The sequence below is a fragment of the Oncorhynchus clarkii genome, chromosome 20 (genome assembly GCF_045791955.1).
Source record: "Oncorhynchus clarkii lewisi isolate Uvic-CL-2024 chromosome 20, UVic_Ocla_1.0, whole genome shotgun sequence".
Taxonomy (NCBI): domain Eukaryota; kingdom Metazoa; phylum Chordata; class Actinopteri; order Salmoniformes; family Salmonidae; genus Oncorhynchus; species Oncorhynchus clarkii.
In genome coordinates, this window is record NC_092166.1 from 65917835 (window position 1) to 65989923 (window position 72089).

The following is a 72089-nucleotide window of genomic DNA, read 5'->3' on the forward strand; positions in this document are numbered from 1 at the left end:
TGATGTGCAGGGGCACGAAGTAATTGAGGTAGATATGTATATATAGGTAGGGTTAAAGTGACTAGGCAACAGGATAGATAATAAACAGTAGCAGCAGTACGTGATGAGTCAAAAGAGTTTGTGCAAAGAGGGTCAATGGAGATAGTTCGGGTAGCTATTTGGTTAACTATTTAGTAGCATTATTGCTTAGCGGTAGAAGCTGTTCAGGATCCTGTTAGATCCAGACTTGGTGCATCAATACCGCTTGCTGTGCGGTAGCAGAGAGAACAGTCTGTGACTTGGGTGGCAGGAGTCTCTATAGGCGGTCTCATCGTTGTTGGTGACCAGGCCTACTACCATCCTGTCGTCAACAAACTTAATGATGGTGTTGGAGTCGTGCACGGCCACGCAGTCATGGGTAAACAGAGAATACAATAGGGGACTAAGAATGCACCCCTGAGGGACCCCCGTGTTGAGGATGTGTTGTTGCTTACTGGAAGTCCAGGATCCAGTTGCAGAGGGAGGTGTTCAGTTCCAGGGTCCTGAGCTTAGTGATGAGCATGGAGGGCATTATGGCGTTGAACGCTGAGCTGTAGTCAATGGCCCACTTTCTCATATAGGTGTTCCTCTTGTCCAGGTGGAAGGGCAGTGTGGAGTGCAATAGAGATTGTGTAATATGTGGATCTGTTGGGGTGGTATGCAAATTGGAGTGGGGCCAGGGTGTCTGGGATGATGGTGTTGAAGTGAGCCATGACCAGCCTTTCATAGCATTTAATGGCTACAGATGTGAGTGCTACGGGGCGAAAGTCAATTAGACAGGTTCCCTTCACGGTCTTGGACACAGGCACTATGGTGGTCTGCTTGAAACATGTAGGCATTACAGACTGGGTCAGGGAGAGGTTGAAAATGTCAGTGAAGACAGCTGGTCAGCGCATGCTCAGAGTACGCATCCTGGTAATCCGTCTGTCCCCACGGCCTTGTGAATATTAACCTGTTTAAAGGTTTTACTCACATCGGCTACGGAGAGCGTGATCACACAGTTGTCTGGAACAGCTGGTTCTCTCATGCATGGTTTAGAGTTGCTTGCCTCAAAGCAAGCATAGAAGGTATTTAGCTTGTTTGATAGGCTGTCACTGGGCAGCTCGCAGCTGGTTTTCCCTTTGTAATCTGTGATAGTTTGCAAGCCCTGCCACATCTGACGAGTGCCAGAACCGGCATAGTAGGATCTGAACTTAGTCCTGTATTGCCGTTTTTCCTGTTTTCTCCTGTTTGATGTCTCGTCGGAGGTCGTAGCGGGATTTCTTATAAGCGTCCAGATTAGTGTCCCGCTCCTTGGAAGCGGCAGCTCTAGCCTTTAGCTCAGTGTGGATGTTGCCTGTAATCCATGGCTTTTGGTTGGGATATGTATTTACGGTCACTGTGGGGATGATGTTGTCAATGCACTATATTAATGAAGGTGGTGACTGATGTGGTAAACTCCTCAATGTTATTGGATGAGTCCCGGAACATATTCCAGTCTGTGCTAGCGAAGCACTCCTGTAGCTTAGCATCCGCTTCATCGGACCATTTCCGTATTGAGCGCATCACTGGTACTTCCTGTTTGAATTTTTTTGCTTGTAAGCAGGATTGAGGAGGATAGAGCTTTGGTCAGATTTGCCAAAGGGAGGGCGAGGGAGAGCCTTGTATGCGTTTCTGTGTGGAGTAAAGGTGATCTAGGTGTGTGTGTTTGTTTCCCGGGCAAAAGGGGACGGAGGAGGTACAGGTCATATATAAATGCACCCACATGTTGCAGGGGGATACACATTTCTCTCCCCTATGGGGTTTTTCCTTGTGGGTGGGTGATTGGGGGGTTGAATATCAGAGGCATGCATGTACGCATGACTCCATACTCCAACACAGAGGGATCCGACAAAGAGTCTGTGAAAGAGAAAGAGAGAGACGGACGTAGAGATAGAGACAGAGAGAGAGAGAGAGAGAGAGACAGGGAGACAAGAGTCCCTGGCAGAGGCAGCATTCAGGAAAGTAAATAAAAGTCCCCATTATGTGGGCCTACAATAGCTAGCTGCTCCCTTGTTTCTCTTCTATTCAAAAAGAGGGGCAGAACATGTAATCACAAAGGGAACCCGTGTCTTTTCTTCTTAAACCACAGCGGTACTGCTCTCCTCTTCTCCCCCTCTCGCTCCCTTTCTCCTCTTTCTCATTTCTCTCTCTGATCTAAAATAACCCTTTAAGTTGATGTTTTTCAAATATGTAGGAAGCAGATCAATCAGGTCCACCGCCAGTGAATTAAACAGCCAAATTTTGATGAGAGAAGAAGAAAGGAAGGAGACTAGAACTAAGTATGGGAGAAGAGGGGAGGGGGTGATGTGCGTGGGTCATCTGGACTGTAAAGTGTTTAGTGTGGTCAGGGTTGTAGGCGACAAATATTTATGGAGTGCGGAGTACACAGACAAAACACAAATAGGATCTGGGCAGGAACCAGGAACACACATTCAGTGTTAAGTGTACACATCACAAGTTATGATTCAGGCCTTAATGATTTAGACCCCATTGCACAATTTCTAATACATTACACATTCCCTTATAATGAAGATCCACAGTCTCCATCATGATCTGTTTACATTGCTGTACATAATGTTCCTTGCTGCTTCACATTTTTGTCATGAAGTAGGACAAGCAGCCATGTTATGAGGTCAGGGTTCGCCTGGGATAATGAATGGCTGCGTCTGTGTTCTATTTACTGGTATTAAAGAGATATTTCCTGTTTATGAGAACCTTAATGTTTTTTTTCTTCCCAGAAGCAACTGCTTCTCAGCCACCAGCTGCTGTGGGGCCATCCACATGCATTGTTGAGTGACAGAGGAAAGGGGGAAGAGGAAGGAGAGAGTGAGAGAAGGAGAGTTTGGAGAATGAGAGAGCAAGGAGGAAGACATATAGAGGAGAGAGAGAGAGAAAGAAAGAAAGTATGAGGGGTTGCGGGATGATGCAGAATAGTGAGAGAGGAGGGAAAAAAAGGAGAGAAAGGAGGATAGGTGTGCGAGTTAAACTAACTAATGGATCCAGTTAATCTACCGGTAACTCATAGTTGATGAATATGGTCTATACAGTCAATGGGCTTAACTGGAAACCAGCGGAGGTGAGGGTTCAACAACAGGACCAAGATGGCATCGACTTCTCTTAGCTCAGTAAGAGTTGAGATCCACTTCAACCCAGTAAAGGCAGTAAAGTCTAATCACAGAGTGTTGGTAGACCCAGTTATGAAAGGGAGAAATGGAAGGATGGAGTGAAGGATGGAAGAAGGGATGAAGGGAGGGAGTAGGGGTGGTGTCAATTAAGGAGAAATATGGCAGGGTTCATTTCCGCCAATCACTGAGTGACTTCAGTTTTACCCCGGCCAGTCAGTGTGAAAGTGAAAAGCCTGTATAAATGATCATCCCTAGATCCCTGATTTTCTACATTTCGAACTCCACCAAAGAGACTTATATCTCCATTTAAATGTGAAAGAATTTCCTCCCTACACTGAACTACACTCATCACCACACACACACACACTGACACACACGGGCTGTAGATCATAGGTGTGGGCAGGAGTGTCAGCACTCAAACACACACTGTACCTTATAGCCTGGTTTAATAGAGGAGACCCAGCATGAATCCACACAGACGCTCTGTTCCATTCACTCACACAGGTAACAGTCTCCACCATTCACACTGCATGCTGTCCCCGGAGGGTAATATACCTTCTGTGCGTGTGTGTATGTGTGTATATACATCGTTCTGTGTGTGTGACTGTGTGTATGTATCTGTACGTGTGTGCATCCCTATATGTGTGTCCCCATAAGTGTGTATCTGTGTGTGTCTGTGTATCTGTGTGTGCGTGTGTGTGTGTTTGAGCTGATGTAGACAGTGTAGAGGGGCCATCAGTGCAGCGTTTCCACCTCTCCTCTTTATGAGTCTGGCCTTTTAAAAACACAGTGGATTTATGGTCAGTTTAGGCGGTATTTCATAGAAAGAGGGTGTGTGTGTGTGTGTGTGTGTCCAGGCCTAAAATAGGTGACGGTTAGAAAGACGCACCATTCGTATACGAGAAGAGTGTTAAAGGGAGGATTGAGCTGTCCTCCTTACCAAAAATGTTACACTGACACTTTTACTGTCCCAAGCTCCCGCTCCACACACTGGAAATAGATGTTATTTAGACAGGACCATAACGGAACTTCATTAAGACATTATAAGAGTGTCTGTATATATTTGACATAATAACTGCATCATAATGCATTAAACCTGCCAACATTAAGAAAAGGATTAAGGGTTCCACGGTAACGGAATTATGCTTTCAGACAGTTTTTTCCCCACTTTAAAATGCATGCCAAACAAAAACCATTGACTTCAAAGTTTAACAAACCATATAACTCTATGCACAAGGACTATTTTTAACAATTTCAATTGAAAAATTACAAAAACTAATTTAGTGGAAGAACTGTGCAATGCTAAACATTTTTTTACAGTAAAATTATCTTATTCTACTGTACTGTACACTACCTTTCTTTACTGTACTGTACTGCTGTATTGGACTGTACTTTACTGTGCTCTACTCACTGTACTGGTACTGTATTGTACTCTACTGTGCTCTACTCACTGTACTGGTACTGTATTGTACTCTACTGTGCTCTACTCACTGTACTGGTACTGTATTGTACTCTACTGTGCTCTACTCACTGTACTGGTACTGTATTGTACTTTACTGTGCTCTACTCACTGTACTGGTACTGTATTGTACTCTACTGTGCTCTACTCACTGTACTGGTACTGTATTGCACTTTACTGTGCTCTACTCACTGTACTGGTACTGTATTGTACTTTACTGTGCTCTACTCAATGTACTGGTACTGTATTGTACTTTACTGTGCTCTACTCACTGTACTGGTACTGTATTGTACTTTACTGTGCTCTACTCACTGTACTGGTACTGTATTGTACTCTACTGTGCTCTACTCACTGTATTGTACTCTACTGTGCTCTACTCACTGTACTGGTACTGTATTGTACTCTACTGTGCTCGACTCACTGTATTGTACTCTACTGTGCTCTACTCACTGTACTGGTACTGTATTGTACTCTACTGTGCTCTACTCACTGTACTGGTACTGTATTTTACTTTACTGTGCTCTACTCACTGTATTGTACTCTACTGTGCTCTACTCACTGTACTGGTACTGTATTGTACTCTACTGTGCTCTACTCACTGTATTGTACTCTACTGTGCTCTACTCACTGTACTGGTACTGTACTGTACTTTACTGTGCTCTACTCACTGTACTGGTACTGTATTGTACTCTACTGTGCTTTACTCACTGTACTATCCAAACTTATGAAACATACATCTATGACTGATTTGATTTGACCAAATCTAAACCTATCAAATTAAATGAAAGTCTGTGGGCGTTAACATCAAGGCCAGGGTGGACTGACCGAATGTCAACTACTTTCCAATGTCCATGGTCGTCCGCTGTCGATAGGTGCTCAGTTGGTTCTGGTTACAGTACATGGGAAAAGAGGGAGCCCATCGGTAGGTGTCAGTAAGAGCTGGGAGAGGTTACATTAACTGGAGAGTGAGAGGCAGAGAGGGAGAGAGAGTAGGAGGGGTTGTCCAGACTCACACTCTTGGTTTGACCACCAGAAAACAGAAAGACAAAGAAAACAGTTATGAGCTGAACATAACAGTATGTCAGTAGAAGGGAGGACAATGGCAGGTGGCCAAACTGTGATTTGTGAATATTATGGTTTCCCATTGTAGCCAATTAAGTTGCAGTAACTCCATTATTGATTTTGGGGTAATTCTGTTAATTTGGTAACGGAGTTACGCTTCTGAATAAGTTAACAATTCTTAACCAAAATAAATATTAAAAAATAATCACTATAACTAATTGGTATGTCTACCATTACTTGTTACTTCTGTGAACTTTCATTACCCTCCCTCCTCTTGAGGGAGAAAAATGAGAAAATATCTTCAAGATATGTGGGGTTTGGTAATGGAATTACAAGGCAATATTTCTTAAACTTACAGAAGGTAAAACATTTCTCCAAAACTAAATATAAGTGTTGATATTACACTGAACAAAAATATAAAAGTAACATGTAAAGTGTTGGTCCCACGTTTCATTTAGCTGAAATAAAAGTTTCCAGAAATTTTATTTCTCTCAAATCTTGTGCACAAATGTGTAACATCTCTGTTAGTGAGGATTTCTCCTTTACCAAGATAATCCATCCACCTGGCAGGTGGGGCATATCAAGAAGCTGATTCAACAGCATGATCATTACACAGGTGCACCTTGTGCTGGGGACAATAAAAGGCCACACTAAAATGTGCAGTTTTGTCACACAACAATGCCACAGATGTCTCAAGTTTTAAGGTAGCGTGCAATTGGCATGCTGACTGCAGGAACGTCCACCAGAGCTGTTGCCAGATAATTTAATGTTCATAATGCCGGGCCTCATGTTGCAAGGATCTGTACACTTTTCCTGGATGCTGAAAATGTCCCAGTTCTTCCATGGCCTGCATACTCACCAGACATGTCACCAATTGAGAATGTTTGCGATGCTCTGGATCGACGTGTATGACAGTGTGTTCCAGTTTCTGCCAATATCCAGCAACTTCGCACAGCCATTGAAGAGGAGTGGGACAACATTCCACAGGCCACAATCAACAGCCTGGTCAACTCTACGTGAAGGAGATATGTCGCGCTGCATGAAGCAAATGGTGGTCACACCAGACACTGACTGGTTTTCATATCCACACCCATACCTTTTTTTAAAGGTATCTGATCTGTGAACAACAGATGCATATCTGTATTCCCAGTCGTGTGAAATCTATAGATTAGGGCCTAAGGAATTAATTTCTATTGACTAATTTCCTTATATGAACTGTGGCTCTGTAAAATCTTTGAAATTGATGCATGTCACGTTTATATATTTGTTCAGTATAGTTGGCAGGGGTCTTCACGTCAACATTATTGTATTTTGATGTATTTCTGATAACTTTTAAGACTTTTTCTGCTATATGTTTTCCATGCCAACATCTGTTTATCCAAAAATCAAAGCACTTACAGTACTACCTAATTATTAAGCTGAAAAATGGTTGAAAATGTATTCTATGCCTTAATTGAAAAAAAAGATGGACTCTTATTTGACACCCAATTTGATATGCTCCTATAATCTTCACATGTTGGTGCTCATGGGTCCTTTTAGATGGAAATGCCCATAACTTGCTTTCTCATGACACAAATACCTAGAACATAACCCTGCATTTTTCAAAGACAGAATCAACTAAAATGAACTGAAGTTGCATTTTAAAGCTTCATTCCGATTCTACATGGCCTCCCCATTTAACAACAACAACACCAGACCTAACCATCCAGCCCAGAAGACATCTTTTGTCCATTCCTTCATTCTATCTGTAGTCTAGTAGCCTATTAGCAGAGTGGTCATTAGAGCCTCTAGCCCCCAGTGTATTACTGATGGTCAAATGACAGGGGGTTAATAGAATGTTGAGGGGCCAGAGGCACAAAGGTAGGCAATGTTCAGTTGGATAGGCAGGGCCATGCAGTCTCTCTCTCTGTATAGGAGGCTGGTTGAAAACCCCATTCATGGCCAGGGCTAATGCTGCGTTGTAATTAACTGTGATTACTGGAGCAGAGGGCTCTCTCTCCCTCTCCCTCGCTCCCTCCCTCCCTCCCTCCACTGGTTTCCTGGGCAGACCTAGGACCTCAAGCCCCCGGTGCTCATGGGAAATCGTGTGCATGCCTGGCCCCAGAAAGGCCTCCATTCAGCGGTCCGCATGCTTGACCTCTCAGGGGTCAGCACTCTGCTTTGTGTCCCGCGACCCCACCGCGACCTGGGGTCACCTACAGAGGTCAGTAGGTCAAATCCAGATGCCTGTGTCTAATTTCACCCCGACTGGATTATCCTCCCAAATCTGCCCTGAAATGTGTCCCCAGAAAAATGCCCCTAACTACAACTGCTGGCCATGTACCTGGTCCTGCCCCCGCCAGTCTTAGCAAGGCAACTGCCTTCCATACCTTCATGTACCCATCTCCTGCCGGCCTCATTGCACGCAAGCACACACACACACACACTCCCTCAAACCCCAGCCGTATCCCAACCGAGGCCTTGGGCCTACCTTGAGGGATTAGGTGTGGACAGCCAGGACCCTCCAGCCAATCAACCAGTCTGTCACATTGATTTTGAGGGGTCACTGGAGCACAATGGCCAGGCTTTTCGTGTCTTAACCTCCCCATACCTCCGTGACGCACACACACTTGCGCATGCACCCACACACACACTCTTTCCCCTTCCCTCTCCCACCACCGAAAGCTCCATCGGATCCCTGCCTGTCAAATCCCCCTTCCCCAGAGCCCTTACTGGGGTAAAGTGCTCGGATCATCCCCCTCCTCTGGTCCCACACCTGCCTGGTCAGATGACACAATAACCACTAGGGCTCAGGGAAGTTACCCTAACCACAGATCTAGCCTATAGGATCGTCTTCCTTTCCCCCAGTCATAACTGTAACATTTGGAAGAAATACACAAAACTGAAGCAAAGAATCTGAAGCAAAGAACATCTATTCTTCTTTAAAGTTTTATGTCATACTACACCTATTGGTGTATTGCCGCCTCCTACTGTATGGGTTCTTCTTCTTTGATATTACTGTGGTCTGCAAACAAATGCTATAGGTGCATGCCTCCACCTACTGTTTTGGCTGTATATCAGCAAAAAATAATTAACATAAAAGTAAACTAAACTAAACTCAATGTAGTCCTTTATTCAGATCCAACTGCTGCCAACGCCCATCTCTACAGGCTCTCAACTGCCAACGCCCATCCCTACAGGCTCTCAACTACCAACGCCCCTCCCTACAGGCTCTCAACTGCCAACGCCCATCCCTACAGGCTCTCAACTGCCAACGCCCATCCCTACAGGCTCTCAACTGCCAACACCCATCCCTACAGGCTCTCAACTGCCAACACCCATCCCTACAGGCTCTCAACTGCCAACGCCCCTCCCTACAGGCTCTCAACTGCCAACACCCATCCCTACAGGCTCTCAACTGCCAACACCCATCCCTACAGGCTCTCAACTGCCAACGCCCATCCCTACAGGCTCTCAACTGCCAACGCCCCTCCCTACAGGTTCTCAACTGCCAACGCCCCTCCCTACAGGCTCTCAACTGCCAACGCCCCTCCCTACAGGCTCTCAACTGCCTACGCCCCTCCCTACAGGCTCTCAACTGCCAACGCCCATCCCTACAGGCTCTCAACTGCCAACACCCATCCCTACAGGCTCTCAACTGCCAACGCCCATCCCTACAGGCTCTCAACTGCCAACACCCATCCCTACAGGCTCTCAACTGCCAACGCCCATCCCTACAGGCTCTCAACTGCCAACACCCACCCCTACAGGCTCTCAACTGCCAACACCCATCCCTACAGGCTCTCAACTGCCAACACCCATCCCTACAGGCTCTCAACTGCCAACACCCATCCCTACAGGCTCTCAACTGCCAACACCCATCCCTACAGGCTCTGTTGCCTGAGAAGGAAGAGCATCTTCAAATCAAATCCCTTTGTCACATGCGCCGAATACAACACCTTACAGTGAAATGCTTGCTTACCCTTAGCCCTTAACCAACAATGCAGTTTTAAAAAATTGACTTGGCGCTAGATCTTTGGACAGTAATCTTTGCAATGTTTTGGCAGTGAAGTCCTGGAAATCCAAAAACCTCTCAGCCGCAGATACTATTAAGGCCAGTTTGTTGGACTTTTTGTTTGTGTGTGCATTACAATTAATCACATGCATAATAAACACCATAAAATAAGATTGTCTATTCTCTGCCTGAAGGTTTTCATATGGTCGCGGCTGCGCAAACACAGTTCATTTGTTGGCTCTAGGGACGCTACTTTTCCGAAATGCTGTAACACGCCTGGCCGCTAGAGAACGCCCAAGCGCATCATGAACAGTCTTGTCACGATTCAACGACAAAAGAGATAGGAATCCCAACTGCAATGAATAAGACAGTGTAACACCCAGCCAGCAGACTATAGTCATGCTGCGTCACGCAATCCCTTCTCGAAAATCAGGAGTCGAGAAACTTCACTATTTTCCACGAAAGTACGTAATGTCACGATTCCAAAGCTATACGATATTACAGGGAATAGGTCTTACATCTCGGAAAAGATTTGTAATGTTGTACTCCTTGTTCCCGAATTTCATGCTAATGTTGGGTTTCTAAGCAAGCGCCAAATTGACTCCCATTGCCTCCTTGAAGGAGACCTCGCCTGGTCCCAAAATAGCCCAGAATGCATCGTGCGACGTATGGACAATTTACACATTGGGCGTTAATACGATTTCAAAGAACTTTCCCATGCCCTCAAAAGTATCTCTGGGTATAATATGAGCCAGATGCATTGGTAATAAACTGCACAGCTCTAACAAAGAACAAATCAGAGAAAATAGGCATCGTTGTGAGTGCGGGACTCCGCGATTGTACAGCAGAGGCATTACAAGGAATCCTGTCGATGAATGTTCCTTCCACACAGGCACCTGGAGTGGGGTGGGGATTTATTTTGTTTGTATTGTATATGACGTTGGTATTTTCCCGCAATGGATATTTATTATTTATCGTTCAGAATCCATACAGTAGGTGGCGACAATACACCAATAGGTGTAGTCTGTCATAAAACCTTAAAGACGAAGAAGAGTAAAGAGCCAGATTCATACTTCCTGTGTACACGTTCAGGAAATAGTGATTTCCGTAGCTTTTGTAGTTGTTTATCTCAAATATGAAAATAAAACTTTATAGCGTTATGTGACGGATATAAATTGATAACGGTCTATTTTAACCAAGTGGACGAGTCACCGATGATAACATAAGCTTCAACATCAAGGGAATCGAAAACGGTTAAGGTTAGGTGTGTGTTGAACAAAGTTTTTGCAACAACAAAAGCTCGATTTCCTTTCAGCTGTCAATTTTTCATTTTGAACGTACATGCACGATGCAGATAAATGTATTTTATTTCGTGAAATGAAATATAACTACATGTATTTTAGCTGAATGATCTAGTTTGCCTGTTCGGTATGTTTTGGTTTCTCTAGCTATCCTACTAGCGCCACGTCACATAGCTCTTGAAAAGGATACGCTTTGGAAAAAGTAAAACAGAATCGGAAGGATTCAACTACTGTCATCATTGTTACTTGGACCAAATAACGGCCGCCACTTTACCGTGGTCATTTCTCTACGTAATATTGAAAGTTTTTTGTGTGGTGAAGAAAACCTAAACATTCAAAATGACGGCGGCGGCTTCAAACTGGGGTTTGATCATGAACGTGGTCAACAGCATCGTTGGAGTGAGCGTTCTGACCATGCCGTTCTGTTTCAAACAGGTACGGCTTCCGCTATCTTACACCGGTCACACGATTATTCCATTGCAGAGGTAGTTTATCTTATCGTGTGTAGCGACTTTGAACTCACAATAAGCTACTAGTGTGACGGCAGGTAATGAGTGAACATTTGTTCCGTGTTTACCTTTCCACGCGCCTTAACAGTTGCATTATACAGGCTGTGCCTCATGCTTTATGCTGATCTTGACATCTTTGTACCGAATTGCAGTTTTAGGCCCCCATCATGCCCCTGTTAAACTGAAATGTGTATGACAGAGTTGCCATATTTGCAGTTTTGACATAACCCTCTCTGTCTCTGCTTCTCTCGCTCTAGTGTGGGATAGTGCTGGGGACTTTGTTGCTGTTCTTCTGTTCGTGGATGACCCACCAGTCGTGTATGTTTCTGGTCCACACGGCTAACAGCACCAAACGCAGGACCTATGCTGGCCTAGCTTTCCATGCCTACGGCAAACCAGGCAAAACACTGGTGGAGACCAGGTAGGTGTCCTCGCCTTTGAGAGCCAATACTGTTTTGATGTATGTCTTGTGTCTTTAGAGCCTTGATCAAATGCTAATATCTGAATTTCTCTCCCTCTTCCTCCCACTTTATCTTGGTCTCTCCCACTCTTCCTCTACAGTATGATAGGTCTGATGTTGGGGACCTGTATTGCCTTCTATGTCGTCATCGCTGACCTGGGCTCTAATTTCTTCGCCCAGTTGTTGGGCCTACCGGTAGGAGTCAAGAGTTTTGAATTACAGAAGCAATCAGAGAATACAATAGGGCCGCATGATTTGGACAAAATACCCAAGTGCACATGTTTTGGGCCAGATATTGGTGTTATGAATTGATATTTTTAAAAGCTTGGTAATTCCATCAGCCATGGTTAATACAAGTGTCTGGGTAAAGGACATCACTTCTAAAATGAGATCATATGAATTAATACATACCGTGCTACCTGAATAAAAAACTAATTAAACAAATATTTTACAATATTGTTATACATATGATAGCAGATAGGATTATTGCACCTACATATTAACCAATGGAATATAAAGCTTATGATTGTGTAATTATGTATAAGTAGGCCCAATCATTGTTATAATTTAAATGAAGTCAAATTGCTTTAAAAACATCTAACATTTTAATTGGTGTACACTTACTTTGAGTATGATTTAGGCAGATTAAGATAAGCAGAGTAAGGTGTTTACGTGTCTAATGCCATACTCGGCCTAGTGCCATAATCAGTTTAATATAGAATTACTAGTGTGCATGTAAACGTAAGTGTAGACATGAGTCATGTCGTTGGCTATATGATAGATGGGTGACAGCCTCTGTGATTTCTGTGTGTCTGCGGGTTGTGTTTTCGTAGGGTGTTACACTTGAAAACACATTAGCAATCAATGCCTGCTTAATGTACAGTGCATTCGGAAAGTATTCAGATCCCTTGACTTTTTCCACATTTTGTTACATTAGTCTTACTCTAAAATTGATTCAATATTGTTTTCCTCATCAATCTATGCACAATACCCCATAATGACAAAGTGAAAACAGGTTTTTAGACATTATTGCTTATATATATATATATTTAAAAAATAAAGCTTATTTACATAACTATTCAGACCCTTTCCTATGAGACTCAAAATTGAGATCAGGTGCATCCTTTTTCCATTGATCAACCTTGAGATGTTTCTACAACATGATTGGAGTAAATTCTGTTTATTGGATATGATTTGGAAAGGCACACACCTGTCTATATAGTTGACAGTGCACGTCAGCGCATAAACCAAGCCATGAGGTCGAAGGAATTGTCTGTAGAGCTCTGAGACACTGTTGTGTCGAGGCACAGATCTGGGGAAGTGTACATTTCTTCAGCATTGAAGGTCCCCAAGAACACAGTGGCCTCCAACATTCTTAAATGGAAGAACTTTGTAACCACCAAGACTCTTCCTAGAACTGGTCGCCCGGCATAACTGAGCAACCGGGGTAGAAGGGCCTTGGTCAGGGAGGTGACCAAGAACCCGATGGTCTCTGATAGAGCTCCAGAGTTCCTCTGTGGAGATGGGTGAACCTTCCAGAAGGACAACCATCTCTGCAGCACTCCACCAATCAGGCCTTTATGGTAGAGTGGCCAGACAGTAGCCACTCCTCAGTAAAAGGCACATGACAGCCCACTTGGAGTTTGCCAAAAGGCACCTAAAGGACTCTCAGAACATGAGAAACAAGATTCTCTGGTCTGATGAAACCTAGATCGAACTCTTTGCCCTGAATGCTAAGCATCATGTCTGGAGGAAACCTGTCTCCATCCCTACAGTGAAGCATGGTGGTGGCAGCATCATGCTGTCAATGTTTTTCAGCGGCAGGGACTGGAAGACTAGTCAGGATCAAGAGAAAGATGAACGGAGTAAAGTACGGAGAGATCCTTGATGAAAACCTGCTCCAGAGCACTCAGGACCTCAGACTGGGGTGAAGGTTCACCTTCCAACAGGACAACGACCCTAAGCACACAGCCAAGCCAACGCAGGAGTGGCCTTTCGGACAAGTATCTGAATGTCCTTGAGTGGCCCAGCCAGAACCCGGACTTGAACCCGATTGAACATCTCTGGAAAGACATGAAAATAGCTGTGTAGCAACACTCCCCATCCAACCTGTCAGCTTGAGAGGATCTGCAGAGAAGAATGGGAGAAACTTCTTAAATACAGTTGTGCCAAGCCTGTAGCGTCATACCCAAGAAGACTGGAGGCTGTAATCGCTGCCAAAGATGCTTCAACAAAGTACTGCGTAAAGGGTCTGAATACTTGTGTAAATATTATATTTCAATTTTGTATTTTTTTTAATACGTTTGGTAACATTTCTAAAAACCTGTTTTTGCTTGGTCGATATGGGGTATTGTGTGTAGATTGATGAGGGGGGGGGGGGGGGAACAATTTGATCCATTTTAGAATAAGGCTGTAATGTAACAAAATGTGGAAAAAGTCAAGGGGTCTGAATACTTTCAGAATGCACTGTAGGTGGCTGGCTATGGCTCAATCTTCATAAAATAGGGGATGGTTCTTCTTCAAATGATTGAATAAATGTGTTGTGTTGCCTCTTGTCTCCACAACTCAAAAGGTACTTTTTGCACCACACTTGGTTTCCTTGTACTGTTGCTGATTTGTTGAAACCGATTGTTTGCGTGGTATGATTGGTTAGAGATTGTGTCCTTTCTCGCCCTCCGCAGGTGTCATTTGGTTTCCGTGTGCTGCTGCTGATCACGGTGTCTCTGTTCATCGTGCTGCCTCTCAGTCTGCAGAGGAACCTGATGTCATCCATCCAGTCCTTCTCTGCCATGGCCCTCATGTTTTACACGTTCTTCATGTTCACGGTGAGACCAAAACCACACGGGTAGGGGAAGGGGTACAGGGCTGCCTGCAGCAGGTGTAAGAGGGCCATACTCAGATGGGTAAAATGTTAAGAGTTTTGCTAATATACATTTTACTCGATAGGTTTTTACAAAGAATTATGGCTCTTCTACAGTGCCTTGCGAAAGTATTCGGCCCCCTTGAACTTTGCGACCTTTTGCCACATTTCAGGCTTCAAACATAAAGATATAAAACTGTAATTTTTGTGAAGAATCAACAACAAGTGGGACACAATCATGAAGTGGAACGACATTTATTGGATATTTCAAACTTTTTTAACAAATCAAAAACTGAAAAATTGGGCGTGCAAAATTATTCAGCCCCCTTAAGTTAATACTTTGTAGCGCCACCTTTTGCTGCGATTACAGCTGTAAGTCGCTTGGGGTATGTCTCTATCAGTTTTGCACATCGAGAGACTGACATTTTTTCCCATTCCTCCTTGCAAAACAGCTCGAGCTCAGTGAGGTTGGATGGAGAGCATTTGTGAACAGCAGTTTTCAGTTCTTTCCACAGATTCTCGATTGGATTCAGGTCTGGACTTTGACTTGGCCATTCTAACACCTGGATATGTTTATTTTTGAACCATTCCATTGTAGATTTTGCTTTATGTTTTGGATCATTGTCTTGTTGGAAGACAAATCTCCGTCCCAGTCTCAGGTCTTTTGCAGACTCCATCAGGTTTTCTTCCAGAATGGTCCTGTATTTGGCTCCATCCATCTTCCCATCAATTTTAACCATCTTCCCTGTCCCTGCTGAAGAAAAGCAGGCCCAAACCATGATGCTGCCACCACCATGTTTGACAGTGGGGATGGTGTATTCAGGGTGATAAGCTGTGTTGCTTTTACGCCAAACATAACATTTAGCATTGTTGCCAAAAAGTTCAATTTTGGTTTCATTTGACCAGAGCACCTTCTTCCACATGTTTGGTGTGTCTCCCAGGTGGCTTGTGGCAAACTTTAAACAACACTTTTTATGGATATCTTTAAGAAATGGCTTTCTTCTTGCCACTCTTCCATAAAGGCCAGATTTGTGCAATATAGGACTGATTGTTGTCCTATGGACAGAGTCTCCCACCTCAGCTGTAGATCTCTGCAGTTCATCCAGAGTGATCATGGGCCTCTTGGCTGCATCTCTGATCAGTCTTCTCCTTGTATGAGCTGAAAGTTTAGAGGTACGGCCAGGTCTTGGTAGATTTGCAGTGGTCTGATACTCCTTCCATTTCAATATTATCGCTTGCACAGTGCTCCTTGGGATGTTTAAAGCTTGGGAAATCTTTTTGTATCCAAATCCGGCTTTAAACTTCTTCACAACAGTATCTCGGACCTGCCTGGTGTGTTCCTTGTTCTTCATGATGCTCTCTGCGCTTTTAACGGACCTCTGAGACTATCACAGTGCAGGTGCATTTATACGGTGACTTGATTACACACAGGTGGATTGTATTTATCATCATTAGTCATTTAGGTCAACATTGGATCATTCAGAGATCCTCACTGAACTTCTGGAGAGAGTTTGCTGCACTGAAAGTAAAGGGGCTGAATAATTTTGCACGCCCAATTTTTCAGTTTTTGATTTGTTAAAAAAGTTTGAAATATCCAATAAATGTCGTTCCACTTCATGATTGTTTCCCACTTGTTGTTGATTCTTCACAAAAAAATACATTTTTATATCTTTATGTTTGAAGCCTGAAATGTGGCAAAAGGTCGCAAAGTTCAAGGGGGCCGAATACTTTTGCAAGGCACTGTATCATGATGATATGTGTTTCTAATTCCTGTTTCACACTGATAGAATAATGACTGTTGACACTGTGACTCCCTTGCCTTTTCTTTGACCCTTTTGCGAAAATGTATTGATGTTGATGTTATTGTCGATGGCTCTGTGAATTTCTGTAGTATTTGCACTGCTTACACAGTTAGCCTTTTAGTACTGCTACTGTAGTATAGTGTAGCCTCTTTGTGCTATCCTGTGCTCTGCCCCAACCTCCTGTATTAAAACCATGACATCTCTACTGAACACCACTGTGAGTTGGAGTACTGTTGTGTCTGGGATTAGAACCAGTCCTGGCCCTGACCTCCACCCACCTTGGTCCAGACCACTAACCCTCTAACTGATGTATCTCCCTTCCTCTCCTACTTCTTTCTCTATCACTGCCGTTCCTGACCCCCCCCCTTCCTTTCTGACATCTCCTTTACGATTCTCTCTACCTTCCTCTCCCTTGTGACTGTTTCTCTCCTCTCCTGTGTTGCTGCTGACTGCTGTCTGGCTGGCTGCTGTAGATAGTCATGTCTTCTCTGCGTTACGGCCTGATCTCAGGCTCCTGGTTCGAGCGTGTACACCTGTGGCGGGTCAGGGGCGTCATACAGTGCCTGCCCATTATCGCCACCACCTTCTGCTGTCACCCGTAAGTAACCATGGAAACAATCCTTGAACTCCGACATGGGGGAAGGTATCAACTCCGACGCTAAGGGGACAAAATTCAATCCCCAACCCACCTACCACCTCCTAAAAGTAATAGCATCCTCCCTCTCAATCTCCAATCCAATCCTCGCATTTCCATTTCCTCTCCCCTCTTCAAATTCATTTTTGTTTGTCTTTAGGTTGTTTGTGTGTCTATGGTTTGGAGGCAAGGGGGTGCACAATTATTGATTGCTCAACCCCTGTCCCCCCAAACTGCCATCCTCTGATGTGGAGGATGCTCATGGAGCTCTCTTTCTCTGGTCCTCTGGAGCTGGATATGGGAATCAACTACACAGTAAATGCCGTACCGATCAAAACATCTGCCCCTCAGAAATATTTATTTTCTTGATCAGTCTTTAAATTCTGCATTTTAGTTGGTTGGGCTGCACGAAATGAGTAAAAATCAAATTGCTATTTTTGTACCAAATATTGCTATTTTACTTGCGATTATTGATCAAAACACTTGGTTAAACTGTTGGAATCATAGAAATTGAATTATGATTTTAATTTTATGGTTGGAATACAGTGGGCACTTGAAATACAGTTCTGTTTCGCATGACAACAAAGGGAGGAGATGGTTGTGACAGAGCAGGAACCAAAGTGTTGGTCAGTCTTTCCCATGGGAACCTAATTAGATTTAAATGGATAGGTACATTCATACAAAGATTTTAGAATATTCTTCACCTTTTCCTCTCTGATTAAGAACAAGCTGTCTCTCATTAAGAACAAGTAGCAATAGGAGCTAACAGGAAACCTTTAGTCATATTTGCAGTTTCCTAAGGCCAACTAAGAGCAAGTTACACTAACAAATAGTATAATATAGAAAATATGTGGATTTATATTAAGAAGTAAGGTGGAAAGTTGTGTTCTTGTTTGGGAAAAATCTGTTGACTGCATGCTGTTTGGTCGATGCATGCAGAGTGAATCTCGAGCTCGAAAAACTGCCTGGCTGAGTGACGGGGCGGAGAGAACTCTGTCAACTTAAGCAATAAATCCAAAGTAAAAATACGGGCCTTACAGATGGCTGTTTCAAAATAACGCAGCCTCTTGTCATATGGATATTGCGCATCTCAATATCACAATTTAGATTACCATTCGATTAAATGTGCAGCCCTACAAATTGGACATTGGGCATGTGTAAATGTCTAACAGGTTCGAGAGGATGATTTCTGATTTCGTCACAGCCTTATTTGGGCAGGAGGAGACTTTTTTTTATCAACATGGCATATTCTGTCTGGTTTTTTAAATGTTGTGTTCAAATTCAGTTTCTCCGGTTCCTCCCTTCATTCTTTCACTCATGATCAGACAGGCCTTCAGAATGGGCTTTTCTCCTCCTCTTCAATCCTCCTGTTCTTCTTTTGGTTCAAGCCATAACTCCCCCCTGCTCTCCCCCCTCCCTCCCTCAGATGGTGCTGTCCTCATTCAAACACGGGCTACTCAGTGGCTTTTGGCTGGGGCGGGTCAGTTTGGTGCGCTGGGACGGTGTCTTTCGCTGCCTCCCTATCTGTGGCATGGCCTTCGCCTGTCAGTCGTAAGTACCTCCCAGTCCCTTCCCGCCCCTCCTGCGCAGTCCCTGAAAGGGTGATAGGATATGGGTTGTGTTCATTAGGCACAAAAAGAAGTCCGAGACACTTTATAAAATAAAAAACATAATAATAATGGAGGGGTACATACCTAAACTTGTCCAATAAGTTTCCTGTTTCATGTCTATTGAACATGACCAGGATGTAGAGTCTAGAGACAGAAATATAATGGGTAGAATGGACATGATAGTCATGTGGTCTTTCTTTCATGCTGCTCCTAATATGTTGTAAATGTGCTGTTGTTGCATGTAGAACACTGATAAATGTACTGAATGGAGCATGACTACCTGCATTCATAAAGACAACACAAAGGCTATAGGGTTAGTCTGCAAGGTGACGGAGACAGAGTTAGGGGTGGGGGAGTTTGCTGTTTCACTTTCACGGCTTCACACTTAACCAATCGGCTACTTCATTCCCTGTTCTATTGCCAGGTACTTCTACTTCTAGACGCAGTCGCCTGCTGTAGTTGTATCTGTCCAACAAAAGTGCATCATGTTGTTTCGGTGTGGGTTTTATAATGGGTTGCCAGGAACTGCATTCTCTCCCTTGGAAAATATGTTATTTATCACAACAGCACTGCTTGCATACCGGCTGTTAAAGCCTGGAGACAAGGTGTTGATTGGAGATCTTGAGGAGTAAAGAGTAGGATCTACAATGTAACTAGCGAGAGATGAACTAAGAGAGCATTTTCTTCCTCTCTGTCCTGGAAAGCCAGGACAGAGAAGAGCTACTCAACTGTAGGGGTGGGAGGGCTAAGAGACCAGAGGTGGCAAAACAGAGTATTCGGGTTGGGGTGTAGGGTTTGAGCCTAGCCTGAAGGTAGCTGCTCCATAGGTAGTGGATGCGAGCTTTGACTGGAAGCCAGTGGAGTATGCAGAGGAGTGGGTTGACATGGGACAACTTCAGAAGGTTGAACACCAAGTGGGCTGCAGTGGTCTGGATAAGTTGCAGGGGTTTGATGGCACATCGGATAACCCAGCCAACAGCGTGTTACAGTAGTCCAGACAGGACAAGTGCCTGGATAAGGACCTGCGCCACTTCCTGTGTGAGGTAGGTTTGTACTCTACAGATGTTGTAGAGCATGAACCTGCAGGAGTGAGTCACTGCTTTGATGTTTGCAGAGAATGACATGCTGTGCAGGGTCATGCCAAGGTTCTTTGCACTCTGGGAAGGGGACACGTGGAGTTGTCAACCGTGATGGAGAGGTCTTTGAACGAGCAGGCCTTCCCTGCGAGGAAGAGCAGCTCCTTCTTTTTAAGCTTGAGGTGGTGGGCCAACATCCCAGCTGAGATACCTGCGTTTCGCTACCTTGGTGTCAGTAGGGGGGGAAGTTGAAAAGTAGTTGAGTGTCATCCACATACAAATGATAGGAGGGACCATGTGAGGATATGACAGAGCCGAGTGACTTGGTATATTGAGAGAAGAGACGGCCTAGAACCGAGCCCTGTGAGAGAACGAGGTGCAGACAAAGATCCTCTTCACCTGATAGGAGTGGCGTGTCCGGTAGGATGCAATCCAAGAGTGCAGAACCTGAGACACCCAGTCCTGACAGTGTCGAAGGGCAGCAGGTAGATCTAGGAGGATGAGAACAGGGAGAGAGTCAGCTTTGGCAGTGCGGAGAGTCTCTGTGACACAGGAGAGCAGTCTCAGTTGAATGACCCGTCTTGAAGGGTTAGGGTCAAGAAGATCGTTCTGAGAGAGCTGGTGAGAGTGTTTGTCAGAGACGGCACGCTCAAGTGTTTTGGAATGAAAAGAAACAAGGGATACCGGTAGGTCGCTTTTGACGGCAGAGGGGTTGAGGGTTGGTTTCTTAAGGAGGGGAACGAACATTTTGAAGTCAGAGGGGACAAGCCAAATAAAATGTTATTTGTCACATGTTTTGTATAACAACAGGTGTAGACTAACAGTTAAATCCTTACAGGCCCTTCCCAACAATGCAGAGATAAAGAAAATTGAGACATAATAGAAAAGCAATAATAAATAACGATAACTTGGCATTATACTAGGACTGACCCCAATTATTCGACTAGTCGATTGTTTGGTCGATAGGCTGTTGGTAGACCCAAGATATTCTTTAGTCGAGCAGAGGCAAATATATACCCTACCGTTCAAAAGTTTGGGGTCACATAGAAATGTCATTGTTTTTGAAAGAAAAGCACATTTTTGTCCATTTAAAATAACATCAAATTGATCAGAAATACAGTGTAGACATTAATGTTGTAAATGACTATTGTAGTTGGAAACGGCAGATAATATATATTTTTAATGTAATATCTACATAGGCGTACAGAGGCCCATTATCAGCAACCATCACTCCTGTGTTCCAATGGCACGTTGTTAGCTAATCCAAGATTAGAATTTTAAAAGGCTAATTGATCATTAGAAAACCCTTTTGCAATTATGTTAGCACAGCTGAAAACTGTTGTGCTGATTAAAGAAGCAATAAAGCTGGCCTTAGACTAGTTGAGTATCTTTAGCATCAGCATTTGTGGGTTCGATTACAGGCTCAAAATGGCTAGAAACAAAGACCTATCTTCTGAAACTCGTCAGTCTATTCTTGTTCTGAGAAATGAATGCTATTCCATCTTGAAATTGCCAAGAAACTGAAGATCTCGTATAATGCTGTGTACTACTCCCTTCACAGAACAGCGCATACTGGCTCTAACCAGAATAGAAAATTGAGTGGGAGGCCCCAGTGCACAACTGAGCAAGAGGACAAGTACATTAGTGTCTAGTTTGAGAAACAGACGCCTCACAAGTTATCAACTGGCAGCTTCATTAAATAGTACCCACAAAACACCAGTCTCAACGTGAACAGTGAAGAGGCGACTCTGGGATGCCTCCTCCTAGGCAGAGTTGCAAAGAAGAAGCCAAATCTGACTGGCCAATAAAATATTAAGATGGGCAAAAGAACACACACTGGACAGAGGAACTCTGCCTAGAAGGCCAGCATTCCGGAGTTGCCTCATCACTGTTGATGCGCACCTGATTACACATAGAATAAGGCCTATAGGCTACCTGGCCTGCTCGCAAATGTAGGCATATAAAATGGGCCCATTTTGGGATGTGGTAGTATTTCTGATTGGCTTAATGCACCACAACTAATCAGCTGTGGAGCTTCTCAAAATAATGTTTTCTTCACCTCAAACAGCAAGTAAACAAAGTTTTTACACTCTGAGGGCCCAGAATTGTATACAATGGGCCAGACCCAAGTTAATAGTTGATCCAATGTTTCAAGGTTATTGCAGACAGGCCATGTGTAGCCATTGCGATTTATCGGATATTAATTTTTATCAGGATATTTTCTACCTGCAGGCTGCAATGTTTTTATTTGTTGGCTTTATAGGCTATTTTTACATAGTTTATCCTTTTCATTTAGATTTGGATAGAATTTTGGTTAACCACATGACAAAGATTTTAAGATATGAATACGTTATTATAAACGAAAGGAAACTGTCCTACGAAAATGTTCTATGAAAACCATAACTGGCACATAGATCGGTAGAAATGGTAAGATAAATTGGCATTACACATGAGAAAGGTTGCCGACTCCTTGTTTAGCCTGTTACCGACAACTTCAGGAGAGTAACGGCAGAATCGGCGAAAGCCAGTAGGAGCGGGAAGAGGATGGTCGGGACAGGTTCAGTTTTTTATTTTCTTCTTGTTATCTTGATCTCGGGCTCCCTCTTGAGTCATTTGTGTCTTATTTCATCAAACAGTGAGCTTAAAGCATCAGGCATGCTCAATGCATATATAGTTGACCATTTGCAATGCCAAGCATCGGCTGGAGTGGTGTAAAGCTATTGGACTGTGGAGCAGTGGAAATGCGTTCTCTGGAGTGATGAATCACGCTTCACCATCTGGCAAGTCCGATGGACGAATCTGGGTTTGGCGGATGCCAGGAGAACGTTTGGTGGAGGAGAATTAATGTTCTGGGGCTGTTTTTCATTCTAGACGACTCAGTTTTAGCAACAGCTTGGTGAAAGCCCTTTCCTGTTTCAGCATGACAATGGCCCTGTGCACAAAGCAAGAGCCATACAGAAATGCTTTGTCAAGATCGGTGTAGAAAAACTTGACTGGCCTGCACAGATCTCTGACCTCAACCCCATCAAACACCTTTGGGATGATTTGGAATACCGACTGCGAGCCAGGCCTAATTGCCCAACATCAGTGCCTCACCGCACTAATGCTTGTGTGGCTGAGCGGAAGCAAGTCCCTGCAGCAATGTTCCAACATCTAGTGAAAAGCCTTCCCAGAAGAGTTTAGGTTGTTATAGCAGCAAAAGGGAGACCAAGTCATATTAATGCTCATGATTCTGGAATGAGATGTTTGATGAGCAGGTGTCTACATACTTTTGGTCATGCAGTGTACATGGGGTACAAGTACCAAGTCCATGTGCAGGGGTACGAGGTAATTGAGGTAGATATGTACATATAACCTATGAATAAAGTGACTATGCAACGTGATGGGTATTAAACAGTAGCAGCAGTGTATGTGATGAGTCCCAAAAAAAATACTTGCAAAAAGGGTCAATTCAGATCGTTTGGGTAGCTCTTTGGTTAACTATTTAACTAACAGTATACCAGTTTTATTTCTTGAGCGTAGATGCTGTTCAGGATCCTATGGGTTCCAGACTCCGCTTGCCATGCGGTAGCAGAGAGAAGAGCCTAATGACAATATTTTTGGGCCTTCCTCTGACGCCACCTGGTATAGAGGTTCTTGATGGCAGGGAGCTCGGCCCCAGTGATGTACTGGGCCGTACGCACTACCCTCTTTAGCGCCTTGCGGCCCGATGCCAAGCAGTTGCCATAGCATGTGTTGATGCAGCCAGTTAAGATGCTCTCAATGGTGCAGCTGTAGAACTTTTTGAGGATCTGACAGCCCATGCCAAACCTTTTCAGCCTCTTGAGAGGAAAGAGGCATTGTCATTCCCTCTTCACGTCTTTGTTTTGGTGTGTGTTTGGACCATGATAGATCCTTAGAAAGTGGATACTGAGGAACTTGAAGCTCTCGACCCACTCCACTACAGCCCCATCAATGTGCTCGGCCCGCCAGTGGTCAGGGATGGGGGAAGTGAGGAATGGGATGAGGTCTCCGGAGATGGTCTAGAGAAGGGAGGGGGAATGGGGTCAAGCAGGCAAGTTGTCGGGAGGCCGGACCTCACCAGTTGCAGGATTAGAGGGGAGAAAGAGGTCAAGGTGTAGGGTAGTTTTGTGTGAGTGGGATCAGTGGAATCAATAGGCTGAGTGAATGAGGAGCGTATGTCGTCAACCTTCTTTTCAAAGTGGTTGGCAAAGTCGTCCACAGAGGGGGATGGGTGGAGGATTAAGGAGGGAGGAGAAGGTGTAAGAGTTTCCTCGGTGTAGAGGTGGAAGCTTGAAATTTAGAGTGATAGAAAGTGGCTTTAGCAGTGGATACAGAGGTAGAGAAGATAGACAGGAGGGAGTGAAAGGATGATAGGGTCTCCAATAGTTTAGCTTCCTCCATGCCCGCAATCCTGTTCTGTAAGCTCGCAATGAGTCACTCAGCCACGGGGCAGGAGAGAAGGGCCGAGCCGGCTGGGAGGAAAGGGGATTGTGCGAGTCATAGGATGGAGAGTAGAGTTGAAGAGGCAGAATCAGGAGGCAGGAGGGAGGATTTAGCAGAAGGGGGAGATGATAGGATTGAAGAGGAGAGAGAGGGAGAAGATGGCAACGGCACACAACCATCTGGGTAGGGGCTGAGTGGGTAGGGTTGGAGGAAATGGAGACCGAAAAGGAAACATATTAGTGATCAGAGACCTGGAGGGTGGTTGCAGTGAGATTAGTAGGTAAAAAGCCTCTAGTAAAGATGTCAAGCATATTTCCTGCCTTATGAGTGGGACGGGACTGGGGAAGAGAGGTCAAAAGAGGCAAGGAGGGGAAAGAAAGAGGTGGAAAGAAATTCATTTAAGGCAGACGTTGGGAGGTTGAAGACACCCAGTATGAAGAGCTGTGAGCCATGTTCAGGAAATTAGCTTATCAAGGTGTCAAGTTCATTGAGGAACTCTAAAGGCACCTGGTGGACCATAGATGACAACAATGTTAAGCTTGAGTGGACAAGTGACAGTAACAGTATGGAATTCAACAGCATAACCCACCCACCCACCCATTCCTCCCTCCCTCCCTCCCTCCCTCCATCTTCACCTCCATCTGCATGTTCTGTCACTGCCTCCTCTCTTCTGTCATTGCCATGGTGCCTGGGATGAAAGGGGAAGGGTTTTGGGTGGGTGGGTGGGTGGGGGGTTAGGGGTGTGTTTGGGGTTGGACTGGGTTGTGTGTTCGGATTTTGGGGTGTCTTAAGGGAGTTTTATGTGAGTTTTTTGGAGGTGATTGGGTAAGGTTTATTGGGTGAGGTTTTTTTGGGGGGCGGGGGGGAAGAGGCTGACTGGTGCTGAGACTGGAATAAGAATAATTATCCCACAGAGGTAACAATACTCTCGCACGGGCCTGTCCTAGTGTGTGTGTGTGTGTCACACTCTAGCGGTGATGAATGTTATTTGGCAGGGCCCTCTGTTGGCCAGTGGTCAGACAGCGAGCGGAGCGCTGCTCGACTCCATGCTGCTTCAGCCAAACCGCTAATCAGACCAATGGACGGCTGCCATCTAATGTATTCACACACTGATTAAACAGCTTTCAACACATACGCTTTTTATGACCTTTTATTAAAGCTGTTTACGTTCATTTATAACATGACTTAATATCACCATTAACCAGGCCAAGACTATCTGTATCTGTGATACTGCTGTGGAGTCAAACAAACTAGATAAGCAATATAAAGACCATGTCTGTCCCTCTACCCACACATGCTGGAGTGTTAGTTTCAGTTTGACGTCAAGAAGTATTTCAAATAAATAGCTATAGTACGCTGTTTTACAGACTGTATAAACCGAATAAGAAAACATACATTGGACTATTTTACAGATGGTTGTAAACTATAAATAGAATTAAAAAACATTGGAATGAGGTATATTGAGAGAATGTACAGTACTCTACAGGTTTGAGGTCTCGTTCCAGTAAGCTGTTTTATTTGAGCTCAGCTATAAGTTGGAATAGTTCCTGAGTTTAAACAGGCGTCAAGGAAAAGCACCGTGGGACAGTGCTGTACACCCATAAAAACCAGAAAGAGGGAGAGAATGAAAGGGAGAGAATGCGGTAGAGAGACATGGTAACTGTATGCTCTCTCTTTCTCTCTTTTTCCCACACACACACACACACACACACACACACACACACACACACACACACACACAAAAGTGAGTGCAAAAAAGACGGCCAAGAAAGGTTATAATGCTCTAACCCTCGTCGAACACTAGCTGTTATATAGAAGGCCTGTACATTCCCCTGTTAATGTGCTGCTGGCCTGTTCTTTTACAGCGCTGCTTGATGACAGACAGCCCGTTCTGTCGCTTCTTTGTTTCTCAGAGATAATAACCAGCACTTTACTGCACCCCTCCCTGACTGACAGACAGCCTCACCCACTCTCATTCTCTCACACACACACACACACTAGTGCATGGCATCGCACGAACACGCACATGCACACACGGTGTCGCACACACACTGTGCGGAAACCACAACTGCCTTTTTGCTGTTTTTCTCTCCCTGTGTGTTAATCTAATATGATACCAATGCTGATCCTCGCTGTTCAATCTCACCATCTATAATGAGTAGAGATCTAAACCGTCAGATAAACCTTTTTACCCTCTCATGACCAATTTGCCTCGACCAATATCGTATTCTTTGATTCAAATATACAAATTTGATTATGATTTGATTATGATCTTTAAAAACCCCAAAACATTGAATTATCCCCAGTTGATGTTGACAGCTGTTGTGTCTTTAGAGAGAGGAGACCAGACTACAAAGTTTGTACTAAAACTTTAGCTTTTTCTAGTAGAGCACAAAGTTTGCCCTGAAATTTGACCTGTCTAGTCCTGTCTGATGTGGCAGCTGTAGTTTGTGTGCTGGTTGTTTGTTTACAGGCAGGTGTTGCCTACCTACGACAGTCTGGACGAGCCCTCCATCAAACGCATGAGCACCATCTTCACCACCTCCCTCAACGTCGTCACCACCTTCTACATCACGGTGAGTGGTGCACGCTGATGTCACTTCCCGTCTCGATGTCTTCACCGCATAGTACATTGTTCTATAATGCATGATGGTTTAGGTGTGTATGTGTGTGTGCGTGGCTTTTGAATTTATCACTGTGATTTTCCCCTCTTCCCTCCTTTCTTCCTCTATTCCTCCTCTCCTCCTCTCTCTAGGTGGGCTTCTTTGGTTACGTCAGTTTCACAGACGACATAGCCGGTAACGTTCTGATGAACTTCCCTTCTAACCTGGTGACAGAGATGATCCGGGTGGGCTTCATGATGTCAGTGGCTGTGGGCTTCCCCATGATGATACTGCCCTGTAGACAGGCCATCAACACCATGCTGTTCGAACAACAGGTGAATCTATACACAAATGAAGGTTAACACACACAGTAAACAGTGATAAGAAATGATCATTCCCTAACCAGAAGAGCTTTACTGTAGAATACTGTTAGAATTAGTATTTTTGTCCCCCAGCAGAAGGACGGGACGTTTGCTGCAGGGGGGTACATGCCTCCACTTCGTTTTAAGATGATCACCCTTGCCATCGTCTTCGGAACCATGCTGGGAGGCATCCTCATCCCCAATGGTGTGTGTTTGTATGTGCGTGTGGTGCAGGCGGGCATTCACGTGTGTGTGTGTGTGTGTGTGTGTGTGTTCACGTGTGTGTGTGTGTGTTCACGTGTGTGTGTGTGTTCACGTGTGTGTGTGTGTGTTCGTGTGTGTGTGTGTGTGTGTGTGTTCACGTGTGTGTGTGTGTGCGCGACTGTTTACGTGTTCTTATGTTTGTATGTCCGCAGGCCTTTATGATGCATGTGTTGTTTTATGTGTGTGTTGTAACTCAAGCTTTTTACGACGTGTGTGAATATGAGTTTATGACTCAGTGACTGTCACACTCTTAACACACTCCTTAAATCACACCTCTACTTTTATCTCCTCTGGACGAACAGACAGGAAGATAGCGCTATTATTCTCCCTTCCTCACACACAGCCACACACACACACACACCCTCTGGCTCATAGACCCCCACAGCGCACATTTGTTCTTTAGTGGTCTCCGTTAGTTGTCTGTGTGCTGTAATAATGATCTAGATGTGAAGGTTGGGGTGAGTTTGAATGTTTTATTCATCTTGTTTGGTAAGGCTATTTGTTAGGGCTGTGTTTGGGTAGGGACACACACACACACACACACACTGCTGTGTTTGGCTGGGGTGTGTGTATCTAATCAGGCTAATAGAGAGGAAGGGGGAGGAGGGACTCCAGGGGGAACAGACACTAAATCTGAGGGACACAATATAGCCTGGGTTCCCAGGATGAGAGATGGGGCCTGGGCCCAGCGCCCAGACAGACCTGCCCAGGGGAGGGAGGGGTTGGGTCGGGAAGAGGATGGCACTGGTACTGGCTTGAAACACAGGTTCTGTAAGTGAAGCTTGTACTAGATTAGATCAGGGGGGTGTATGTTTGTGCTTCATTTGGGACAGGGCCATGGGCAAGATGGGTTAAAAGATGGTGTGGAGATACTGACTTCTGATTGAACAGGAAGGCTAAGCCCTGTCCCTGTACTGTACGTATGGTGTGGAGGTGCAGGAAGAGGTGGAGAGAAAGATGGGCGCGGATGAGGAGGATGAGGACTGTTAGCCTGGCTGACGCACAGACCCACGTGGTACACTGTCAGCTAGAGTATGTCGCTTTAGCCAACCAAGGGATTGTGTGTGTGTGTAACTAAATGTTTCTCTATGATCTTATGTCTGTAGTGGAGACCATCCTGGGACTGACTGGAGCCACCATGGGCTCCCTCATCTGCTTCATCTGCCCCGCACTCATCTACAGAAAGATACAGAAGAATGGACTCACTGCACAGGTACCACCGACACACACACACACACACTATCCCTACTAACCCCATCACTGACCAACATCCCTCTCTCGCTCTCTCTCTCTGGTGGTCTTCTGTAGCTCAGTTGATAGACCATGGCGCTTGCAACAACAGGATAGTGTGTTTGATTCCTGGGACCACCCATATGTAAAATGTATACACACTTTTGGATAAGCGTCTGCTAAATGGTATATTTTATTATTATATAATCTTTCTCTCTCTCCCTCTATAGCTGGTGTTATGGGTGGGGTTAGGCATCCTGCTGGTCAGCACCCTTACCACGTTGTCAATCTCAGCCAGTGACTCCACCCCCAAGCAGGCCCCTCCTCCCCCTGCATCGGTCAAGAGTGCCATCTTTGGGGTCCTTCCTGATGTTCCTGATATACGGAACGGTACAGCCCATATATTACTATTATAGCCACAGGCCATGTTCCATCGCCGAGTGAACTTTCCATTCTATTCTGTTCTTTGTTATTCTCTTCTAAATCAGTTCCAAATCTGCAATGTTCAAAACTCCAAAGTTCACATTTTGATGTCATTGTTGGAGAGAGAGGTGCAGAAAAGTGAGAGTATAGAGAACCAGAGCCAAAAGGTGAAAGCAATCTTAAAACAAAGAAATATGGAACCGCAGATAAATGGGGGAATATATTGTGTTTTTGACTGACAGACAGCTAGACAGACTGACAGACGGGGGTAGAGGATAACCACTTGATAATATCGAAGAGAAGCAGCGTTTGACATTGATGGAGCCAGAATGATGCCCTTCAAACTCCAGTGGTTTCTCATCTTCCCCTTATCCCCCCACTCTCTCCCCCTTTCCTTCTCACCTACTCCCTCTCCTCTTCCCCCTTTCCTGGAACAGTGGTATCAGATGGAGGTGGCATGGAGGGAGGGGTTGAGAGGTACAGACAGAGGAAATGAGGGGAGAGATGAGTGAGACAGGAGGGCTGGGGTTAGGGGCTTGAGGGGTTTTGGTAGGAGGAGAAGAGGGGGATCGTAAAAATTAGAAAGAGCTCCACACATATAGGAGCGAGGACAGTTCACACAGCCTCATCCTCTGCCTTCCGTTTTCCTCTTTCTATCACTCTTTATCTCGCTCTCTCCCTCCCTCTGACTGATAGTCGCCCACTTCCTTCCACACCTGTTTCCTGTTTATTGCAGATTAGTGAGGCCAGTAGAACAGAAGCATGGGTCTCTCTCTCTGTACCCTCTCGTAATTTTCTCTCCATTCTCTCCTGATTTTCTCTTAGACTGTACTGTAGCGGGTATGTCAGCATTAGTGTTGCATCTCTTTATAGTTTAGATCTCTGCTGCCATCTAGTGGATCTCACACTCACACATATTGGTATATACAGTGCGTTAAGGAAAGTATTCAGACCCCTTGACTTTTTCCACACTTTGGTACGTTACAGCATTATTCTAAAATGGATTAAATAAAAATTTTCATCAATCTACACACAATACCCCATATTTACTAAGCGAAAACAGGTTTTTAGACATTTTTGCAAATTGATTAAAAAAAATGATACCTTATTTACATACAGTACCAGTCAAGTTTGGACACACCTACTCATTGAAGGTTTAAAAAAAAAAAAAAAAAAAAACTATTTTCTACATTGTAGAATAATAGTGAAGACATCAAAACTATAACATAACACATATGTAGTAACCAAAAAAGTGTTAAACAAATCCAAATATATTTTATATTCTTCAAAGTAGCCACCCGTTGCCTTGATGACAGCTTTGCACACTCTTGGCATTCGCTCAACCAGCTTCATGAGAAATGCTTTTCCAACAGTCTTGAAGGAGTACCCACACAATTTCAATTGATTGGTCATGATTTGGAAAGTCCCACAGTTGACAGTGCATGTCAGAGCAAAAACCAAGCCATGAGGTTGAAGGAATTGTCCGTAGAGCTCCGTGACAGGATTGTGTCGAGGCACAGATCTGGGGAAGGGTACCAAAAAACATCTGTAGCATTGAAGGTCCCCAAGAACACATTGTCTTCCATCATTCTTAAATGGAGGAAGTTTGGAACCACCAAGACTCTTCCTAGAGCTGGCCACCCGACAATACTGAGCAATTGGGCGAGAAGGGCCTTGGTCAGGGAGGTGACCAAGAATCCGATGGTCATTCTGACAGGGCTCCAGAGTTCCTCTGTGGAGATGGTATTCCTTCTGGAAGGTTTTTCTATCTCTGCAGCACTCCACTAATCAGACCTTTATGGTAGAGTGGCCAGACGGTAGCCACTCCTCAGTAAAAGGTACATGACAGCCCACCAAAAAGCACCTAAAGGACTCTTAGACCATGAGAAACAAGATTCTCTGTTCAGATGAAACCAAGATTGAACTCTTTGGCCTGAATGCCAAGTGTCACATCTGGAGGAAACCTGGCACCATCCCTACGGTGAAGCATGGTTGTGGCAGCATCATGCTGTGGGGATGTTTTTCAACAGCAGGGTTAGGAGACTAGTAAGGGAAAGTTGAACGGAGCACAGTACAGAGAGATCCTTGATGAAAACCTGCTCCAGAGTGCTCAGGGACCTCAGAATGGGGTGAATGTTCACCTTCCAACAGGACAACGACCCTCCGCACACAGCCAAAACAATGCAGGCGTGGCTTCGGGACAAGTCTCTGAATGTCCTTGAGTGGCCCAGCCAGAGCCCGAACTTGAACCCGATCTAACATCTCTGGAGAGACCTGGAAATAGCTGTGCATCGACTTTCCCCATCCAACCTGACAGAGCTAGAGAGGTTCTGACATATTCAATCAAGCCTTATCCCAGTCTGCTGTTCCCAAGAAAGCGATGGTAACTGAGCACTCACTTCTGTCATCATGAAGTGCTTTGAAAGACTAGTCAAGGACCATATCACCTCCACCCTAGACCCACTCCAATTTGCTTACCGCCCCAATAGGTCCACAGACGACGCAACCACACTGCACAAACCCATCTGGACAAGAGGAATAACTATGTGAGAATGCTGTTCATCGACTACAGCTCAGCATTTAACACCTAGTACCCTCCAAACTCGTCATCAAGCTCGAGACCCTGGGTCTTGACCCCGCCCTGTACAACTGGGTACTGGACGGGCCGCCCCTAAGTGGTGAGGGTAGGTAACAACATCTCCCCCCCGCTGATCCTCAACACTGGGGCCCCACAAGGGTGCGTTCTGAGCCCTCTCCTGTACTCCCTGTTCACACACGACTGCGTGGCCATGCACGCCTCCAACTCAATCATCAAGTTTGCAGACGACACTACAGTGGTAGGCTTGATTACCAACAACAACGAGACGGCCTACAGGGAGGAGGGGAGGGCCCTCGGAGTGTGGTGTCAGGAAAATAACCTCACACTCAACGTCAACAAAACAAAGGAGATGATCGTGGACTTCAGGAAACAGCAGAGGGAGCACCCCCCTATCCACATCGACGGGACAGTAGTGGAGAGGATAGAACGTTTTAACTGCCTGTTCACCCCGCTATCATCCAGAAGGGGAGGTCAGTACAGGTGCATCAAAGCAGGGACCGAGAGACTGCTAAAACAGCTTCTATCTCAAGGCCATCAGACTGTTAAACAGCCACCACTAACATTGAGTGGCTGCTGCCATACATGTAAAAAATGTATCACTAGCCACTTTAAACAATGCCACTTAATATAATGTTTACATACCCTACATTACTCATATCATATGTATATACTGAACTCAATACCACCTACTGCATCTTGCCATCTTTATGTAATACATGTATCACTAGCCACTTTAAACTATGCCACTTAATATAATGTTTACATACCCTACATTACTCATCTCATATGTATATACTGTACTCAATACCATCTACTGCATCTTGCCTATGCCGTTCTGTACCATCACTCATTCATATATCTTTATGTACATATTTTTCATCCCTTTACACTTGTGTATAAGGTAGCTGTGGTGAAATTGTTAGATTACTCGTTGGTTATTACTGCATTGTCGGAACTAGAAGCACAAGCATTTCGCTACACTCGCATTAACATCTGCTAACCATGTGTATGTGACAAATACAATTTGATTTGATCTGCAGAGAAGAATGGGAGAAACTCCCCAAATACAGGTGTCCCAAACTTGTAGCATCATACCCAAGAAGACTTGAGGCTGTAGTTGCTGCCAAAGGTGTTTTTGCTTTGTCTTTTATGGGATATTGTGTGTAGATTGAGGGGAAAAAACGATTTTATCCATTTTAGAATAAAATTTATAAAATAACGTAACAATAACGTAACAAAATGTGGAAAAAGTCAAGGGGTCTGAATACTTTCCGAATGCACTGCATTCTCTCTCTCTCTTGTCTCGCTCTCATTTCTCTCCCTCCCTCTCCCTCCCAGCAGTAGAAAAGCCAGTGGCAGTGAAACAGCCTGAGGTGAAGCCTGAGTTGGCGGAGAGGCCTAATGCCCCAGCTGCAGTAGAGCCAGACCGTCCAGTGGAGAGACAGCAGGAACAGGCTGAGGCCCCCCAGATCAAAGGACCTGAACAAGCAGTAGCAGACATGAAAAAGAAGGAGGAGGTACAGCTGGACCGCCCCGACGCAGGTATGGAACTAGGGGGAACCTTTCAGAACTAGGGAGAGAGTTTCAGAACCTAGGAGAACCTGTTAGAACCAAGCAAAATCCACTAGACTGCAACATACAAGAAAACCCATAATCTATAAGTGCTAGGTTTAAAAGAGTCAGGAATACTATTTACAGCAACACATGAAAACCCATGTGTTATACCTGTGTGTGTGTCCCTCCTCCCTCCCTTCAGGTGTGGCGGTACCTGATGGGGAGGCCCATCGGCACGAGCCGCCCATCCCTCACGATGAGGTCCAGATAGAGAAGAGGAAGAACGACGCCGAGCTGGAGGAGGAGAAGAACCAACCTGCAGCTGGAGGAGAAGAGGGGCAGTCTGAGGGAGGAGAGAAGAAGGAAATGGTGGTGAAAAAGGAGGAATTGGAAGAGGCCGAGGCTCAGTTCAATGAGGTGCTGGAGAAGCCTGACCCGGGGGTGGGGAAGAAACAAGAAGTCCTGCCCCTAAAGGAAGTGGAGAAACTTGGCCCAGTGAAAGAGGTGCTTGCTGTGAAGGATATGGTGGCTGAGCAGGCGCTGGTTGAGGATTTGGCCAAAGCCCCAGATGCTGCTGGGAAACGTGCGTATGACTGTTCTTTATCCAGAACATTCAATCAACTCAGATGCTCAGGGATTTGATTGGCAGTAGATGTTTGACGTCACCCGACCTTTGACACTGTGGTTTAGGTGAGCCGGCGGCCCCAGTTCCTGTGGCAGTGGTTCCTGGGGCAGCGGAGGTGGCTGCTGCTCCAGAAGCAAAGGAAGAGAGGGAGGGAGGAGCAGAGGACAAAATGGATGGTAAGTGGAAGAGTAAGAAGGAGTAAAGAATTGAAGTACAGACCAAGGACCAGGGTTAGCAGCTCATAGACTGGCAGAATGGATGGATTTTTTTATAAATTCTTGTTATAGTGGATATACAGTGAAGTCGGAAGTTTACATACACCTTAACCAAATACATTTAAACTCAGTTTTTCACAATTCCTGACATTTAATCCTAAAAATGCCCTGTTTTTAGGTTAGTTAGAATCACCACTTTGTTTTAAGAATGTGAAATAATAGTAGAGAGAGTGATTTATTTCAGCTTTTATTGCTTTCATCATATTTCCAGTGGGTCAGAGGTTTACATACACTCAATTAGTATTTGGTAGCATTGCCTTTAAATTGTTTAACTTGGGACAAACATTTCGGGTAACCTTCCACAAGCCTCCCACAATAGGTTGGGTGAATTTTGGCCCATTCCTCCTGACAGAGCTGGTGTAACTGAGTCAGGTTTGTAGGCCTCCTTGCTCACACAGGCTTTTTCAGTTCTGCCCACAAATTTTCTATGGGATTGAGGTCAGGGCTTTCTGATGGCTCCTTCAATACCTTGACTTTGTTGTCCTTAAGCCATTTTGCCACAACATTGGAGTATGCTTGGGGTCATTGTCCATTTGGAAGACCCATTTGCGACCAAGCTTTAACTTCCTGACTGATGTCTTCATATGTTGCTTCAATATATCCACATAATTTTCCTTGCTCATGATGCCATCTATTTTGTGAAGTGCACAAGTCCCTCCTGCAGCAAAGCACCCCCACAACATGATGCTGCCACGGTTGGGATGGTGTTCTTTGGCTTGCAAGCCTCCCCCTTTTTCCTCCAAACATAACAATGGTCATTATGGCCAAACAGTTCTATTTTTGTTTCATCAGACCAGAGGACATTTCTCCAAAAAGTACAATCTTTGTCCCCATGTGCAGTTTCAAACCGTAGTCTGGATTTTTTTATGCCGATTTTGGAGCAGTGGCTTCTTCCTTGCTGAGCGGCCTTTCAGGTTATGTCGATATAGATCTAATTTTACTGTGGATATAGATACTTTTGTACCTGTTTCCTCCAGCATCTTCACAAGGTCCTTCGCTGTTGTTCTGGGATTGATTTGCACTTTTCGCACCAAAGTATGTTCATCAGAACGCGTCTCCTTCCTGAGCGGTATGATGGCTGCGTGGTCCCATGGTGTTTATACTTGCGTACTATTGTTTGTACAGATGAACGTGGCACCTTCAGGCGTTTGGAAATCACTCCCAAGGATGAACCAGACTTGTGGAGGTCTACCATTTTTTTTCTTAGGTCTTGGCTGATTTCTTTTGATTTTCTCATGATGTCAAGCAAGAGGCCCTGAGTTTGAAGGTAGGCCTTGAAATACATCCACAGGTACACCTCCAATTGACTCAAATTATGTCAATTAGCCTATCAGAAGCTTCTAAAGCCATTACATTTTCTGGAATTTTCCAAGCTGTTTGAAGGCACAGTCAACTTAGTGTATGTAATCTTCTGACCCACTGGAATAGTGATACAGTGAAATAATCTGTTGTAAAAAAATTACTCCTGTCATGCACAAAGTAGATGTCTTAACCGACTTGCCAAAACTATAGTTTGTTAACAAGAAGTTTGTGGAGTGGTTGAAAAACGAGTTGTAATGACTCCAACCTAAGTGTATGTAAACCTCCCACTTCAGTTGTCCCATTCCATGCTATGTCTGTATTCTTTCTCTCTCTGACTTGTACCGCCTCTTTGTCTGACTGCTTCTCTCTCTATCTCTCTTCTCGCTTTCCATCTCAAGTGTGTCTTTGGCAGCAAGCTTTTGCCTGGTTGTTTTTGAAGTGGGATTCTCTCGTTACTTTCTCGCTCTTTGGCTTGATTCACTCAGGACACTCCGCAGCACATTTTTGGTTTCTCTCTGCTGACTCACTCTTTCTTTTCTCTCTTTCTCGCTCCTTTTCTTTTCCTCTGCTGGGCTCCTGTCACAGTGATAAAAAAGATGGTTGCAGGTATGAACTCCTCTCTCTCCTACTGTATTCACATCTAGTCATTCAATCAACTAATGAAGTCTGAGATGAGAGCGTAGTACCCAGTTTAGTAATATTTTCTAGTTCTGCCCCCCCCAACCCACATGGCCATAATCCCCAAGTCCTAACCCACCTCACGCCCTCTCACACAGTATCCCCCCACCTTGCCTAAACTGCTCACATCTTGTTTGTAGCAACCATATCCTACATTAGTTTGACTGAGTTATCCCTCCTCCAGCCCCCCACCCATAAACACATCCCTATGCTGTTTGTTTGGATAAATCGAATGCTCCTTCTCCCTCCGATGTAGATACCAATACTGCTCAATATACAGTGCATTCGGAAAGTATTCAGACCCCTTGACTTTTTGCACATTTTTTGTTACAGCCTTCTAAAATGTATTCAATTGTTTATTTTTCTTCATTTATCTACACACAGTACCCCATAATAAGAAAGCAAAAACAATAATAAATAATTGTTAAAAAACTGATCACATTTACATAAGTATTCAGACCCTTTACTCTGTACTTTGTTGACGTACCTTTGGCAGCGATTACAGTCTTGAGTCTTGTTGGGTATGACGCTACAAGCTTGGCATACCTGTATTTGGGGAGTTTCTCCCATTCTTCTCTGCAGATCCTCTCAAGCTCTGTCAGGTTGGATGGGGAGCGTTGCTGCACATCTATTTCTATCTATTTCCTGGGCTCAGAGACTTGTCCCGAAGCCACTCCTGCGTTGTCTTTGCTGTACTTTGCTAATTTCATCTTTCCCTCGATCCTGACTAGTCTCCCAGTCCCTGCTGTTGAAAAACATCCCCACAGCATGATGCTGCCACCACCACCATGCTTCACCGTAGGGATGGTGCCAGGTTTCCTCCAGACGTGACGCTTTGCATTCATGCCAAAGAATTCAATCTGGGTTTCATCAGACCAGAGAATCTTGTTTCTCATGGTCTGAGTCTTTAACTTCAAGTGGACTGTCATGTGCCTTTTACTGAGTGGCTTCCGTCTGGCCACTCTACCATAAAGGTCTGATTGGTGGAGTGCTGCAGAGATGGTTGTCCTTCTGGAAGGTTCTCCCATCTCCACAGAGGAACTCTAGAGCTCTGTCAGAGTGACCATCGGGTTCTTGGTCACCTCCCTGACCACGGCCCCCCGATTGCTCAGTTTGGCTGGGCGGCCAGCTCTAGGAAGAATTTTGGTGCTTCCAAATTTCCTCCATTTTTAAGAATGATGGAGGCCACTGTGTTCTTGGGGACCTTCAATGCTGCAGACATTATTTTTGTCGCTCTACGGACAATTCCTTCAACATAATGGCTTGGTTTTTGCTCTGACATGCACTGTCAACTGGGACTTTCCAAATCATGTCCAATTAATTGAATTTATCACAGGTTGACTCCAATCAAATTGTAGAAACATCTCAAGGATGATCAATGGAAACCGGATGCATCTGAGCTCAATTTCGAGTCTCATAGCAAAGTGTCTGAATAGTTTATTTTTAATACATTTGAAAAAAATGTTTATTAAAGATATTCACTTTGTCATTATGGGGTATTGTATGGAGATTGATTTAAACATACAGTCAATAATACAGTAGAAACAAGTCTATATACGATGTGAGCAAATGAGGTGAGTTAAGGGAGGTAAAGGCAAAAAAAAAGGCCATGGTGGCAAAGTAAATACAATATAGCAAGTAAAACACTGGAATGGTAGATTTGCAGTGGAAGAATGTGCAAAGTAGAAATAAAAATAATGGGGTGCAAAGGAGCAAAATAAATGAATAAATAAAATAAATACAGTAGGGAAAGAGGTAGTTGTCTGGGCTAAATTATACTGTAGATGGGCTATGTACAAGTGCAGTAATCTGCACGGACAGCTGGTGCTTAAAGCTAGTGAGGGAGATAAGTGTTTCCAGTTTCAGAGATGTTTGTAGTTCGTTCCAGTCATTGGCAGCAGAGAACTGGAAGGAGATGCGGTCAAAGAAAGAATTGGTTTTGGGGGTGACCAGAGAGATATACCTGCTGGAGCGCGTGCTACAGGTGGGTGACGCTATGGTGACCAGCGAGCTGAGATAAGGGGGGACTTTACTTAGCAGGGTCTTGTAGATGACATGGAGCCTGTGGGTTTGGCGACGAGTATGAAGCGAGGGCCAGCCAACGAGAGCGTACAGGTCGCAATGGTGGGTAGTATATGGGGCTTTGGTGACAAAACGGATGGCACTGTGATAGACTGCATCCAATTAGTTGAGTAGGGTATTGGAAGCTATTTTGTAAATGACATTGCCGAAGTCGAGGATTGGTAGGATGGTCAGTTTTACAAGGGTATGTTTGGCAGCATGAGTGAATGATGCTTTGTTGCGAAATAGGAAGCCAATTCTAGATTTAACTTTGGATTGGAGATGTTTGATGTGGGTCTGGAAGGAGAGTTTACAGTCTAACCAGACACCTAGGTATTTGTAGTTGTCCATGTATTCTAAGTCAGAGCCGTCCAGAGTAGTGATGATGGACAGGCGGGCAGGTGCAGGCAGTGATTGGTTGAAGAGCATGCATTTAGTTTTACTTGTATTTAAGAGCAATTGGAGGCCACGGACGGAGAGTTGTATGGCATTGAAGCTTGCCTGGAGGGTTGTTAACAGTGTCCAAAGAAGGGCCAGAAGTATACAGAATGGTGTCGTCTGCGTAGAGGTGGATCAGAGACTCACCAGCAGCAAGAGCGACATCATTGATGTATACAGAGAAGATAGTCGGTCCAAGAATTGAACCCTGTGGCACCCCCATAGAGACTGCCAGAGGCCCGGACAACAGGCCCTCCAATTTGACACACTGAACTCTATCTGAGAAGTAGTTGGTGAACCAGGCGAGGCAATCATTTGAGAAACCAAGGCTGTCGAGTCTGCCGATGAGGATGATTGATGATTTAATACATTTTATAATAAGGCTGTAACATCACAAAATATGGAAAAATGGAAGTTGTCTGAATACTTTCTGAATGCACTGTATGATTTATGAACTTGTAATTGACTCCCCCTGTGTGTGTTTTGGTATGTTCTAACCCTGTCTCCCCCCATGTAGAGGGTCAGTTGGACCATGCCGTTCTGCTGCAGGTTATAAAGGAGCAGCAGGAGCAGCAGAAGAGACTGTTGGACCAGCAGGAGAAACTACTGGCTGTCATACAGGAACAACACCAGGAGATGCACCCCAAAAAGACAGGTGTGTACACACACACACACACACTCCGTGTGTGCACTCTCGTACATGCTCTAAGTTTATATTCTGATGCATGTCTAAGTGCTGAGTATGAGTAATTGAAATGTTAGGTCAGTTAAAGGGAAAGTAAATAATGATCTTTGTATCTTGTGTTACATTAGATGGAGCTCCAGAGGCTGATGCAGAGAAGGGAGTACAGGAGGAGGGGGGAGCATCCAAGCTCAAAGACCCAGATCAAGATGGCCCTGCCCTGGCCTCAGATGCCAAGGATCCCAAAGGAGCAGAAGCTCTACAGGCCGGAGGGGCCGAGCCTCACGTCCAGCCCCAGAATGAGGTCCTCCCTGTGGAGAAGAGTGCAGAAGAGCAGGTCGTCAAAGTGGTTCTCCCCGTGATCCCCAAGGAAGTAGTCCAGGAAGTCCCTAAACAGACGATTGTGGCAGGGGCAGCGTTGGAGGCCCCTAAGGAGAGGGAGCTGGGAGCTAGAGGGGTACCGCTGGGTCAGAAGGTGGCAGAGGGGGTGAAGGTAGAACCAGACCAGCCCAAACACAGAAAGGAGCAACCACCACCTGCTAAAGCTGAGGACGGGCCAGGGAAAGGATCGGTAGAGGCAGTAGACAAGGACAAGGAGAGGATGGAGAAAGAGACACTGGAAGAGGAGAGGATCAATAGAGAGGTACAGGCGAGAGTGGAGAAGGAACGGTTAGAGAGGGAGAGGAGAGGGAAACTGGTGAGAGAGCAGGAGATGGAAAAAGACCAAGTAAAGAAGGAGAGAGCGGAGAAAGAGAGGCTGGGAAAGGAGCGAGCAGAGAGGGAGAAGGTGGATAAGGAGAAAGCAGAGCAAGAGAGGATCCAGTGGGAGAAGGAAAAGACTGAGAGAGAGGTGATGGAGAGAGCGAAGAGGGGAGGAAGAGGGGAGGAACAGGCTCTGGCTGTAGCTGGGCCAGGACCTGTCGAACCAGGAGAACTAGAGGCTGTGAAGAAGAGTGGACGGGACCTGAAGGAGAGGGCAGCCGTCCAGTCAGACTCCAGGGACTTTGTGGAAGCCCAGCCCCAGGTGATCCACGAGAAGGAGAAGGCCAGGGACCAAGGAGACATGGACCTGAGGAGGAGAAGGAGAGCCCTGGGGGTAGGAGGTGCTGGATGGGCAGGGGAGTCCAGGGAGGGTGAGCTGGAGCCCTTCTTGGACATGGGGGGGTCAGATCTCCATGCAGCCTTGGGGGGAGCACTGGTACACACACGCCAGATTAAACAGACCTCTGAGCTTGAGAGAGACGAGTAACAGGGACTGGGTAACGGCATACACGCACATGAATACGGTATAACATACACTCATGGACCATTGGGTTGGACTGTGCGAATCCCTATATTTAAACAAACACACTCACATAGTGGGTCAGACTGTGCACACACACACTGGGTCAGACTGCGCTAACCTTGTACACATGTTCATACTAATCACAACGCATACACACACTCTTTCTCTCCCCCACACAGTCATGTACTGTGGATCACACTCTATTGCCTTACCACCTGCCTTCACAATACCTGACATGTACAGGAGGAGTGTTAGTGGGTGAGATGCATTGATGTGATAGGGAACATTCTGGCTGCGTTTACACAGGCAACCCAATTCTGATCTTTTTCACAATTATTGGCAAAAGATCTGATCTGAATTGGGCAGCGTCTTCGTGTGACCTTAGTCTGTGGGCATCTATTACCAAATACTAGTGCTTTCTTTAGTGCTCCTGCCATGATTCCAGAAGATACAGGATAATAGTGATGATAAAGATATTGTAGCAATGATCACATATTATTCTATAATAATATGCTGTATAATGCTGCCATAGATCTAGTCTTTATTAAAAAATATATTTGTATGTAAATGTTAACTTATTTTTAGTTTTCTCTGGGGTGAGATTTGGACTAGAATGTATGTTAAGCGATGCAATACCACATACAGTTTCCTTTTTTCCTGTGTTTTGAGAGAGCAATGTACCATCTATCCAATGACTTGTATTTTAGTCATTTAAAATCCCTTGATACTTTAAGTGATTTGGAGTTTTCATTTTGGCTCTGGAAAGATTACGTGCTGGTGTTTTTGTTACTGTAGGGGTTTTGTTAAGCCCAATGTATGTTGGTTATCGTGTGCTGTAAATAGCGTCTATATGTTCTCTGAACTGTCGCTAAATGTCCTCGTGCTGGTTTTTACATATTTTTGGAAAGCGTTCAAAGAACATTTAAATAGGGATCAATTGGTTAGCTTCAGTGCTTCTTCCAGATAATTTGACTCTTGATTTTGAAAACAGAATCATATTTTTGATGAATAAAAATAAGAATGTAGTGCTGTAGAAATGCGTATCCTTGTCACACACATACGGTACAATTCCAATATGATTTTATTTTTCGTGTGAGTTCTGAATCCATTGATTCTACATTCCATGTTCTCGTGCCTTACATGTGCTACAGCAGTGTTTCTTCTGTGACTGTAAAGGAATATGGTCATTTTGTTTTGTCGTATCCTGTGTGTGAGGGCTCCACTGCTTTGTGCCTTTATCCTTTATCCTATCCTTTATCCTAGGGGTGAAATGAACGGGTCGAAGTGAATATCTTTATGCCTGTATTGAGATGTAAATGCATCATTTCCAGAACAGAAGTGCAATTAGTCGTCATCTCTATTCTTGTAGCATTTGAAACAGTGGCTTGGACTTCTTCAATGGTGCCCAGTGCTGTGGCTACCATAAGGAACAGTGAATGAAATGGACTTCATAGAGGGAGGACATCAACAGTGTCTTCATGACTTCTTTAATTCTGGGTCGACTCATATTTCTGAAAATGTCACAATATGAAATGTTGGTTGTCAATGTGTGTTGTGTACATTAACCAAAGAGAACCCCATACACCAATTTGCATATTTCTACATGACAAATACACAGTCCTGCAAGTCTTCGGTGGTGGGTTACATGTTATTACATAGTCAAACGGTATGACCTTGACGCACTATTGAAGACTAGTTGAAACACCATGCTAGCATTACCTCAGGGACCAACAACAGGTCAAACATTATGCTTGTGGGACTAGTCAAGATATCTTTCAGCACCTGCCATCATAGTACTGTTTCAGTAATGCATGATGTTCATGGAACAACAGGGACATTAGGTCAACTGCCTGGGGTGTAGTCATTAGTGCAGACTGCAAACAGATGCAAACGTTTTACAATGTAATTGAGCGTTTCTATTGAACAAATTCAGGTAGGTCCATCCTCGTTTCCGTCCGTTTAGTTCCTAGTGAATACACCCCTGTTTATGTTGACGATAAAGCCTATGTCCAGCAGAATGCACTATATGTCCAGCAGAGATGTGTTGGGCGGAATGGTCTACTTCACTCCCTTCTTGGCCTGCAAGACAATAAGATGATCAAGTCAGTTGAATTTATACATCAAAGACAGACAAAATGTCATAGAAAATGATGGAACACCTGTAATATGCCACTCACTGCTGTAACAATGCAAGTCTTCAGAGCATCAAACTCTTTAACACACAGGTCCTTTCTCAGCTCCTGTCTGCCTGTGGTAGTAGCTGTCACACACTTCCCATAAGCTGCAGCCTGAGGACATGATATTCAAAAGTCAGTATTTAGATCAAACTTCTGTTGGGAGGATGATTGCGGAAACACAATAGATATATTATTGTTTAAGGCAGTGTTTCCACCTTCTTTTATTTTACGAGCTTCCTCCCCAAAAGCATCATCCAGGGCCACAAGCCAAATTCCTTGGTGGGCCGCCCCAGTTATACAATGGTAGGAGAAACACTGGGACAAGTCCTCACATTGGCAGAATGACAACTTAACTTGGCTTCATGCTTTTGGATATTGTATGGCAAACAGTGGCTATCTATACTGAACAAAAATATAAACATATAAAGTATTGGTCCCATGTTTTATGAGCTGAAATAAAAGATCACAGAAATGTTCCATATGCACAAAAAGCTTACTTCAATTTTTTGACAAATTTGCTTACATCACGCTTAGTGAGCATTTCCCCTTTTCCAAGATAACCCATCCATTTGACAGGTGTGGCATATCAAGAAGCTGATTAAAGCGGCATTATTATTACATAGGTGCACCTTGTGCCTGGGACAAAAAGTCAGCAGTTTAGTCACACAACACAATGCCACAGATGTCTCATGTTTTGAGGGAGCGTGCAATTGCCATGCTGACTACAGGAATGTCCACCAGAGCTGTTGCTAGAGAATGTGATGTTCATTTCTCTACCATAAGCCAACTCCAATGTCGTTTTAGAGAATTTGGCAGTATGTCAACCGGCCCCACAACCGCAGACCACGTGTAACCACGCCAGCCCAGGATCTCCACATCTGGCTTCTTCAACTGCGGGATCGTCTGAGGCCAGCGAACTGATGAAACTGAGGGGTATTTATGTCTCTAATAAAGGCCTTTTGTGGGGAAAAACGAATTATGATTGGCTGGACCTGGCTCCCAGTGGGTGGGCTTATGCCCTCCCAGGCCCACCCATGGTTGCACCCCTGCCCAGTCATGTGAAATCCATAGATTAGGGCCTAATTTATTTATTTCAATTGACTGCTCTCCTCATATGAACTGTAACTCAGTAAAATCGTAGAAATTGTTGCATATTGCCTTTATATATTTTTTCAGTATGAATTTGTTTGGTGGCTACGCACCTCACCAGAACACTGGGCAAACAGCTCTGGGAACCGTCTCATCCTCTCCCGACTGCGAGTCCACACATTTGTCCCCGACATGATCAGTTGTGTGAGCAGCAGCAGAGATGGACACTTGTTCAATACTCTTTGACAGTGGAAAAACAACGAATAACAATCTAATGCCCCAGCATTAGCTCTTGTACAATATCAGCTTAGTATCATAGAAATAAAAGGCATTCGTAGGAAAATATCCACTCAAATCATTGGCTCGCCCAGACCATGGACGGCACCATGTTGTTGACCCTGAATCAGGAAATGACACGCATGTAAATCTACAAACGTGATTTGTTAATTTCCACGTCCATCTTCTTCTGTGGGGTTTATCAGCGATTGGCAACCAACGTTATGGTGCATTACCGCCACCTACTGTACTGGAATGTGGGTCGGAGACCTGCTAGCCCCGTTAAAAAAAACATATTTAATACTGTATCTAATGACGTTCTACTCAGTATACTATTTAAACAAATTTCCTGTATACCCTTCTCCCTCATACTGGATCTCAGCCTCTCGCTTCCCGCTAATACTGCCCACACTGTATCAGTACATGCTCCACTGTCTCTGGTTTCCTGGCAAGAATCACACTTTCCTGCTGGATGCTTTTCTATCACATGTATAGTCTTATTCAACTGGCTGCTACATGAGCTAAAGGACTCAGACTCATCAATACTGCACATGAATAAGAGCAAATAACTTCTCTGTCTGCCTTGACTTCCTCCACCCACTGCAAGGCCAACAGTATGGCCATCAGCTCTGCTGTATATACAGCCAGATGATCTGTAATACGTTTCCTGACTGCCACCCCACATTCTTGCACTACAAATGCTGACCCAGTATGTCCTTGGAAGTCCTTGGTCCTTGGCTGCCAAACCATACGCTATACTGCCATAGTCTATTACAGATTTGAACAATGCAACATACAGTACATGTTCTTCAATGAGGATCGGCCAGGCCCCCCACTCAATCACCGTCAGACAGCACACCACATCTAGCACCTTCTTACAGTTTCCCACCACTCTCTCAATGTGTTCTGCCCTGGTCAGCCTAGTGTCAAAGTACACTCCAAGGAACCTGAAGGCCCCCACCCTCTCCAAGTTTCTCCTATACAGTGCCTTGCGAAAGTGTTCGGCCCCCTTGAACTTTGCGACCTTTTGCCACATTTCAGGCTTCAAACATAAAGATATAAAACTGTATTTTTTTGTGAAGAATCAACAACAAGTGGGACACAATCATGAAGTGGAATGACATTTATTGGATATTTCAAACTTTTTTAACAAATCAAAAACTGAAAAATTGGGCGTGCAAAATTATTCAGCCCCTTTACTTTCAGTGCAGCAAACTCTCTCCGGAAGTTCAGTGAGGATCTCTGAATGATCCAATGTTGACCTAAATGACTAATGATGATAAATACAATCCACCTGTGTGTAATCAATTCTCCGTATAAATGCACCTGCACTGTGATAGTCTCAGAGGTCCGTCAAAAGCGCAGAGAGCATCATGAAGAACAAGGAACACACCAGGCAGGTCCGAGATACTGTTGTGAAGAAGTTTAAAGCCGGATTTGGATACAAAAATATTTCCCAAGCTTTAAACATCCCAAGGAGCACTGTGCAAGCGATAATATTGAAATGGAAGGAGTATCAGACCACTGCAAATCTACCAAGACCTGGCCGTACCTCTAAACTTTCAGCTCATACAAGGAGAAGACTGATCAGAGATGCAGCCAAGAGGCCCATGATCACTCTGGATGAACTGCAGAGATCTACAGCTGAGGTGGGAGACTCTGTCCATAGGACAACAATCAGTCCTATATTGCACAAATCTGGCCTTTATGGAAGAGTGGCAAGAAGAAAGCCATTTCTTAAAGATATCCATAAAAAGTGTTTAAAGTGTTTAAAGTTTGCCACAAGCCACCTGGGAGACACACCAAACATGTGGAAGAAGGTGCTCTGGTCAGATGAAACCAAAATTGAACTTTTTGGCAACAATGCAAAACGTTATGTTTGGCGTAAAAGCAACACAGCTCATCACCCTGAACACACCATCCCCACTGTCAAACATGGTGGTGGCAGCATCATGGTTTGGGCCTGCTTTTCTTCAGCAGGGACAGGGAAGATGGTTAAAATTGATGGGAAGATGGATGGAGCCAAATACAGGACCATTCTGGAAGAAAATCTGATGGAGTCTGCAAAAGACCTGAGACTGGGACGGAGATGTGTCTTCCAACAAGACAATGATCCAAAACATAAAGCAAAATCTACAATGGAATGGTTCAAAAATAAACATATCCAGGTGTTAGAATGGCCAAGTCAAAGTCCAGACCTGAATCCAATCAAGAATCTGTGGAAAGAACTGAAAACTGCTGTTCACAAATGCTCTCCATCCAACCTCACTGAGCTCGAGCTGTTTTGCAAGGAGGAATGGGAAAAAAATTCAGTCTCTCGATGTGCAAAACTGATAGAGACATACCCCAAGCGACTTACAGCTGTAATCGCAGCAAAAGGTGGCGCTACAAAGTATTAACTTAAGGGGGCTGAATAATTTTGCACGCCCAATTTTTCAGTTTTTGATTTGTTAAAAAAGTTTGAAATATCCAATAAATGTCATTCCACTTCATGATTGTGTCCCACTTGTTGTTGATTCTTCACAAAAAAATACAGTTTTATATCTTTATGTTTGAAGCCTGAAATGTGGCAAAAGGTCGCAAAGTTCAAGGGGGCCGAATACTTTCGCAAGGCACTGTATAACCTCAAGCGTACCTCATCTACCACCTTCCTCCTGGTGAAGAACACTTTACTTTACTGACTTTATTGTCCCCCATGGGGATATTTTGTTGCAGTGTCATGTACACGTTTAAAGAGGCGTTTAAATAACAAAACAAATTGACAATACAACTTTCATAACAGTACATAACAATAAAAAGAGACTAGCCTCACTGGGTCTATAGGAACATCAGCCCAAGCTATTTAGGAGGGATTTCACACCTGGCACAAATGTCTAGTTCTGTTTTTCCTGCTGAGGGGTGCCTGCGCCCAGACGGGAGTAGTTCAAAGTCCAGGTACAGGGAGTGGCTTGGGTCTAAAATGATTTTGTGAGCCTTACGGAGGGCCCTGACCTTAAAGATCTCATCCAGGCCTGTATGTTTGACTCCAAGTACCTTGCTTGCTGTGTTGATAATCCTTCTCAGCATATTTCTCTGGCTGACAGTGAAATTGCCAAACCAACAAACAATACAAAAGTTAAAATACCCTAAATGAAAGATTTGTAAAACAGAGTCAGTATAGGACAATTAACATGAAAATAGCTCAGCTTTTTGAGAAAGTACAGTCTCTGTTGACTCTTTTTGTGGATCAGGTCTGTACATTTACTCCACTGAAGCTTATTGTCCAAGAGGACACCCACATATTTGCATTCCTCTACAATCTCTATGTTCTGACCTCTGATAGATGTTGCAGAGGTAAGTGTTGTATGCTTCCTTACTGATATTGAGGACCAAGTGTGATTGGTCACACCACTCTACAAAGTAATTTAGGACCGGGCCATGGTGTTCCTCGTTATCATGCAACAGGCTGATCAAGGCAGTGTCATCAGCGAACTTAACGAGGTGTCTGTCAGGATGGAAACTAGTACAACTATTAGTGTACAAGAGGAGTGGGGACAAAACACATCCCCGAGGAGAGAGTGTGTGGGTGTTGCGTATGTCCTACGCGTGGATTTTGACCCGCTGTGACCATTGGCTCAGGAAGTCCAACAGCCACAAAACCAGCCCCCCCATCTAAGGGGAAGTCTCGAAAGAGTCTGTGCCAGAATGTAAGGCTGGATTGTGTTGAAGGCAGAAGAAAAGTCAACAAAAAAACCCTGACATTGGATTTGGCATCCTCTAGATGTCTGTAAACCATGTTGAGGAGAGTAAGAATGGCATCATCAACTCCTCTGCTGGGCTTCACAATTTTCTCAAGGCATTTCATTTCTAAGGATGTCAAGGCGAAAGGGCGGTAGTCATTCAGCACAGATGGATTAGATGTGATTAGACACGGTCTGAGTTCTCTACAGAGAACCTGAACCCAACATGAATGCCCATCGCTCTACCTCATCAATTGCTTCCTGTACCTTCCTGACTATGTATGGCACATTTCTTCCCCTCTTCTGTAAGGCGCCTTCATCTGCAAATGTTTTATTTTTTTATTTGATTTATTTCACCAGGCAGGCAAGTTGAGAACAAGTTCTCATTTACAATTGCGTCCTGGCCAAGATAAAGCAAAGCACATACGACACATACAACGACACAGAGTTACACATGGAGTAAAACAAACATGCAGTCGATAATACAGTAGAAACAAGCAACATTTATTGGATGCCAACCGCAGTTAAACCTCACGAAGAAGAAGAACGGGATGGCAAAATCCTAGCAATATTCAAGGAATGACTGGCTTTCCTTCAAAACGTTGGTGCTATTTACAAATATAAACACTATGAAAAATAATATTTTGATATGTGTATATGTCACGTTTTGCGGGAACAGTAAATAGTTTTGTATATTCCATTACGCCCACTGTTTATTGTACCACTACAGCAGCCTAACTAACGTTAGAATGCTAGCACATCGTATGACATCACAGTCTCTGAACAGAAATCCTATGTCATCGTCAGACTAGACTTGAGCTTTACAGTCCGTTGATATGATTTATTCCCACACTGTATCACCACGGACCCACCCTGTGTGTCCTGTTTGTGCTAAAGACAAAAGTGATGCTTTGGCCTCCCGAGTGGTGCAGTGGTCTAAAGAACTGCATCGCAGTGCTTGAGGTGTCACTACAGACCTGGTGTTTGATCCCAGGCTGTGTCACAGCCAGGCGTAACCAGGAGACCCATGAGGCGGAGCACAATCGGAGTACAGTGTTGTCCGGGTTAGGGGAGGGTTTGGCTGGCCAGGATTTCCTTGTCCCATTGCGCTCTTGCTACTCCTTGTGGCGGGCCGGGGGCCTGCAAGCTGAACGGTGTTTCCTCCGACCCGTTGGTGCGGTTCGCTTCCGGGTTAAGCGAGCAGTGTGTCAAGAAGCAGTGTGGCTTGGAAGGGTCGTGTTTCAGAGGACGCATGGCTCTCGACTTTCGCCTCTCCCGAGTCCGTAGGGGAGTTGCAGCGATGGGACAAGACTGTAACTACCAATTGGGGAGAATTTTTTTTTTTTTTTTAATAATTGAGGCTATGACATGACAGCAATCCTTGCTAAATGTTCTATTCTTGGCTTCACCTGGCCATGCCTGATGATATCTCTCTCTCTCAGGTTCCCACTCTGATGAAAGCAACAGAAGATGATGAATCGCCTTGTCCTGGCTACCTCTTTGAAGAAATCGGAAGTATCCTTTTAACCCCTTCACCTCCCACTGTATGATGATACAGCACTGTGTTCTGATATGAAAAATAATTTAGTAAGATTCACCTCTTTTCAAAGTCAACTCAAAGACAGTACAGTTTGCATCCTTTACCCTCCTGGCTGTGTAGAAATCTCCCAGGAGTCCACTGGGTGTGGTCAGTTCCTGTTGGAGTACCTGTTGAAGAGGCTGGAGGTAGAATCCTGCCATGTCAAAATAAAGGTGAGCTCAGCTAGCCAGGTTAGCAGGATTTCACCTGCATTAAGAAACCCCAAACCCTGAATTTTACCATAGTTTGTTAACTGAGGCTGAAGAGGAATCATGTAGAAGAATGAAGATAATCTTCACCATATATAATATAATCTATTAATCTGTTCCTCCTGAGCCTTATCCCTCTTCCCTTTCCATCGTTTCTGTCCTTCCAGGTTCTGAAGATCTTCGTCCATCTCTGTGGCCACGGATTGCCTCACTTTCTGACAGAACTTGGACGGAAATCCACCTTCATCCAGCAGGCCTCAGGTGAGTTGATGGACATGATGATGATGATATGACCAGTAACACACCTCGGTCTCCATTTCATCTTTCTATTTACGACAGTAGCATTTCAGAGAGCTATGAGTGTTATACTGAATATGTGTTTTTCCCTTCAATTTAGTGGTCCCCCTGATCCCATCCATGGCATTGCTCTGTATCAGAAAGTGAGGGCCACAGTACAGGTGGCCAAGAGAATGAGAGACAATGTCTAAGCCAATCACTATCCCTCTATGTATCTCACACACACACAATGCTAATCCTGTCATTATCTGTCTGCAGGACATAGACAGGTTACTTTTCACAGACACAGTCTCTCCCCAGAGCAGCATAGTAAGTAAGATTTCCCTCAGTAAAGTAGCTATCAGCAAGGTCAAAGTTAGTAAGGGGGGAGCTGTGCGATTATTTAAGATAAAATCAAATCAAATTTTATTGGTCACATACACGTTTAACAGATGTTACTACGGGTGTAGCGAAATGCTTGTGCTTCTAGCTCCGACAGTGCAGTAATATCTAACAATTTCCCAACATATACCCAATGCACACAAATATAAGTAAGGAATGGAATTAAGAATATAAACATATATGGATGAGCAATGTCAGAGAGACTAAGATACAGTAGAATAGTATAGAATACAGTTTATACAGTGGGGCAAAAAAGTATTTAGTCAGCCACCAATTGTGCATGTTCTCCTACTTAAAAAGATGAGAGAGGCCTGTAATTTTCATCATAGGTACACTTCAACTATGACAGACAAAATGAGGGAAAAAAATCCAGAAAATCACCTTGTAGGATTTTTAATGAATTTATTTGCAAATTATGATAGAAAATAAATATTTGGTCACCTACCAACAAGCAAGATTTCTGGCTCTCACAGACCTGTAGCTTCTTCTTTAAGAGGCTCCTCTGTCCTCCACTCGTTACCTGTATTAATGGCACCTGTTTGAACTTGTTATCAGTATAAAAGACACCTGTCCACAACCTCAAACAGTCACACTCCAAACTCCACTATGGCCAAGACCAAAGAGCTGTCAAAGGACACCAGAAACAAAATTGTAGACCTGCACCAGGCTGGGAAGACTGAATCTGCAATAGGTAAGCAGCTTGGTTTGAAGAAATCAACTGTGGGAGCAATTATTAGGAAATGGAAGACATACAAGACCACTGATAATCTCCCTCGATCTGGGGCTCCACGCAAGATCTCACCCCGTGGGGTCAAAATGATCACAAGAACGGTGAGCAAAAATCCCAGAACCACACGGGGGGACATAGTGAATGACCTGCAGAGAGCTGGGACCAAAGTAACAAAGCTTACCATCAGTAACACACTACGCCGCCAGGGACTCAAATCCTGCAGTGCCAGACGTGTCCCCCTGCTTAAGCCAGTACATGTCCAGGCCCGTCTGAAGTTTGCTAGAGAGCATTTGGATGATCCAGAAGAAGATTGGGACAATGTCATATGGTCAGATGAAACCAAAATAGAACTTTTTGGTAAAAACTCAACTCGTCGTATTTGGAGGACAAAGAATGCTGAGTTGCATCCAAAGAACACCATACCTACTGTGAAGCATGGGGGTGGAAACATCATGCTTTGGGGCTGTTTTTCGGCAAAGGGACCAGGACGACTGATCCATGTAAAGGAAAGAATGAATGGGGCCATGTATCGGGTGATTTTGAGTGAAAACAATACTGCTCTAGAGGAGATCTGCATGGAGGAATGGGCCAAAATACCAGCAACAGTGTGTGAAAACCTTGTGAAGACCTACAGAAAACGTTTGACCTCTGTCATTGCCAACAAAGGGTATATAACAAAGTATTGAGATAAACTTTTGTTATTGACCAAATACTTATTTTCCACCATAATTTGCAAATAAATTCATTAAAAATCCTACAAATGAGCCTCCCGGGTGGCGCAGTGGTTAAGGGCGCTGTACTGCAGCGCCAGCTGTGCCATCAGAGTCCTGGGTTCGCGCCCAGGCTCTGTCGTAACCGGCCGCGACCGGGAGGTCCGTGGGGCGACGCACAATTGGCCTAGCGTCGCCCGGGTTAGGGAGGGCTTGGTCGGTAGGGGTGTCCTTGTCTCATCGCGCACCAGCGACTCCTGTGGCGGGCTGGGCGCAGTGTACGCTAGCCAAGGTGGCCAGGTGCACGGTGTTTCCTCCGGCGCATTGGTGCGGCTGGCTTCCGGGTTGGATGTGCGCTGTGTTAAAGAAGCAGCAGCTTGGTTGGTTGTGTATCGGAGGACGCATGACTTTCAACCTTCGTCTCTCCCGAGCCTGTACGGGAGTTGTAGCGATGAGACAAGATAGTAGCTACTACAACAATTGGATACTACGAAATTGGGGAGAAAAAGGGGTAAAATTCAAAAAAAAATTAAAAAAAATAAAAATCCTACAAATGTGATTTTCTGGATTTTTTTTCTCATTTTGTCTGTTATAGTTGAAGTGTACCTATGATGAAAATTACAGGCCTCTCTCATCTTTTTAAGTGGGAGAACTTGCTGACTAAACACTTTTTTGCCCCACTAAGATAAGTAAACATTATTAAAGTGACAAGTGTTCCATTTATTAAAACGGCCAGTAATTTCAAGTCTGTCACACCCTGATCTGCCTCACCTGTCCTTGTGCTTGTCCCCACCCCATCATGGTGTCACCCATCTTCCCCATTATCCCCTGGGTATTTATACCTGTGTTTTTTGTCTGTCTGTACCAGTTTATCTTGTTTTGTCAAGTCAACCAGCGTGTTACTCCATGCGCCTGCTTTTTCCTTTTCTCTGTTTTTTGCTAGTCATCCCGGTTTTGACCCTTGCCTGCCTCGACTCTGTACCCGCCTGCCTGACCATACTGCCTGTCCTGACCTCGAGCCTGCCTGCCACTCTGTACCTCCTGGACTCTGACCTTGTTATGATCTTTGCTTATTCTGGGGATCCTGAAACCTGCCAGAGTTCTTTCTCAGTGCTCCCTTATTTTTGAGCTACAGCCATTATCGCTCCCTTCAGACCGGTAGAAGATAGAGTTTATTACTACGCTATTGACGGAAAGGGCGCTCTCCTGGGCTACGGCAGTTTGCAAGCAACAATCCGCCATTTGTCGCCATCTGGAAGATTTCATGGCAGAGGTGAGGAAGGTGTTCGATTCTCCAGTATCCGGGAGAGAGGTGGCCTGAAAACGAGTGTGGCAGACTACACTGTAGATTTTCACACGTTGGCCACCGAGAGTGCCTGGAATCCGGAGTCCCTATTAGATACCTTCCTTCATGGGCTTTCAGAGGAAATAAAAGACAAGCTAGCAGCTCGAGTTACCGCTGGGCCTCGATTCCCTTATCGCCCTTACTCTTAGGATTGATGGACGTCCACGGCAACACAAGAGTAAGGGGAGGTCTGGTCTTGGGCAAACTCGTTCATCCGCTGTTGCTCATTCATCACCAAAGGAATCCATAAGTCCCCAAAGGCTGTATTTCCGAGAAGACCCGAAGCCACCTGAGTTCCCTCGTGCATCATCGGCGAAGGGTGAGTCAGATGCACCGGAACCTATGCAACTGGGCAGAGCTAGATTATTGCCCAGGGAACGTCCACATAGGCTAAATTCCAACAGTTGCCTGTACTGTGGGGCTGCAGGACATTATATAGCCACCTGCCCGGTTAAGATACCTATTTCTTTAGTAGGTACAAGTACTCTGGTGAGCCAGACTGGGAATCCTCTAATTCCCATCAACCGCACTCCCTTTTATGTGATACTGCTGTGGGGAGACCAGTCTACGTCTCTCCTGGTGCTCATTGATTCTGGGGCGGCTGAGAGTTATGGACGCTACCCTAGTTTCTGAATTAAGTATCCCCACTCATCTCCTCTCTGTTCCCATGGACGCTAGAGCACTGGACGGCCACTCCATTGGTAGAGTTACCCACAGCACTTTTCTTGTTAATCTGCGGGTTTCAGGAAATCACAGTGAGGCTATACAGCTTCTCCTCATTGAGTCCCCAATTTTCCTGTTGTTTTGGGATTTTCTTGGCTCCAAAAACACAACCCCATTATTGACTGGACCACGAGTTCAATCCTGGGTTGGAGTCCATTCTGCCATTCCCATTGCCTCAAAGCAGCGCAGCCTTCCCCGAGACGGCATCCTCAAGGCTTAAGTCAAGCCTCAGATTTCTCTGCAGTCCCGCAGAGTACCATGACCTCCTGGAGGTCTTCAGCAAGGCACGGGCTACTTCTCTTCCCCAGCATCGTCCCTACGATTGTGCCATTGACCTTCTCCCAGGCACCACACCGCCTCATGGTCGACTATATTCCCTATCCGGCCCGGAGACCAAGGCCATGGAGGACTATATTGAGGACTATCTGGCTGCTGGAGGAATCCATCCTTCTGCATCCCCTGCCGGCACAGGGTTTTTCTTTACACTCCTCTCCTCAGCTTTCAAACCTCTCCGGGGGGCTACCATCTTCTCCAAGCTGGACCTTTGGAATGCCTACCACCTGGTTCGGATAAGCAAATGGGATGAGTGGAAGACAGCCTACAACACTGCCAGTGGACATTAGGAGTACCTGGTCATGCAGTTTGGACTCACCAATGCACCCCACAGTTTTCCAGGACCTGGTAAAGTATGTGCTCTGGGACATGTTACTGCCTGCTCATACTGCCTGCCCTGACCTCGAGCCTGCCTGCCACTCTGTACCTCCTGGACTCTAACCTTGTTATGACCTTTTGCTTGTCCACGACCATTCTCTTGCCTGCCCCATGGATACTAATAAACATTAGGAATCTGCCTCCCGTGTCTGCATCTGGGTCTCACCCTGTGCCCTTATAGTCTATGTATATAGGCAGCAGCCTCTAACTGCTAGTGATGGCTATTTAACAGTCTTGAGATAGATGTTTTTCAGTCTCTCGGTCCCGGCTTTGATGCACCTGTACTGACCTTGCCTTCTGGATGATAGTGGGGTGAACAGGCTGTGGCTTGGGTGGTTGTTGTCCTTGATTTTTTTTACCTTCCTGTGACATCGGGTGGTGTAGGTGTCCTGGAGGGCAGGTAGTTTGCCCCCGGTGATGCTTTGGGCAGATCGCACCACCATCTGGAGAGCCCTGCAGTTACGGGAAGTGCAGTTGCTGTTAGTGATACAGCCCGACAGGATGCTCTCAATTGTAAAGGTTTGTGAGGGTTTTGGGTGCCAAGACAAATTTCTTCAGAGGTTGAAGAGGCTCTGGTGCACCTTCTTCTCTACGCTGTATGTGTGGGTGGACCATTTCAGTTTGCCAGTGATCTGTACGCATAGGAACTTGAAGCTTTCCACCTTCTCCACTGCAGTCCCGTCGATGCTGTTTCCTTAGGTCCACGATCATCTCCTTTCTTTTGTTGATCTTGAGTGCGAGGTTATTTTCCTGGCTCCCAGAGCCCTCACCTCCTCCCTGTAGGTTGTCTCATCATTGTTGGTAATCAAGCCTACTACTGTTGTGTCATCTGCAAACTTGATAATTGAGTTGGAGACGTGCTTGGCCACCCAGTCATGGGTGAACAGGCAGTACAGGAGGGGGTTGAGCACGCACCCTTGTGGGGCCCCAGTGCTGAGGATCAGCGGAGTGGAGGTGTTGTTTCCTACCTTCACCACCTGGGGGCGGCCCATCAGAAAGTTCAGGACCCAGTTGCACAGGACTCAATGAGGAGAACAAGGCCACAAACTTAATGATGAGCTTGGAGGGTACTATGGTGTTGAATGCTGAGCTATAGTCAATGAACAGCATTCTTACATAGGTATTCCCCTTGTCCAGATGGGATAGGGCAGTGTGCAGTGTGATTGCGATTGCATCGTCTGTGGATCTATTGGGGCGGTAAGCAAATTGAAGTGGGTCTAGGGAGTCAGGTAAGGTAGAGGTGATATGATTCTTGACTAGTCTCTCAAAGCACTTCATGATGACAGAAGTGGGTGCTACGGGGCGATAGTCATTTAGTTCAGTTACCTTCGCTTTTTGGATACAGGAACAATGGTGGCCATCTAAAGCATGTGGGGACCAGTGATTGATCATTCGCGAACGAGTATATCAGAAGAGCCTAATCTATTTATAAAAAAATTAAGATATGAATAATCAAAATATTTAAATGAATAGAATTAACTAATGCAAAGAGCAACATTTTTTGTAATAATTATATAGGCCTAAATGCTCAAGCGCGCACACACATTCTTTCTAACTGTCTGCTCAGACTAACAGCCTCACCTGTTGTTCCTGTCAATCAGACATGCAGTGTCAACCAATGAACCAAATATGCGTGAGGAAGGGCCGAGCCAATTCACTCAGTCACACACTTAGCAGCCGATGAGAGAGAGGAAGGACAGCTGTGAAAACAACAGCTAGAAAATGAGTCAGAAGCACAGTAGCATTTGGATGTATTTTAATACTGTAGACAATATTAGAGCACAGTGTAGAATTTGGCAAAACAAAATCTCATATAAAGCCGGTTCTACGCACAACCTACACCAGCATATGCGAACTGTGCACCCAACTGTGAAGCTAGCTGTAGCAGAGCTTCGAGAAACTAGCGGGCCTGCTAGTGATAGTGGTGGAGCCAGCACCTCCACATGTGGAGATGTATCCACTCAGTCAAGTAGGCCTACTCCGCGACCCACAGCAACGCAGTCTTCTATGGACCAGTTTATGCCAAAGTCTATGGCTGTAGAAAAACAAGGCCAAATTGCTATTGCATTGGCTAAAATGATTGCCACCGATTTCCAGCAATTTTCGATCCTGGAGGACAGAGGTATTAGAAATGATAGCAATAGTCTAAATCCAATATACACAATTACAAGCAGGAAAACCCTTTCAAAATCACTTATTCCACAACTGTATGAGAGGACACAGGCTTCAGTGCGGGAAAGAGTCCAAAAAGATACTGCAGTTTGCCTAACCACTGACTGCTGGACATCAGGGGTAACCACTTCTTACATGTTCCAGAGTCCTGGAACCCTTTGAGTAGGTCACTGTGGAGATCAGTGGAGAGGTACAGTAAGCAGTTATTACTACATCATTATTTAATCCAGTATTGTATATGAGCAGTAGATGAGAATGTAGTATCACTAGACAAAACATGAACCTGAACTAATAAGTTACTATTCTCTCTTCTCAGCTATGTGACAGCCTCAAAAATGATACTCCTGTGTAAGGGTCTGCAGCGAATCACAGCCAGCCGCCAGAGGGAAGCAAATGTAACCACAGGACATGTGACAGAGTTAATGCACACCCTATGTTCATCAATGGACAGAAAGTTCCACAGAATGGAATATAATCACGTGCTATCAGAAACCACTACACTTGACACCAGGTTTAAGAAGTTAGCCTTCAGTGTTGCCAGAGCGATTAAGGCTCTTCAAAGAATAGCCTCAGCAGTAGGGAGGGACAGCCCCAGCAGTCAAGCTGGCTCAGGCACCAGGGCAACGGGAAGAAGAGGGATCAGATGGAGCAGAAGCCCCAGCAGTATTGCCACACACATCTGCTGTTTGGATGCTGTTTGACGAGAGAGCAACTGGGGATGCAGCACGAAGGAATCACTCAGCAGATGCAATAATGGAGGTCCGATCCTATTTGGAGGAGCTCCTCCTCCAAAGATCTGCAGATCCTCTGAGCTGGTGGAAGAACAAGGCCTCTGTCTAGCCACGGCTTACTAAAGTCATGACAGGGAGACTCTGCATAGTGGCCACATCCGTTCCCTCTGAGAGGGTCTTCTCGAAAACAGGACAAATAATTACTGAGAGAAGAAACCGCATCAGCCCCTCGAAAGTGAGGCAGCTTGCATTTCTGAATTCAAATCTCTCATAAAAGCTAAATATGGTCAGCATTGCTGTCTGCTGCTGGTTAGAACATGGCAATAAAGAAGACAGGGAAAAGAGGGACCAGTGGAATATTTTAAGTGGGATGCTGCAGTTTTGCACATTGCGATTTATTTTTCTTTGATATGGTGCAATATTCTATTATGTTGTTCAGATTATATTCATTTTGAATGGTTAGATTTATATGCTCTTTGTTTATATACTGTCACGACTCCCACCGGTCTACGGCGGTGCTCGGTGGTCGTTGTCACCGGGCTACTAGCTGCCACCGATCCCCTTTTCATTTACTGTTAGTTTTGTCTTATTGGTTACACCTGTTTCTTGTTTAGGTTCTGGTTAGGGCTATTTAAGACGGTTATGCACGCCTGCTTTTGTGCGGGCTTGTTCCTCTGTTCATTTTGGTGGTTGTGCTATTTTCTTGTTTTCTCCGGTCTGTTTGGGTCCTGTTTTTGGGCCGGGTCATTTGTATGCGCCTGGCGTTTTGGCATGACTGTTTTCTGTGCCGGAATAAACACGATTGTCCTTTACCCTCTGCTCTCTGCGCCTGACTTCGCACCCACTACTCCTAGAAGTTCGTAACATATACATAAAAAAGTTATACTTTAAATGCAAATGTTTAATACCATTATTTTTCATAACAAACCAATGCATTTTTAAATACATTGTGGTTGAGGTATAGTATGATTTCATTTAATTATAATTGTTTTAACACCAATCATAGTCAAACTGTTTGACTTGAAAAAATATCTAAACATTTTTTTTTTTTTGGTGAGCTGAGCCGAACAAGCCGGCTCACTGAAAAGAGTCGGAATGCCCATCACTAGTGGGGACAGCTGACTGGGATAGGGAGAGATTGAATATGTCCATAAACACACAGCCAGCTGGTCTGCGCATGCTCTGAGGACGCGGCCAGGGATGCCGCCTGGGCCCGGCAGCCTTGTGAGGGTTAACGCGCTTAAATGTCTTACTCACGTCGGCCATGGAGAAATAGAGCCCATAGTCCTTGGTAGCGAGCCACGTCAGTGGCACCGTGTTATCCTCAAAGCGGGTGAAGAGGGTGTTTAGCTTGTCCGGAAGAAAGACATCGGTGTCCACAACATGGCTGGTTTTCCTTTAGTAGTCTGTGATTGTCTGTAGATCCTGCCACATACGTCTCGTGTCTGAGTCGTTGAATTGCGACTCCGCTTTGTCTCTATTGTCTCTATATTGGCGTTCTGCCTGTTTGTCTTGCGGAGGGAATAACTGCACTATATTCTGCCATATTCCCAGTTTACCTTGCCATGGTTAAATGCAGTGGTTCGTGCTTTCAGTATTGCCCAAATAATATCCACGGTTTCTGGTTAGGGTAGGTTTTAATAGTCACAGTGGGTACAATATCTCCATTACACTTCCTGATAAACTCAATCACCATATCAGTATATTTGTCTATATTATTCTTAGAAGCTACCCGGAACATATCCCAGTCCGCATGATCAAAATAATCTTGAAGCGTGGATTCCGATTGGTCAGACAAGCATTGAATAGTCCTTAGCACGGGTACTTCCTGTTTGAGTTTCTGCCTATAGGAAGTGAGGAGCAAAATGGAGTCGTGGTCAGATTTGCAGAAAGGAGCGCGGGCGAGGGCCTTGTAGGCATCCCGGAAGTTGGAGTAACAGTGGTCAAGTGTTTTAGCAGCGCAAGTACTACAGTCGATATGTTGATAGAACTTCGGCAGCCTTTTTCTCAAATTTGCTTTGTTAAAATCCCCAGGGACAATAAATTTAGCCTCAGGATATGTAGTTTCCAATTTGCATAAAGTTCAGTGAAGTTCTTTGAGGGCCGTCCTGGTATGGGCTTGAGGGCGGATATAAATTCAGCAAAAAAAAGAAACAGCCTTTTTCAGGACCCTGCCTTTGAAAGATAATTAGTAAAAATCCAAATAACTTCACAGATCTTAATTGAAAAGAGTTTAAACACTGTTTCCCATGCTTGTTCAATGAACCATAAACAATTAATGAACATGCACCTGTGGAACGGTCGCTAAGACACTAACAGCTTACAGACGGACGGCAATTAAGGTCACAGTTATGAAAACTTAGGACACTAAAGAGGCCTTTCTACTCCAAAAGAAAGATGCCCAGGGTCCCTGCTCATCTGCGTAAAAGTGCCTTAGGCTTGCTGTAAGGAGGCATGAGGACTGCAGATGTGGCCAGGGCAATGAATTGCAATGTCCGTACTGTGAGACGCCTAAGACAGCGCTACAGGGAGACAGGATGGACAGCTTATCATCCTTGCAGTGGCAGACCACGTGTAACAACACCTGCACAGGATAGGTACATCCAAACAACACCTGGGGGACAGTTACAGGATGGCAACAACAACTGCCCGAGTTACACCAGGAACGCACAGTCCCTCCATCAGTGCTCAGACTGTCCGCAATAGGCTGAGAAAGGCTGGACTGAGGGCTTGTAGGATGTTGTAAGGCAGGTCCTCACCAGACATCACCGGCAACAACGTCGCCTATGGGCACAAACTCACCGTCGCTGGACCAGACAGGACTGGCAAAAGTGCTCTTCACTGATGAGTCGCGGTTTTGTCTCACCAGGGGTGATGGTCGGATTTGCGTTTATCATTCAAGGAATGAGCGTTACACTGAGGCCTGTACTCTGGAGTGGGATTGATTTGGAGGTGGAGGGTCCATCATGGTCTGGGGCAGTGTGTCACAGCATCATGTTGTCATTGCAGGCAATCTCAACGCTGTGCTTTACAGGGAAGACATCCTCCTTCTTCATGTGGTACCCTTCCTGCAGGCTCGTCCCGACCTAACCCTCCAGCATGACAATGCCACCAGTCATACTGCTCGTTCTGTACGTGATTTCCTGAAAGACAGGAATGTCAGTGTTCTGCAATGACCAGAGAAGAGCCCGGATCTCAGGGACACATTATTCCATTTATGTTAGTCACATGTCTGTGGAACTTGTTCAGTTTATGTCAGTTGTTGAATCTTGTTATGTCCATACAAATATTTACACATGTTAAGTCAGCTGAAAATAAACGCAGTTGACAGTGAGAGGACGTTTCTTTTTTTGCTGAGTTTACATGGCCGTGACTATAACCAAAGAAAAGTATCTTGGGAGATAATACGGTCGGCATTTGAATGTGAGGTATTCTCGGGTGAACAAAAGGACCTGAGTTCCTGTATGTTATCACAATAACACCATCAATTACATGTATTTATAAAGTCCTTTTCACATCAGCCGATGTCAGAATGTGCTATACAGAAACCCAGCCTAAAACCCCACACAGCAAGCACGTAGAAGCACGGTGGCTAGGAAAAACTCCCTAGAAAGGCAGGAACCTAGGAAGAAACCTAGAGGGGAACCAGGCTCTGAGGGGTGGCCAGTCCTCTTCTGGCTGTGTCGGGTGGAGATTATAACAGTACATGGCCAATATGTTCAAACGTTCATAGGTGACCAGCAGGGTCAAATAATAATAATCACAGTGGTTGTAAAGTGTGCAACAGGAGTAAATGTCAGTTGGCTTTTCATAGCCAATCATTCAGAGAGAGAGTCGAAAACAACAGGTCCGAGACAAGGTAGCACATCCAGTGAATAGGTCAGGGTTCTATAGCCGCAGGCAGAACAGTTGAAACTGGAGCAGCAGCTCGAACAGGTGGACTGGGGACAGCAAGGAGTCATCAGGCCAGGTAGTCCTGAGGCATGGACCTGAGAAGAGAGAAAGAAGATTGAGAAGAGAGAAGATTGAGAAGAGAGAAAGAGAGAGAATTAGAGGAAGCATACTTAAATTCACACAAGACACTAGATAACACAGGAGAAATACTCCAGATATAATAACAGACTGACACTAGCCCCCCGACACAAACTATTGCAGCATAAATACTGGAGGCTGAGACAGGGGTGGGTCCGGAGACAGCGATGTTACCCCCGGACAGGGCCAACCATGCAGGATATAACCCCACCCACTTTACCAAAGCATAGCCCCCCACACCACTAGAGGGATATCTTTAAACCACCAACGTACTACCCTGAGACAAGGCCAAGTATAGCCCACGAAGATCTCCCCCACGGCACAACCCGAGGGGGGGGCACCAACCCGGACAGGAAGATCACGCCAGTGACTCAACCCACTCAAGTGACACACACTAGAAATTGTAGGGACAATAAGGAGGCCTGCGTCTTGTGACCGTATCATGAGTCATTAATCATGAAACATACACCCCTGCCCTTCTTCTTCCCAGGGAGATACTTATTCCTGTCTGCGCAATGAACTGGGAACCCTGCTGGCTGGACCGACTCAGACAGTACATGCCGAGAGAGCCATGTTTCCGTGAAACAGAGAATGTTACAATCCCTGATGTCTCTCTGGAAAGAAACCCTCGCCCTGAGCTTGTCAACATTATTATCCAGAGACTGAACATTAGAGAGTAATATACTCAGAAGCGGTGGGTGGTATGTGCGCTTTGCCTAGAAGACCACTCCGAGTACCTCGCCTCTGCCGGCATTGTTTTGGGTCGGCCTCTGGAATCAGTTCAATTGCCCTGGGGGGTGCGAACAAAGGATCCGCTTCGGGAAAGTTGTATTCCTGGTCGTAATGCTGGTAGTGCTGGTGAGTTACCGTCGCTCTGATATCCAATAGTTCTTCCCTGCTGTATGTAATAACACAAAACATTTTCTGGGCTAACCATATAAGAAATAATACATAAAAAAACTAAACACTATAAAGTTTCCTAAGAGCTAGAAGTGAGGCAGCCCTCTCTGTCGGTGCCATTTTCACTCTACTCTTTGAAGAGGTAGGGATTCAGATGTTTTCGGAAGATGGGCAGGGACTCTACTGTCCTAGCCTCAGGGGGAAGCTGGTTCCACCATTGAGGTGCCACTGCATTGATGTTTGCAGAGAACGACAGGTTGTTGTACTTTGTGCTCTGGGAGGGGGACACCGTGGAGTTGTCAACCTGATGGAGAGGTCTTGGAGCAGGCAGGCCTTACCCGGAATGAAGAGTAGCTCCGCCTTGTTGAGCTTGCGGTGGTGGGCCAACATCCAATCTGAGATATCTGCCAGGAACGCAGAGAATCGTGCTGCCACTTGGTGTCAGAAGAGGGGAAGGAGAAAAGTAGGTGTGTCATCCACATGAGAATGATAGGAGAGTGTTGTTGTTTTATGTGTGTGTTGTAACTCAAGCTTTTTACAACGTGTGTGAATATGAGTTTATGACTCAGTGACCGTCACACTCTTAACACACTCCTTAAATCACACCTCTACTTTTATCTCCTCTGGATGAACAGACAGGAAGATAGCGCTATTACACACAGCCACACACACACACACCCTCTGGCTCATAGACCCCCACAGCGCACATTTGTTCTTTAACGGTATCCGTTAGTCTGTGTGCTGTAATAATGCCCTAGATGTGAAGGTTGGGGTTAGGTTGAATGATTTTTCATCTTGTGTGGTAAGGCTAGGGGAGGGAGGGGTTGGGTCAGGAGGAGGATGGCACTGGTACTGGCTTGAAACACAGGTTCTGTAAGTGAAGCTTGTACTAGATTAGATCAGGGGGGTGTATGTTTGTGCTTCATTTGGGACAGGGCCATGGGCAAGATGGGTTGAAAGATGGTGTGGAGATACTGACTTCTGATTGAACAGGAAGGCTAAGCCCTGTCCCTGTACTGTATGTATGGTGTGGAGGTGCAGGAAGAGGTGGAGAGAAAGATGAGAGCGGATGAGGAGGATGAGGACTGTTAGCCTGGCTGACGCACAGACCCACGTGGTACACTGTCAGCTAGAGTATGTCGCTTTAGCCAACCAAGGGATTGTGTGTAACTAAATGTTTCTCTATGATCTGTAGTGGAGACCATCCTGGGACTGACTGGAGCCACAATGGGCTCCCTCATCTGCTTCATCTGCCCCGCACTCATCTACAGAAAGATACAGAAGAATGGACTCACTGCACAGGTACCACACACACACACGCTATATTGTAATTACTTCACCACCATGGCCTATTTATTGCCTTACCTCCCTTATCCTACCTTATTTGCACACACTGTATATATACTTTTTATACTGTATTATTGACTGTGTTTGTTTATTCCATGTGTAACTCTGTTGTCGTATGTGTCGAACTGCTTTGCTTTATCTTGGCCAGGTCGCAGTTGTAAATGAGAACTTGTTCTCAACTAGTCTACCTGGTTAAATAATTTTACAAACACACACACAATCCCTACTAACCCCATCACTGTCCAAAATACCTCTCTCTCTCTCTCTGGTGGTCTTCTGTAGCTCAGTTGATAGACCATGGCGCTTGCAACAACAGGATAGTGTGTTTGATTCCTGGGACCACCCATATGTAAAATGTATACACACCTTTGGATAAGCGTCTGCTAAATGGTCTATTTTATTATTATATAATCTTTCTCTCTCTCCCTCTATAGCTGATGTTATGGGTGGGGTTAGGCATCCTGCTGGTCAGCACCCTTACCACGTTGTCAATCTCAGCCAGTGACTCCACCCCCAAGCAGGCCCCTCCTCCCCCTGCATCGGGGTCCTTCCTGATACTCCTGATTTACGGAACAGTACAGCCCACATATTACTATTATAGCCACAGGCCATGTTCCATCGCCGAGTGAACTTTCCATTCTATTCTGTTCTTTGTTATTCTTTTCTAATCAGTTCCAAATCTGCAATGTTCAAAACTCCAAAGTTCACATTTTGATGTCATTGTTGGAGAGAGAGGTGCAGAAAAGTGAGAGTATAGAGAACAAGAGCCAAAAGGTGAAAGCAATCTTAAAACAAAGAAATATGGAACCGCAGATAAATGGGGGAATATATTGTGTTTTTGACTGACAGACAGCTAGACAGACTGACAGACGGGGGTAGAGGATAACCACTTGATAATATCGAAGAGAAGCAGCGTTTGACATTGATGGAGCCAGAATGATGCCCTTCAAACTCCAGTGGTTTCTCATCTTCCCCTTATCCCCCCACTCTCTCCCCCTTTCCTTCTCACCTACTCCCTCTCCTCTTCCCCCTTTCCTGGAACAGTGGTATCAGATCGAGGTGGCATGGAGGGAGGGGTTGAGAGGTACAGACAGAGGAAATGAGGGGAGAGATGAGTGAGACAGGAGGGCTGGGGTTAGGGGCTTGAGGGGTTTTGGTAGGAGGAGAAGAGGGGGATCGTAAAAATTAGAAAGAGCTCTACACATAGGAGCGAGGACAGTTCACACAGCCCCATCCTCTGCCTTCTGTTTTCCTCTTTCTACCTCTATCACTTTCTTCCTCTCTCTCTCACTCCCTCTGACTGATAGTCACACACTTCCTTCCAAACCTGGTTCCTGTTTGTTGAAGATAAGTGAGGCCAGTGGAACAGTTTCTCTCTCTCTCTCTCTGTACCCTCTCGTAATTTTCTCTCCATTCTCTCCTGATTTTCTCTTAGACTGTACTGTAGCAGGTATTGTATTTATTGCATTAGTGTTGCATCTCTTTATAGTTTAGATCTCTGCTACCATCTAGTGGATCTCACACTCACAAATATTAGTATATAGATAAAAATGATGTTCTACATTCTCTCTCTCTATCTCTTATTTCTCTCCCCCTCTCCCTCCCAGCAGTAGAGAAGCCAGTGGCAGTGAAACAGCCTGAGGTGAAGCCTGTGTTGGCGGAGAGGCCTAATGCCCCAGCTGCAGTAGAGCCAGACCGTCCAGTGGAGAGACAGCAGGAACAGGCTGAGGTCCCCCAGATCAAAGCACCTGAACAAGCAGTAACAGACATTAAAAAGAAGGAGGGACAGCTGGACAGCCCAAAGCAGGTTTGGAACCAGGGAGAACCCGTTGGAACCATGGAGAATCTGTTAGAACCCTATGGAACCAGACAGAATCCACTAGACTAGAACATACAAGAAAACCAGTAATCTATAAGTGATAGGTTTTTTCAGTTTATTCCAGAATACTATTTACATCAACATCTGAAGACCCATGTGTTATACCTGTTTGTGAATTCCCTCTCCTCCCTCCCTTAAGGTGTGGTGGTGCCTGAGGTGGAGACTCATCGGCACGAGCCGCCCATCCACCACGACGAGGTCCAGATAGAGAAGAGGAAGAACGTTGCTGAGCTGGAGGACGCTGCACAGCTATTTTCAGGTCTCTCCAGAGATTTTTGATTGGGCTCAAGTCCGGGCTCTGGCTGGGTCACTCAAGGACATTGAGTCTTGTCCCGAAGCCATTTCTGCATCGTCTTGGCTGTGTGCTTAGGGTCGTTGTCTTGTTGGAATGTGAACCTTCGCCCGCAGTCTGAGGTCCCGAGTAGGTTTTCATTAAGGATCTCTCTGTACTTCGCTCCGTTAATCTTTCCTTCAATCCTGACTAGCCTCCCAGTCCCTGCCGCTAAAAAACATCCCCACAGCATGATGCTGCCACAACCATGCTTCACCGTAGGGATGGTGTCAGGTTTCCTCCAGACTTGATGCTTGGCATTCAGGTCAAAGAGATCAATCTTGGTTTCAGAAGACCAGAGAATCTTGTTTCTCATGGTCTGAGAGTCATTTAGGTGCCCTTTGGCTAACTCCAAGCAAGCTGTCATGTGCCTTTCACTGAGGAGTGGCTTCCGTCTGGCCACTCTACCATAAAGGCCTGATTGGTGGAGTGCTGCAGAGATGGTTGGGGTTCTGGAAGGTTCTCCCATCTCCACAGAGGAACTTTGGAGCTCTGTCAGAGTTACCATCGGGTTCTTGGTCACCTCCCTGACCAAGGCCCTTCTCCACCGATGGCTCAGTTTGGCCGGGCGGTCAGCTTTAGGAAGAGTCTTGATGGTTCCAAATGTCTTCCATTTAAGAATGATGGGAGGCCACTTTGTTCTTGGGGACCTTCGATGCTGCAGGAATTTTTGGTACCCTTCCCCAGATCTGTGCCTTGACACAATCCTGTCTCAGAGCTCTACGGACAATTACTCCAACCTCATGGCTTGGTTTTTGTCCTTACATGCACTGTCAACTGTAGGACCAACTGCACTGGTCGGAACTGTGGGAAGTTTTTACTGTAGTTATGGGGTATTTTGTGTAGATTGATGAGGGGAAAAAATTGTTAATCCATTTTAGAATAAGGCTGTAACGTAACAAAATGTGGAAAAAGTCAAGGGGTCTGAATACTTTCCGAATGCACTGTATAGACGGGTGTAGGCCTTTCCAAATCATGTCCAATCAATTGAATTTACCACAGGTGGAGTCAATCAAGTTGTAGAAACATTTCAAGGATGATCGATGGAAACAGGATGCATCTGAGCTCATTTTCAAATCTCATAGAAAATGGTTTGAATACTTATGTAAATAAGGTATTACATTTTTTGTTGTTGTATACATTTGCAAACATTTAGGCCTCCCACGTGGCGCACTGCATCACAGTGCTAGAGGTGTCTCTACAGACCCGGGATAGATCCCAGGCTGTGTCATAATCGGCCGTGATCAGGAGTCCCAAGGGGCGGCGCACAATTGATCCAGCGGTTTAAGCGGATCAATTGATTCCGGTTTAAGCGGGCGAGTGTTAAGAAATGCCCGGGCGAGTGTTAAGAAATGCCCGGGCGAGTGTTAAGAAATGCCCGGGCGAGTGTTAAGAAATGCCCTGTTTGGCAGGTCATGTTTCGGAGGACGCGTGACTCGACCTTCGCCTCCCAAGCCTGTTGGGGAGTTGCAGCGATGTGACAAGATCGAAATTGGAGAGAAAAAGGGGGTAAAATACATTATGGGGTATTGTGTGTAGATTGATGAGGGGAAAAAAACATTTAAACAATTTTAGAATAAGCCTGTAACAAAATGTGGAAAATGGGAGGGGCCTGAATACTTTGCGAATGCACTATATGTCCAGCAGAATGCACTATATGTCCAGCAGAATGCACTATATGTCCAGCAGAGATGTGTTGGGCGGAATGGTCTACTTCACTCCCTTCTTGGCCTGCAAGACAATAAGATGATCAAGTCAGTTGAATTTATACATCAAAGACAGACAAAATGTCATAGAAAATGATGGAACACCTGTAATATGCCACTCACTGCTGTAACAATGCAAGTCTTCAGATCATCAAACTCTTTAACACACAGGTCCTTTCTCAGCTCCTGTCTGCCTGTGGTAGTAGCTGTCACACACTTCCCATAAGCTGCAGCCTGAGGACATGATATTCAAAAGTCAGTATTTAGATCAAACTTCTGTTGGAGGATGATTGCGCTGATTAGACTATATACATTATTGTTCAAGGCAGTGTTTCCCCTTGATTGTTTTTTTTAGTGAGGCACAAAGGCCCCCAAAGCATCATCCAGGGCCACAAGACAAATTCCTTGGCGGGCCACCCCGGTTAAACAATGGTAGGGGAAACACCGGGACATCTCATCCTCTGACTTCGAGTCCACATGTTCCTTCCAGACATGATCAGTTGAGTGAGCAGCAGCAGAGATGGACACTTGATCAATACTTTTTGATGGAGGAAAAACAAGGAAAATAATTGAATAACAATGTAATGCCGTAGCATTAGCTCTTGTACAAGATTAGCATAGTATCATAGAAATAAAATGCAGTCGTAGAAAAATATTTACTCAAACCATTGGATTATCCAGACCATGGACAGTGACATGTTTGTTGTTGACTGAATCAGGAAATGACACGCAAGTAATCTACGAACGTGATTTGTTAATTTGCAAATTAATCTATGGAGAAAAGAGATTATGATATTTTTTTATTCGCCAATGGGTACCCTAACTCAAAAGTATTGGACCAATGGTATCGTATAAATCCTACCCATGGTTGTTTGATTGGCTACCTGTTATTATAGGCCTTGGCTTCCTTGTCTGTGCCAAGGAAGCGATGTGCAGACGCATGTTGCCGTAATTGTGGTAGGATTCACGTTCCCGAGCTCCCTGTAAGGATGAAGAATGAAGGATGTCGCGGTAGCTAGGATCAGAGCTATCCAACATGTCTCATATGTGGAGGCAGTGGAAATAGCTGAAGTGAGTAGAGATTATGGTAGTGTGTCCCACAGTCTGCAGTGAATGCCATGCAGGAGAAGGATCAAATAAAATCTAACTTATTTATATAGCCCTTCTTACATCAGCTGATATCTCAAAGAACAGAAACCCAGCCTAAAACCCCAAAACAGCAAGCAATGCAGGTGTAGAAGCACGATGGCTAGGAAAAACTCCCTAGAAAGGCCAAAACCTAGGAAGAAACCTGGAAAGGAACCAGGCTATGAGGGGTGGCCAGTCCTCTTCTGGCTGTGCCGGATGGAGATTATAACAGAACATGGCCAAGATGTTCAAATGTTCATAGATGACCAGCATGGTCAAATAATAATAATCACAGTAGTTGTCGAGGGTGCAACAAGTCAGCACCTCAGGAGTAAATGTCAGTTGGCTTTTCATTGCCGATCATGAAGAGTATCTCTACCGCTCCTGCTGTCTCTAGAGACAATCATCATTCCCCAATCAGTCACCATGCAGTCATCAATCAGAAGACACACCACACCTGTTTCCATAAAATTGAGCTCCGGTACATAATGTTCCCATTGATCATCCCTGAGCTGTTTCTACAACTTGATTGGAGTCCACCTGTGGTAAAGTAAATTGATTGGACATTATTTGGAAAGGCAAACACCTGTCTATAAAAGGTCCCACAGTTGACAGTGCATGTCAGAGCAAAAACTAAGCCACAAGGTCGAAGGAATTGTCCGTAGAAGTCCGAGACAGGATAGTGTCGAGGCACAGATCTGGAGAAGGGTACCAAAAAATGGCTGCAGCATTGAAGGTCCCCAAGAGCACAGTGTCCTCCATTCTTAAATGGAAGAAGTTTGGAACCACCAAGACCTCCTAGAGCTGGCCGCCCGGCCAAACTGAGAAATCGAGGGAGAAGGAACTTTGTCAGGGAGGTGACCAAGAACCCGATCACTCTGACAGAGCTGCAGAGTTCCTCTGTGGAGATGCGGAAAGCACCATCCCTGCAGCACTCCACCAATCAGGCCTTTATGGTAGAGTGGCCAGACAGAAGCCACTACTCAGTAAAAGGCACCTAAAGGACTCAGAACATGAGCCAAGCGTCACGTCTGGAGGAAACCTGGCACCATCCCTACGGTGAAGCATGGTGGTGGCAGCATCAAGCTGTGGGGATGTTTTTCAGCGACAGGGACTAGGAGACTAGTCAGGATTAAGGGAAAGATGAATGGAAAAAAGAGCAGATCTTTGATGAAAACCTGCTCCGGAGCATTCAGGACCTCAGACTGGTGTGAAGGTCCACCTTCCAATAGGAAAATGACCCTAAGCACACAGCCAAGACAACGCAAGAGTGGCCTTTGGACAAGTATCAATGTCCTTGAGTGACCCAGCCAGAGCCTGGACATGAACCTGATCAAACATCTCTGGAGAGACCTGGAAATAGCTGTGCTTCGACGCTCCCCATCCAACCTGATGAAGCTTGAGAGGATCTGCAGACAAGAATGGGAGAAACTCCCCAAATAGAGGTGTGCCAAGCTTGTAGCGCCATACCCAAGAAGACTCATGGCTATAATCGCTGCCAAAGGTGCTTCAACAAAGTACTGAGTAACTCAACCAACTCTATAAGGCCATAAGCGAACAAGAAAATGCTCACCCAGAAATGGCACTCCTAGTGGCTGGGGACTTTAATACAGGCACACTTAAATCAGTTTTACCAGCAGGTCACATGTGCAACCAGAGGAAAAACTCTAGACCACAAACAGAGATGCATACAAAGCTCTCCCCCGCCCTCCATTTGGCAAATCTGACAATAATCATATCCTCCTGATTTCTGCTTACAAGCAAAAACTAAATCAGGAAGTACCAGTGACCAGCTCAGTACAGTGGTCAGATGACACGGATGCTACAGGACGGTTTTGCTAGCAGACTGGAATATGTTCCGGGATTCATCCAATGACATTGAAGAGTATACCACCTCAGTCATCGGCTTCATCAATAAGTGCATCGTCCCCACAGTGACCGTACGTTCCTATCCCAACCAGAAGCCATGGATTACAGGCAACATACAACATAAAAACTGTAACGTGCCATTGAGCAAGGCACTTAACCCTTATTTTCTCCAGGGGCTCCGTAAATTCAAAATGACGTTAGCAGGTCAGTGAAACTGAAGAAGAAGAAGCTGGAGCAGAACAGTGACAGTTTAATGGAATGTAACATCACTATCCAAACATTTAATGATGGAATCCGCATTAGGGGTAACAGCCCACTGTCTGCCCCAGCACCTTTTTTTGTTTTACCTCACCTGCCTACCCATAACTTACCTAACCTACCCTCTCCTACCTTACCAGCCTACCCACTACTTACCTACCCTCTCCTACCTCACCTTCCTACCCACTACTTACCTAACCTACCCTCTCCTACCTTACCTGCCTCCCCACTACTTACCTAACCTACCTTACCTGCCTACCCACTACTTACCTAACCTACCCTCTCCTACCTTACCTGCCTACCCACTACTTACCTAACTAGCACCACCTGGTGCGCTAACCAAAATACAGACTGTGATCTGCCCAGGTCTTACCTAGTGTGCATAGACATAGTACATACTACGGGTTATGTATGCCCGCAGGCCTCTTGCCTAAGCACTCCCTAGGTGCCTTCACCTTCCCCCCTGGGAACAAAAAACAATTTCAATAATCAAAATAGTCCTTTGGACATAAACATACCACCGCAGGACCAGCTACTTCACAAAAACAAAAAAAACTCTGAGAAACTACTAACACAGGACATCAAAGAAGCTCTCTTTGTCTGAGCAACAAACAAACAACCACAGAACATTACAATCAATCAGCTCTCTCAGCAACAACTAACATAGTACATACCAAATCTCTTTCTGAGAAATAACCAGCATATGATTTAACCCTAAACTCTCTTCTGACCAACAGAACACTAGCTGGAGAAGGAGTCGGTAATTGAAGACAGCTGTTTCTGACGAGAGGGCGGGGTCAGCTCCAATCATTAAACACACACTGAAACACACACATACAAAACCACAACACAGAAACTGGGGAACGTAACAGAAAATGACCTCTAACCTACGTTAACTCAACCGTCCCGTGGAAGGGACACCGATACCGAAGAAGAACAAATTCTTATTTACAATGACGGCCTACCAAAAGGCAAAAGGCCTCTTGCGTGGACAGGGGCTGGGATTTAAAATAAAAATATAGGTCAAAACAC

General features: G+C 45.1%; 2 protein-coding genes across 10 annotated transcripts; one reads left to right on the plus strand and one right to left on the minus strand.

Annotated features, from left to right (window-relative positions):
- The first annotated feature begins 10694 nt into the window (after positions 1-10694).
- Positions 10695-43426, plus strand: LOC139376767 (putative sodium-coupled neutral amino acid transporter 10). Of its 9 annotated transcripts, none has more exons than XM_071119673.1 (17): positions 10695-10943; positions 11302-11415; positions 11747-11910; positions 12051-12144; positions 14631-14774; positions 18672-18796; positions 26851-26953; positions 27133-27315; positions 27436-27547; positions 28713-28819; positions 29067-29226; positions 33200-33400; positions 33615-33995; positions 34103-34213; positions 36200-36220; positions 39309-39446; positions 39605-43426. In XM_071119673.1, exons 2-17 carry the CDS (start codon positions 11320-11322, stop codon positions 40720-40722), a joined length of 3258 nt encoding a protein of 1085 aa, XP_070975774.1. In that variant the 5' UTR covers positions 10695-10943; positions 11302-11319; the 3' UTR covers positions 40723-43426. The 9 variants fall into 9 exon arrangements, with proteins under 9 accessions (XP_070975774.1, XP_070975779.1, XP_070975773.1 ...); XM_071119671.1 differs by having other exon boundaries at positions 10740-10943; positions 33197-33400; XM_071119680.1 differs by adding an exon at positions 17085-17209 and having other exon boundaries at positions 10777-11415.
- LOC139376768 (NADH:ubiquinone oxidoreductase complex assembly factor 8) lies at positions 42044-44443 on the minus strand. The gene is made up of 3 exons (XM_071119681.1): positions 44138-44443; positions 42936-43046; positions 42044-42837 (listed from the first exon to the last, which is right to left on the minus strand). Exons 1-3 carry the CDS (start codon positions 44216-44218, stop codon positions 42817-42819), a joined length of 213 nt encoding a protein of 70 aa, XP_070975782.1. The 5' UTR covers positions 44219-44443; the 3' UTR covers positions 42044-42816.
- Positions 44444-72089: the final 27646 nt, after the last annotated feature.

Bases quoted from the DNA above. Each gene is read 5' to 3' on its own strand.
- LOC139376767 (XM_071119672.1), top strand. From the start codon at position 11,320: ATGACGGCGGCGGCTTCAAACTGGGGTTTGATCATGAACGTGGTCAAC. The intron at 12,145-14,630 runs GTAGGAGTCAAG...CGCCCTCCGCAG, and splicing joins CCCAGTTGTTGGGCCTACCG to GTGTCATTTGGTTTCCGTGT. The intron at 17,210-26,850 runs GTAAGTAACCAT...GTTTGTTTACAG, and splicing joins ACCACCTTCTGCTGTCACCC to GCAGGTGTTGCCTACCTACG.
- LOC139376768 (XM_071119681.1), bottom strand. From the start codon at position 44,218: ATGTCGGGGACAAATGTGTGGACTCGCAGTCGGGAGAGGATGAGACGG. The intron at 43,047-44,137 runs GTGCGTAGCCAC...TCATGTCCTCAG, and splicing joins TTGCCCAGTGTTCTGGTGAG to GCTGCAGCTTATGGGAAGTG. The intron at 42,838-42,935 runs GTGAGTGGCATA...ATTGTCTTGCAG, and splicing joins AGACTTGCATTGTTACAGCA to GCCAAGAAGGGAGTGAAGTA.